Source organism: Canis aureus, chromosome X (assembly GCF_053574225.1).
Source record: "Canis aureus isolate CA01 chromosome X, VMU_Caureus_v.1.0, whole genome shotgun sequence".
NCBI classification, from domain to species: Eukaryota; Metazoa; Chordata; class Mammalia; order Carnivora; family Canidae; genus Canis; species Canis aureus.
In genome coordinates this window covers 121,789,736-121,861,824 of record NC_135649.1, presented here as the reverse complement: position 1 = coordinate 121,861,824, position 72,089 = coordinate 121,789,736, and the positions used below count along the sequence as shown (strand labels likewise).

The 72,089-nt window shown below is 41.0% G+C and overlaps 1 long non-coding RNA gene across 3 annotated transcripts; it reads left to right on the top strand.

The window, feature by feature from the left end:
* The first annotated feature begins 29,804 nt into the window (after positions 1-29,804).
* LOC144308429 (uncharacterized) lies at positions 29,805-42,186 on the top strand. 3 transcript variants are annotated; one of them, XR_013374892.1, is made up of 3 exons: positions 29,805-29,929; positions 41,550-41,651; positions 41,883-42,186. It is a non-coding gene; the product is annotated as an uncharacterized LOC144308429 (long non-coding RNA). The 3 variants fall into 3 exon arrangements; XR_013374890.1 differs by having other exon boundaries at positions 29,814-29,929; positions 41,489-41,651; XR_013374891.1 differs by having other exon boundaries at positions 29,822-29,935; positions 41,489-41,651.
* Positions 42,187-72,089: the final 29,903 nt, after the last annotated feature.

Sequence of the window (72,089 nt, the reverse complement as noted above, 5' to 3'; positions counted from 1 at the left end):
CACAACAATAGCAGCTAGATCTCTGTAGGAATGCAAATAACAGTGTTTTCTCGACCTTATTGGGGCTCATTCCAATAATGCCAGAATGCTCTCACAACAGAATTGGATGTGTGTGTGTGTGTGTGTGTGTGTGTGTTCTGTGAGTAGGAATATAAATTATGATATTTCCCCCCACCCCAGAATGTAAAATTGAAGAGCAGTTGCATGAAAGGAGTCTTGAATGTAGACAAAATGGCGACATTCCATAATGAAATATGAGCTGCAGAGGACATGAGTCAATCCAAGTGGGATGTAGTTGTGTTCCCAGGAGCTGGCGGTGTGGTGTGATGAGGTCAGAAGCGGGAGTCAAAGTGGATGGAGGGCGTGGGACTGGAGGGTTTTGGGTGTGCATATGAAGGAAAAGTGGTCCCATGGGCATGGGCTGTGGATGTCACTTCACACATTGGGGTCAGTGAGCATCATGCACCTCATGGGAACCCACCTGTACACAGGCGTGTTTTGTCAATAACCGCACTCCAGGAGCCACACTATCCGTGTGTCCGTTACATCTCAGGAGCTTAACATGCTCACTGAATTTAGCTTGGGTATTTTGATAGAGGATTAAGCCCCCGTTCCTTGTTTCCTTTTCTCCTTACCTTTTTTTTTTTTTAATTTTTATTTATTTATGATAGTCACACACACAGAGAGAGAGAGAGAGAGAGAGGCAGAGACATAGGCAGAGGGAGAAGCAGGCTCCATGCACCGGGAGCCTGATGTGGGATTCGATCCCGGGTCTCCAGGATCGCGCCCTGGGCCAAAGGCAGGAGCTAAACCGCTGCGCCACCCAGGGATCCCCCTTTTCTCCTTTCCGTGAGAATCAAGTATCTGTGTCCCACAGCACTCATGCTTTCTCCCACTGGCAGTGCAGAGAGACAAAACACAGAAAAACCCTACAGCATTTCTTGGAAAATTTAAGTACAGTGAAACTCTGCAGCAGACTTCAAGGAAATACTATATTGAATAAACTCATCTATATAAATAACTTGGAATAATGTTTTCAGAAAAGGGCTCAAGTCCTATTAAGCGTCTTCGGTAGATGAAAACATAGAGTTCACAGACATATGGGGATGAGTGTCTTCTCCATGGATCATGCTGGCCTAAAGCTGAAATAATGGAGAATTGATTTTCCCAAATCAAAACAGAATGATGTTGTTATACCCTTGGCATTTTCAGAAAGTTATTGGTATGGAAATCCCAGGCTTTTCACACTTTGTACATGTAGGGAGCACGGGTCAAAATCGACTAAATAGGGAAAACAGAATATGTTTATGAATCTTTCTTTAAAACACATGTATCGGGGATCCCTGGGTGGCTCAGCGGTTTAGCGCCGCCTTCAGACCAGAGCGTGCTCCTGGAGACCCTGGATCGAGTCCCACATCGGGCTCCCTGCATGGAGCCTGCTTCTCCCTCTGCCTGTGTCTCTTCCTCTCTCTCTCTCTCTCTCTCTCTCTCTCTGTCCCTCATGAATAAATAAATAAAATCTTAAAAAAAAAAACAGGTATCTGAATTACAAAATTTAGCCATTTAGAATAAAAACCTCAGGAGCTCCTGGACAGCTAAGTTAGTGGAGGTGAAAGTCTTGATCTCAGGGTTGTGGGTTCTAGCCCCATGTCGAGTGTAGAGAATAGTTAAAAAGAAAATCTTTAAAAAATTTTAAAAATAAAAAAAAATTAAAACACACAGCTCAATGGTATGACATTCCTTCACAGAGTTGTGTGGCCATCAGCACAACCAATTTTAGGATATTTTCATTATTCCACAAAGAAATCTTGGGCTCAGCAGCAGTCACTGCCTCTCCCCACTGCTCCCAGTGCTGCACACCACACATCTACTCTCCGTGTCTGTAGATCTTCCTATTGTGTGCATTTTATGTAATGGAATCCTGCAACATGTGATAGTTTGCAACAGCCTTTCTTTGACGCAATGTTCCTAAGATGTATCCAGAGTGTAGCCTCTCACACACTTCATGCACTTTTTTTTCAAGATTTTTATTTATTTATTCATGAGAGACACACAGAGAGAGGCAGAGACACAGAAAGAGGGAAGCAGGCTCCGTGCCGGGAGCCCGATGTGGGACTCGATCCCGGGACTCTGGGATCATGATCTGAGCTGAAGGCAGACGCTCAACCACTGAGCCACCCACGTGCCCCACTTCATGCACTTTTATTTTAATATAATACTCTCTGATTGAACAGCACACCACGTTTCGCCTGTCCATTCACCTACCGATGGGCATTTACACGGCTTGCCTTTTTTAGCTATTACAGACAGCGCTGCGAAGCACACTGCTGTGCTGGTTTTTACGGGCAGCTGTACTTCCATGTATGACTTGGAATGACAGTACTGTATCACAGTCAACACATATCCTAAAAGATCGCCATGCAACTTTATTTCAAAGAAAGCACAAGACCAACTGAGGGTCTGAGTATGAGAACCTCTGCAGCATAGGCAAGGTACATAAAGTCTGCACCACAGAGGTGGCCCTGAGTCATCTGATTGACGTTACTCTAACGTGTGTTGAGTCTCCAAGCCATCTGGACTATTGCTCTTCCATTTCTAAATACGATTTGTGCTTGTAGGCCTCTACTATTTCTAGTATTCCTGTTGATGGAACATCTTTGGTGAAAAGCATGCGTTAAGACTTTTCCTCAGCTCTTGCCCACGGGGCTTTCTTTATTCTCAATAATCCCATCTGTCACTGTGATCTACTCTTAAAAACCCACAAGTATCTAAATAAATAAAATCTTTTTTTTTTTTTTTTTGAATCAAACCCACTGACGAGTATCCTACATTGAGCATGGGAGGAAGACTCAGAGCCCTCGAGCGGCTAGACTCAATCTCCCCTTTTAATGACCTAACATCATCCACTCTCTCTCTTGCTCCTAAACTGATTTTGAAATGACCTTTTTTTTTTTTCTAATTAATTTTAGAATTCACCTATAGAGAAGCATGGGTGACTGAATGCTATCTGCTTACCCTTCCAGTTCTTGCAATCCATGAAAGTCTTACAATGGAAATAATTTAAAAGGGAATTCATTTTTATGGTCGCATGATGCTAACTGGAGTTTAATAGTCAGTGATAATAAAAATACAAGCTTGGAATGTGGCCAGAGTGGGAAAAAGACCTGCTTTGTCTAAATCTTCCCAGGATTTATGCCCCACTCCCTGGAGCATGCATTCGCCCATGACTTCCAGCTCTTGCTTGTTGGTATGATGCCCACCAGCGTGTCGGGTCCACGTGATGTTTTGGGGGATATCCTATGGGATATCCAGGCTGCCTGTAGCTCTTAACACTGCGTTATTATAGAAGGTGACTAGTATGTGTCCTTTGGCTAAGCCACCCAGTCTGTGATATTTTGTTATGGCAGCTCTAGCAAATGAATACAATCACTTACAGCCCCCCAAATCCAGGAGCATTAATTAAGAGTCTCGATTATGAGACGTAACCCCAGGTTATTTCCAAGAGCCACATATCCACACAGTACATCCTGGCATTTGCCAAAGTTACAATGCTAGTGACTCTGGGTGGATAAGAGCCATGGTCCACAAGGAAAATACCCTGTAGGCAATGATTATGGGTTCCCTGGGAAAGAGCCAGAGTAGATAATATAGAAGAACCACCCTGGATTTGTCAAACACCAACTGAGAACTCTGTTTATGCCCACCATGAGATCCGTGGCACCTGAGAGTCATAATCAATTAACTTTATTTATATTTATATTTATATTTATATTTATTTATTTACTATTTTTTAAACAATTAACTTTAATAAGAAGTGAAAGGTTACATGACCCTTCGTATTTTCACTGAGTTAGAATTGAAGCTACTCCTACTGCCTCATTTAGCGCACACACTAGTTTCTGAAGGCAGGTGCCTTGTAAGAAACCGTACAATCAACAAATGCTCGTTTAGGGTACAGGTTGTGATAGCCAATACTACAAGGATTCAGGGATGAGTGTGTTGTGCTCACAAAGCCTGCCGACAAGGGAAGGAGAAAGAGCAGCCATAAGCATTCAGAACGTAGCAGAGAACACTGAAGAATACCAATAGATGCGTGTTCTCATCCGAGTTAATCCCATCAAAATTGTAGGGCGCAAATTGTGTTTCTTTGTGTTTGACACCATGACTCTGAGGGCACATTTCAAAAAGCCGGTGAGAGAACTAGACTTATTCTACTCCACCTGGCCATGGATGTGCCACGTGTCTGGGGTTGGTTTCTTTGTGGCTCATTTCCTCATTCCTATGTCTCTTGGGTGTTGAGCAGCGAATGTGCTCCCATGTTGCGCATCGAACAGATACATTTGTCAAGGGAGAATCATGCAGCTCTTTCAGCTTGAGGAATGAGAGTGCAGTAGCCTCCTTGCTCGCAAAACCAACACACCATACCTGTGATTTCTCTTCCACTCTGCAATAAATTCTTGTAGGTTTATTAAGTCCCTTCCTGCCCTCCCAGTTTATGCATCCCTCGGAATTATCACTCTCTCCAAGATTCCCAACATAATTCCACGGAATTGTTTGCTTGTTTTAAAAACACATAAATCAGAGAATTGACTTACTGACAATTTCTTTTTTCTTCCTGGCCTCCTGTAAAAAGGATGGTCATGATCAAGCCATGGACTGAAAAGAATAATTGATTCCAGTGAAAGCTAAGAGTTGCAAAGTGAAAGAATATCTTATTTGTAGCCTATCCATTTATCTGTATCTGTTCATCCATCGTCTATCATCTGTCTAAATGTCTCTACTTATCTGTTTCTCTATGATTTATCTATCTGTTTAGAGCAGATCAATAGCTGGATGGATGGATGGATGAATGTATGGATGGATGGATAGATGGATGAATGGATGCATGGATGAGTGGATGGATGGATGGATGGATGGATGGATGGATGGATAGATGGATGAATGGATGCATGCATGAGTGGATGGATGGATGGATGGATGGATGGATGGATGGATGAATAGATGGATGGATAGATGGACGAATGGATGCATGGATGAGTGGATGGATGGATGGATGGAAAGATAAGTAGATCACACACAGAGATAAGTACACATATATGATATTAATTATGTACACAAATAGAGGAGATAAGCAGAGTTTCCATGTGATCAACCCTAAGATAAGCAGAGTTTCCATGTGATCAACCCTAAGGTATTGCTCAAATTGTCCACTGTACCCAAACCTCTCATCTTCAAGAAGTGGGGAGTGACACATGGGAGAAAATGGTCCCCTGGTGCTGGTGGTGAGAGTGGAAGTGATGATCTTATCAACCCCTGCTTCTAATCTGTTGGATGTTTCCTTCCCTATTGCCAAGCCCAGAAAATAAAAGGTTCTGTCTGCATTTTCCTTGAAGATGAAGATTACGTATACAATTTAGGCCTTTTTTCCCCTTTCTTTGTAAACTTTAGCAATGACACGAGACTTGCATTCATAGAAAGGGATGAACAGTAAGTGAACGGCTTTCTCTCACCCAGAAAGAGCGCCCTTTCAAGAAAGAGAGCATTGCCGGGACCAGAGCATGCTCCACTTCCCCTAGAGGTGACCTCTATCTGGAATCCCGTAAGAATTGCTTGCTTGTTCTTTTCTGAACCTTGATGCCTATGAGTGCAAACTTTGGATTTCATATAAAAGGGCAGGTGGCACGTGTAGTAGGGTTGCACCTCTGGCCTCTTTCACGTGACGTCACATCATGGGATCCATGCAGATGTTGCAAGTGTCTTGTGCTTCATTGTGTTTCTCTGCTGTCTAGTGTATTATCCTACAAACACACCACAATGGATTGATCCATGCTATGGTTGGCAGATGGCGTGACTGGTTCCCCTCAAAGCTCTTTGAAACAATGCAGCTGCAGACGTTTCTTTGTTCTATTACCTGGTTCTAGAGAATATAATAATTGTGAGTAGAGTTTCTGGAACTTTTCATGATTTATGCTCTGTGTGTTGAATGCACTTCTCAGAAGTCTGACTTCTCCTGTTTCTCACTGGAAAACCCAAATACAGGGTGTTTGTTTCCTGTGGGGGAATTCCCAAGGAGCTCTGTGTACATCGTGAGCATGGCGTCAGGCATTTGACCTCTATGGTTCCCATTGACCTGGGCATAGAGGCCCAGTCACAACAGTGTCCATGGGACTCAAAGAACTGGATTAGGGGATTTAATTGGACTCTGGTGATTCGACGTTCCCTCAGCTCCCAAACCCAGCTGAACTGCAACTGACCCCCGGAACTGCCTGCACTTTCCATGTGATGAGATAATCCTGCTTACATGCAGCCCCTGCTTGGCCACACTTGAGGCAGAGGCTTTGCAAATAAATCTGATTATCAGCATGTCCTCCCCCTCCATCCCCGCCCTTATAGGGCCCTCCTTGCCTCAGGACACATGATTAAAATCAGACCACAGCACGCATCAGGAAGACAAATGCAAAGACTCATCCAAGAAAAAAAAGAACATACAACCAAGGAAATTGGATGAATTTACAGCCATGCAGAAGAGGGCCTTGAATGTATGTATGGATTTCAAGGGAAATGAGAGACCTTGATAAATAATGTTGGGTCTGTAAATGCACCGGAGATGGTACAATGTAAAAACTGCAGTATTCTTCGTAACAATGGGATGGGCTCTGTGAATGCTTTCAATGATTTAGGAACTTCTAGGCAAGTTTAAAATTTGTTTAAACTTTAGTGAAGTCAACATTAAGAAACACATGCACGCATCTGCAGGCATGCATCCTACTCCACAAATATGTAACTTCAGTAAAACTCCTGGCAAGCGACGTAATTATGTAATGTTCTGTGAACATAGGGTTCTAAGACAGCCTGAGAGGTGGGTTTTGAAACTTTGGAGGCAGGATGCCTGGGTGGCTCCGTGGGTTACATGGCTGCTTTGGACCCAGGTCATGATCCTGGGGTCCTGGGATTGAGTTCTACATTCTGCTTGGTAGGGAGTCTGCTTCTCTTGCTCCCCCTGCTTGTGCTCTCTCTCTCTCTTTGTCAAATAAATAAATAAGATCTTTTTAAAAAATTAAAAAAAAAAAAAACTTTGGAGGTGATGAGAAATGCTAACCTAAGAGGCTGTTTGTCCAGCCTGAAGGACCATTTTTATTTGCCAATTGCTGAGCTTGCAAACACAGGGATAGTGACTGAGAGCCTAAGGAGACACGCACTCCTTTCCCCCATAAAAGCTGACAAGGAGCAGGACGCTGCTAGTTCTACAGGGAAATGTCACTACCTTGTGCTTCAACTGGCCGAGAAAACGAGAAAACCCCCTCCCTGGTCCCTCCACTGACCATGCCCATCAGTGTTTGAGGGAGATTTTCACTCTAGCATTTGTCACACAAACATCTCAAATGATGTCTGCACCCCGAGACCACAGGGGTTCTGAGTTTTAATTATACAACCTGCTTGATTACGTTTAGGTAAAAGCCATCTGCCACCACTTCCTTTACCTACTTTTTAATCATGGTTTGTTTTTGTTTTGTTTTGTTTTTTTGCAGTTAAGTTGCATGGGTTCCTTATATATTTTATTTTTAAGATTTTATTTATTTGACAGAGAGGGAGAACATGAGCTGAGGGAGGGGCAGAGAGGGAGAGGGCAAAAGAGTTTCAAGCACAGAGCCTGAAATGGGGCTTGAACTCATGACCCTGAGATCATGACTTGACTTGAAACCAAGATTCGAGATTTTTAAAAAAAATTTTACTTTTATTTTTAAGAATTTGTTTATTCATGAGAGACATGGAGAGAGAGAGAGAGAGAGAGGCAGAGACACAGCCAGAGGGAGAAGCAGGCTCCATGCAGGGAGCCTGATATGGGACTCGATCCTGAGACTCTGGGATCATGCCCTGAGCTGAAGGCAGACGCTCAACCGCTGAGCCACCCAGGGGTCCCGAGATTCGAGATTTGGATGCTTAACTGAGCCACTAAGATGCCCTGACTTATATATTTTAGCTATTACCCCCTTACAAGATAGATGTCTTGCAATTACATTCCCCCATTCTATAGGTTGCCTTTCAATTTTGTGGATTATTTCCTTTACCTCCAGAAGCTTTTTAGTTTAATGTCATCTCATTTATTATTGCCTTTTTTTTTTTTTTAAAGCATTGCAGGGATACTTGAGGCATATGGTCCTCTCTCAGGAATTGGTGGTGATGTAAGCCAGTTTAGCCAGTTCCAAAAGTGACCCCCACCATGGTCCAGCATTTTGATGTCTCATTTTCCAGAGAAAGTTCTCAGGAAGATGCCATGTGCCATATTATGAAATTTCATTTTTTTTTAAATTATGGAAACACATGCTTGTGGAAGTGTACAATCTGTTGCTTCTCAAGCAAAAAGAAGTGGCCAGTGACCCTCCAGCAGAATTGACAAGGAGCTCTGTGGTGAACTTGTTTTCTGAGAGCTCAATGTTTGCAATGGCATCAGGAAGGCCACCTCTCTTCTTGAAGCAGACACACGGGGAAACAGAGTAGCGTTCAATGAGAGCTTCTATGCCACGATACTTTGTCTTTCCAATCTGCTATTTTTTTTAAATATATATATATATATATTTTTTTTTTTACTTATTCATGAGAGACACAGAGAGAGAGAGAGGGGCAGAGACACAGGCAAAGGGAGAAGCAGGCTCCACGCAGGGAGCCCGACGTGGGACTCGATCCTGAGACTCAAGGATCACGCCTGGACTGAAGACTCCCATCTGCTCTTAAACCTTCCTACCATCCCTTCTGGTGCACGCAATCCCAAAACCTGGCCTTTGGCAATGTGAAACTAAGCATGATGCGAGGTAAACAGCGGTAATTATAAAATCAAACACGCCCACGGCGCATCATCCACAGCTGTATCTGTAAGAGATTTTATAGGCGAGACGCAAGCCAACCCAAACAATGCACTGCTAAGACAACTGTTCGTTTATACTCCACTAACCCTTTTAAATTCAGGGCATTAAAAAAAATAAATTCAGGGCATTGCTTAATTCATATTCTTTCCCACCTTGACAAATTCAACGTGGACATCTAAGAGCATGGACGTTCTGAGACAGAAGGCTGATTTTATTTTCTCCGTGCAATATTGATTCAGATACTTCTTTGCCATACATGACTACATTGATTTGCTTTTTCTTTCTTTTTTTTTATTTTTAAGATTTTATTTATTTACTTGAGAGAGAGCAGAGCAAGAGAGAGAACACAAGCAAGGATGAGGGATAGACGGAGAGGGAGAAACAGACTTCTTGCTGAGCAGGGAGCCAGATGCGGGACTCATCCCAGGACCCCGGGATCATGACTTGAGCTGAAGGCAGAGACTTAACCCACTGAGCCACCCAAGTGCCCTCAAATGATTTTGAAATAACCTTTCTTCATAATCAAAATTCAAAATGTAACCAGAGGGATCAACTGTTCTAAGGTCACCAAGAACCAGTTCCCTTAAATAAGCTTTCTTCTTCTGTCGCTTAAAGCTGGTACGGATAGCTTTTTAGACAATATTTTTATCATTTTATAGTTTGGATAATTCATATAATTATAGGTTTACACGAACATCCCTGATATTTCAGTCTAGTAAATGTTTTTAAATTGCGGTATGCATGTTTCTAAGAATTGGGCTTAATTTTCCCAAAAGGCAGTAAACCATCTCTTTCCCCAAGGCTTTCCCGATTCTTTTTTAGGGGAAAGGCATAACAGAACCAAAATGCCGTATTATCCTGATTAAAATTTTATGATGCCAATCACAAGTTCTCAGCAACCGAGAGTGGCACTTTACCCAGACCAACAAACCTGAGGATAGATTTGAGTGTCAATTATCCAGCTGAACCACAAGGAAATTGTCATTTCTGACCTATACAAATGGCAGTTTCATGATTCAGCCTATTATAGCGTTGTGGATTCACTTCATCAATGTGAATAGTACAAGAGATCAAAGATGACGTATTTCTAGTGTTAGTTTGATTAAACCGAAGGTAATGCAACACATGGCTCCTAATGCAACAAAATATCATTTTTATGAGTTATTTTTTTTTTTCCAGAAGGGGATTTACAGATGCTCCTAGCTTATGTGATCCAGCAGCTAATGAATATGAAGGGTACCTGTAATCCATTTCTTTGTGCAACAAGTTTTGGAGGATGGGGCACAGAAAAACATGCTTTTATTTTATTCTTTGAAACATTTTATTGGGGCAGCCTGGGTGGCTCAGCGGTTTAGCGCCACCTTCAGCCCAGGGCGTGATCCTGGAGTCCTGGGATCGAGTTCCACGTTGGGCTTCCCGCAGGGAACTTGCTCCTCCCTCTGCCTGTGTCTCTGCCTCTCTGTGTCTCTCATGAATAAATAAATAAAATATTTTAAAAAATTCTCTTAAAAAATAAATGTTTAATTAATTTATTTGACAGAGAGAAAGAACAAGTAGAAGGAGCAGCAGAGTGAGAAGCAGGCGGGCCTGATGTAGGGCTCGATCCCAAGACCCCAGGATCGTGACCTGAGTCGAAGTCAGACTCTCATCCGACGGCACCACCCAGTCGCCTCTCAGAGAAATGCGTTGAATACCACCTTTATAAACTCTTGTATAAACACCTTTGCAAGCATTGGAACCCACCCAGAAACATAAAATTCACTTCCCAACGTGCAAGTCAAACATTTAAGCCCTGAGCAGGGATAGGGACGCGCAGGTACATTTGTGCTCTGTAACCTGATATCATGCACAAAAATAATGTTTTCCTTATTTGTGAGCTAATAGCCCCGAGCCACCTTGCAAAATGGCAAACCAATTATGTTGACAAAGCGTGGCGTGTTAATTTATGGCGTGCTCTCTGATTGTGGAAGTGTACCCGTGGATGCAAATTGTTATGCAAAATACATTTGGGCACATTTGTCTCGCCAGGGAAGGAGAGAAGGTTATATGTCTACCAGGTATCATAACAAATATTTTAATGCCTTATGTCTTGGACGCTTAATTAGACTCAGTTGCTAAGAGATTCACCAAAGAAAGCGTGATGGAACCCGTTTTGGACCTGAAAGCCACTTAATTATACTCTAAATGGAACGATGGAAACAAAGACTAGCCCTTTTTTCTAGGTGAAACTGACCAGGGATGGTGTGGACATTCGTGGGTGGCACGCTTGGCCACGCAGGATGCTCGTCATGCTTGTCCTTGGATCTAAACCCCAAGCTGAAACCAAGCACGACGGGATCTACGCCCTCTGCCAATGGAAGTTGGGGATGGGGCTCGTAACCATTCAGAATGCTAAGCTGTGGCTCACTATGGCTTTCTTTGTTGTTTTTGTTCTTTCCTTTTTTTTTTTTTTTCCCAACAGCAAATGTGTGATTCCTTGACAAGTGTGGTGAGCTTTCTCATCACAGGAGACCACAGAGTTAGAAGAAATATGGGGTTGCCCGCATTTGGTTTCAAGAGTTATAAATTAAGCAAGGGCACAGGAGATGGATGGGCATGCTCAAGTTGTTCGTTTTTGTCAGTTGACTCCAGAATGTTATTTCTTGTTTTACGAAATCAACTCCCTGAAGGTAGAGAGGCTCGTCCGTATTTATTTATGGCTTGTGATTGTTTTCTGCCCCTGCTTTGAGCATGTACAGTAACCATGGTACACTGGCCCTAGGGATTTTTGTATCCCCAGAGTAGGGAAAGGGAGTCATTTTTTTTTAAATTAAGATTTTTACTTATTATTTGATGAGAGACACAGGCAGAGGGACAAGTAGGCCTGTGGGGAGCCCTATGTGGGACTCGATTCCAGGACCTGGGGGTCACGACCTGAGCCAAAGGCAGACGCTCAACCACTGAGCCACCCAGGCGCCCTGAAGAGGGTCATTTCTCTCTCTTTTTTTTTTTTTTTAAGAGAGTCATTTCTTAAAGGTCCTTATTCTTATGTGTGGCTGTACTTTTCTTTATATCTGAGGAGCAATCCACCTTCCTAACAGAAAACCACATCCTTCTGTTTGTGGGTGTTCACATCAGGTACTTGCAACATTTTCTACAAAAGCTAGATGTCAGGTTGGTGTATGTTTTATTTCCTGGCCTTTAACTTTCCCAAATGTTATCAAATTTTCTCTGATGCTGGCTTCTTATTTCAGGATTATGCATATAGTTCCCAATCCTTACAGATCACGTTAATCTGCAAATAATTAATTTATAATCATGTGGCACAATAGGTATAATTGACATAACTGCTCTGTTACACTCATTTCCAGAAACTGTATGTTCTAATTTGGATTCAGATCCTGGGCCTTTAATACATAAACTCTACTATAATATAATAGTATGTGTCTATTATATATATGGGAACATATATATATACTATAATATATACACTAGGCTATATTGCTTATATATAATTTATGCACCTTACTATAATTATACAGAAATATGTGTGAATTATATGTACACCTATGAACATTTATGTAGGTTTCTTATATATTTAAATAAATATATATTTAATAATTTTATTTAAAATATATATTTATAATTTATTTTAATACACTTATAATATTTGTTGATTCTATATGAACATATATTTATATGTGTATGTTTATTATATATTAGATATGATGTGTGTGAAAATATACATATTAAATGTATAATATACAACATTTATTTATTACTATATATACTATTATATATTATTATATATACTATTTATCTATAAATAATGTACACTTTAATTATACTTATTATATTATATATATTATATATGTTATATAGATATATTATATTATGGAATTATATATTACACAATCTATACAACATATTGTATAATTTTAATTATATGTTATATATAAAATGAATTATAATAAACATAAAAACATATATTCATAATTATGCAAGCATATTTATATGGGTGTGTTTATTGTATATAATATATATTATCTATATATGAACATATATTCACAAGTTTTCAAAATTATAATTACAGGCTTACGTTATATATACACAAAATACAAAGTAGTCTTACAAACAAAATCCAAAGTAATTATATATATAAGCAAAATATATTATGTGAATAATATACTTTTGTGTATATATGTATAGAATATATGTACATGAATGTCTCTGTCAATAAATACGAACATGTCTACTAATGAGAGTGAGATTCTTTTAGATACCATTGGGACATAGATAATAATTTTTAATTCTTAGAAAAATTACTTTACAAATTCATAATTTATACTGAGCTCATTTATTAACATGAGTGCGGCTAATGTCTGTTTTTGTGGGTTTATTTTTTTCTCAGAATCTCTGATAGCCATAATGTGAAAGCATTGCCTCATCAGGGAAACAAGGATACCAGGTAATTTGGATTAATGCATGGACTCTGGGGGCAGTCTCCCAATCAATGTGCAATTAAAGGCAAACCTCACAACTTCTTTATTTGTCCCAAGTTTCTGAATCAATAGGTGCAGGTGTAAAGGGAATGGGTAAGAGAAAAGAATTTGCAGGTCGGCAACAGGGTGCCGTACTCTTCACATGGATTTGCCATATCTACAAGGAGAGCATCCTTTGTTTTTAGAGCTCCTGCAATGCCATCTAGCCAGGAAGACTTTGTATATTGCCGGGAGTTGTCTTTCTCACAAATATTTTTCTTCATGTGCATATTTCTTTCTTTGTTCTTCTTTCATTATTATTATTTTTAATGCTTATTTTTAATTTTTAAAAATTTTTATTTATTTGTTAAAGATTGGATTTATTCATGAGACACACGGAGAGAGAGGCAGAGACACAGGCAGAGGCAGAAGCAGGCTCCCTGCAGGGAGCCCGATGTAGGACTCGATCCCAGGATCCCGGGATCACAACCTGAGCCTAAGGCAGCCGCTCAACCACTGAGCCATCCAGGCACCCCTCTTCATGTGCATATTTCTAATGTGTGAGATTCTATCATGATTTTGGAAGCTCAAAATCATGTTTCCCAAATTTTCTCCTTAAAAATAGAATTTAAATGCATTTTTTTAAAAAGTAAGCTTTACAACCCAACATGGGGCTTGAACTCACAACCCTGAGATCGAGAGTTGCATGTTCAGTCCATTGAGCCAGCCAGGTGCCCCTAAAAAAGCATTTCTTCTATCTGACACAGTCAAGTGTTACAGATTGCCATTCGTTCACCTGAATATCATTCTATACTCTGATAGTTACACAGGTCGTGAGATATTTTTCCTAAATTGCTGCCCGGTAAATTCACTGATTCTAGCTCTTTATCATAAACAATCTTAGCCAAACAGGTACAACCTTCCCACCTTCCTCTACAGATAAGAAATATTTCACTAACAAACAGCATGAATGCATTTACCAGGAGGTCTGTGTGTAGCATGTTTGCATGAAAGGGAAGGAAGTCGATTGTGGGTTTGCTGTCAACACTTTCCTACTGACTCTTTTAGGATATTTATCATCTTGTCCACTTCCCAGCCAGTTGATACCAAAAAGTCTCTAAAGTAGGAATTTACTAGACAAATATATCCCAGATGGGATGTCCTAGAAATTATGATCCACAAAGGAAAAAAACATATTGCTAAGAAAGTAAAAAAAAAAAAAGCTACAGATTGAGATAACATATTTGTAAAACACAACATCCCATAAAGGACTTGAATGTCGAATGCATAATAACTCTCAATATTCAATAAAAAGACAACAAATCACCCAATTAATAATAATAAATGGATAAGGGATTGGAGCATATACATCATCAAAGAAGATAGATATGGGGCAAATAAGCAATAAATGGATGCTCAAGGTGCCCCTGGGAGAAAGTTTGAGTATGAACAAAACACAGAAACAAGATGTCAAGATGACAGAACTATTCTGCATCATGATTGTGGTAATGATTATCATAAAATATTTTAAAAGTCAGAGACTGTAAAGAATGATGGTATACATGTAAGTCTACATGCAAAACACATGTGTATAGAGCTACCTGAACGCATACTCAGAAGGACAGCAGGAAATACAGACTTCTATTCATCAATTAATCCTTATTTTTCTCCCAAAATGCCTTTTTACTGAAACAAGAATTATTCAAGCAATAGTGACGCTCCCATCTTCCAAATAATTGTTTATATTGTGTTTTGGCAACACAAAATCTTATAATAAATGAGGCATGTCATGAAAAATCTGGAGTAAGATTATGGACATAAGAAAAAAATTAATTAGTTAAAAAATCTGGATTAAAGAAATGAAAAATCAGGGTACCTGGCTGGCTCAGTCGGTGAAGCATCTGCCTTTGGCTCAGGTCATGATCCTGGAGTCCTTGGATTGAGTCCCGTGTCTTGCTCTCTGCTTAGCCAGGAGTATGCCTCTCTCTCTGTACCCCCTGCACATGGTCTGTCAAATAAAAAAATAAATAAAATTAAAAAAATTTTTTTTAAAAAAGAAAAATCATAAACACCTGTTTGAGGTTTGACTTTCACATAAAATTTCTTTTTTTTTGCACATAAAATTTCATATTCCTGTTCATTTTGTATTTAGATGTTATTTTATATGTTGATAAAATTAAATCCAAGACTGTTTTTCTTTATAACCAAACGTGAGTACTACCAACACCAACACCAGGAATCTAACCTTATATGAAATTGAGGAAACAATGCTTATGTTGGCGACAACCCAACCTGATATAGTGATGTCATCGGGAACCAAGGCATTCCATGTAACAGAAAACAGAATTAAAAAATATTAAAAATACTGGCAGGCCAAATTTCAAGGAAAAAATGTTTATACAGACTCTTCATTTGTAAAAACGAAAAAAAGAAAGAAAGAAAAAAACCCCACATGATCAAAGCTCACCACAATGGAAAGAGTTAGTAGCAATGACATGATAGCAGAAATCAAAGAATTAGTACCCAAATCTTGGTGTCTGATTATTGGTGTGATTAAAGGGAACTCCATGCTTCTGGCGACAGGTATGGATTTACCACGTGGAGGATGAACCAGGTGAGCCCATGATACCATGGCTGGTGCCTGGGTGATAGAAAAGTCTGGTGACCAATGAGGACATGTGGAAAGGGCTTTATTAGATTATTTCTGCCTCTTTGGTTCAAATGTCAACTGAATACAGTGACAGAATCTTTCCTTTTCTTTCTTCTTTTTAAAAAATCTTTATGCCCAGTGTGAAACTCGAACTCAGGACCTCAGGATCCAGAGTCTCTGGGTCTTTGGACCAACCCAGCCAGGCGTCCCCAACAGGTCCTATTCATAGGTATGAGTAGTTATGGGGAACACACGTTCCTTCCGGTGTCAACACGGGTCACTGTAGGTGCTTGACGGGTAGATCTTCAGGGGAGCTCTCCATGGTCTTGGATGTCTCTTTGGATCAGTGCTCACATGCGACGGGGATACACCCAGTAGAAATGGTCACAGTCGACCTCGTTCCAAAGGACGGAAGTCTCAGACGAGAAAACACTGTCTTGTCTACACAGTTCTCCCCTTGGGTGGATTTACGTGATTTCTCTGTAATTAACATGATTTAAACGATTTCTCTGTAAAACAATCTGACCCTTTTGCCCCATGAACTCGCTTCTCAAACCAAAGAACCCGGGCTCAGTGTTCAGTCTCCTTATATAACGGGAACAAGAGCGACGGATCAAAACGAAGACGATGCAAAGGAAACTTGATGGAGTCTTTGCATTTCGGGTTGAGCACACGATTCAAGTGCAAGAGACGTGACCTGCGGATGATGGGTTCTTTCGTTAATGCAATTTGTAAATTTAAAGCAGATTGGTTGGAAAATGTACGTAAATACGAAACAAAGCTTCAATGAAAAGCATAGTCATGTTTCGAAAGTGTTGCACAAAAGAAAAACGTTGCACTGGTTCAAGGCGCACTTGAATGGGTTGGGTTCATGATAATTGTAGAATTTAGATATAAACGATCATTCGTTTTCCAAGAGCTTCTGCTTCAAATTAAACAAGTTCGCTTATGTAAGTCGAGTTCAGTGAGGTGTGAATACTTCAGAAAACATGATAAAGAAAATGACATTGTGCATGGCCCCAAATTCAAATATCCTTTCCCGATGACTTTGTCGAACAGGAGAGTTGTATTATAATAGATTATAATGCTATTTGTGCTCTGTCTCATCCGCTCGAATATTTTGGTTACAGTTTCACAAAAACAAATCCGTTTTCTAATCATTTTTTTTTCCCGCGTAGGAAAGACAGTAAGTCTTATTCCTCGAATGCCACGTATCGTATAATTTTCTGAATTGTATAATTGTATAATATCTGTAGCCAACAACTTTGCCTCTGGTTAAGAGCAGATGATGTCTCACTCATTTGAGCAGCCGTGTGATGTGTTTGGAGGTCAGCAAATCTGTCTTCTCCGAGTGCCATTCCACAAATTTGGGGAATCTTGCTAGAAGACTTCCTCAAAAATGCAAAAGGAAAGGATGCTCAGCAGCATTTAAGGAATATTTACTTTTTCTTCCTTCCAAAAATCAGACTGCCAAACTTTTAATTATTTTAGATTTTTAAATCTTTTCTTTTTTTTTTTCCTGGAGGTCTATCACAGTTGTAAATGGTTCCACTGTGGCATGATTAACATCTATGGGAGAAAATGCATTTTTCCTTTGTGTTATTTTCCAGTGTAAAATACTGGACTATGAAATTTGCAAACAAAAAAAATAAAATTTGCAAACATAGAAAAGGGGAAACAGCAACAAAAAAAGGAAATCAGATATATTTGTTTCTGTGCTTTTTTATTTTTTTATTTTTTAAATTTTTTTTTAAATTTTTATTTATTTATGATAGTCACACACAGAGACAGAGAGAGAGGCAGAGACACAGGCAGAGGGAGAAGCAGGCTCCGTGCACCGGGAACCCGATGTGGGATTCGATCCCGGGTCTCCGGGATCGCGCCCTGGGCCAAAGGCAGGTGCCAAACCGCTGCGCCACCCAGGGATCCCTGTTTCTGTGCTTTTATAAAGCATTGGTACTTGTGTATTTTTTTTAACTTTAGGCAGCAAGATACACATGTATACAAATTTGCATAAATTTTGTTTCATTCAAGATGATGTTGGGGTTCTTTTGTCTCATCATTATTCTTCTTTTAAGTATTATTTTGCATGTGCATAGATTCCATAATAAAATTATCTTTAGTGATTTGCCTCAGATTAGAAAGCTGTAATATTTCCTGTCTTCCCTTATTTTAACTGTCCCTCGGAGAATCTTTGCAGACACGCCTTCCTCTATAATTTTGATATATCGTTATAAAAGAGTCCATTAACAGTCATTATCATGACAATATGGCTTTAAGATCCCTGGTTCACAAAGGCCAAAGGTTTTTTTCTTAAAAATATTATCATCCCAATAATCCTGCCTACCTCATTATGTACAGATGTTTTGTTGACCTGCATTTCAATCATCTGGAGTTGCCTTAAAAAAAAAAAAAAAAAAAGACTGTAATTTTACCATGAAAATGTCCACCCCATTGATTGAAGTGCACTTGTTACTAAGTGTGAGGAATGCACACCATTTTGTGGATCTGCTTCTCACGGGCCCTGCAGAGAACTGCCCGGAGTTGTCCGTTGGTGAGGTCTTATATTTTTATTTATATTTTATGTATTTCTATTTTTATAATCTATGTTATCGGTTTTATTTTTATTTTTATTTTAGCTTTAATGTTTGTATGGATTATTCAGCGTGCTGTGTTGAGAGCACCCACCCTTCCCTTTCTCTCCGTGAAGCTAATCATTTGTGACCCGCAGGCACTTTCTTAGCATTGGAAATAGTACATCGGTGCAAACAGCAGAGAAAAGAAATGCCCAGTGTTTTCCATCCCGTGGACACCGCTTGCCTGTCTGCTGAAGGACCAACCCAAGTGTGTTGAAATCCCTCGGCATGAAGCTCACTGGTGAATCAAGGGTTTCTGTCCCACTTGTGTAAATGTGACAGAGCTTTGGTTTTTCCATTAGGTGGACAGTGTAGACATGCCTGAAGGCTGGAACAACTCCAGATCATCAATCACTTGACCTTTATTTTGAGTCATATGCATATGTATTTATATGTCACATCATTTTTATACAAATATATATAAAACATAAAAGTATAAAATATAAAAATATTTATGCATAAACATAAATAAATTCATATAAATATGTACACACGAACATATATGTGCATATAAACATACACACATATGCATAAGAACACATATACACATAAACACATATACACATATAAATACAGACATAAAAACATAAATACAAAAAAATAAAAAATAAAAAACCATAAATACATATATAAATACACACATGAATATATACACACTATAATCCTAAATACATATATAAATATGTTTGCACATGTGTAAATACATGCACATGCATAAGACTTTATATATACACAGCTTATATTTTTGATATGTTTCTTTTCCATATCTTCTTGATATGTTCTACTTCTTTTATTTTTTTATGATTTTTAGGTAAACTACACGCCCAGCGTGGGGCTTGAACTCACGACCCCAAGATCAAGCGTCCTATGGTTTACAGAGTGAGCCAGGCAGGCAACACCCACTTTTTGCCTCTTTAATGTGGTGGTTGGGGTTTCTATTTTGCAAGCATATGGCCCTTTTTTTTTAATTTTTATTTATTTATGATAGTCACACAGAGAGAGAGAGAGAGAGGCAGAGACACAGGCAGAGGGAGAAGCAGGCTCCATGCAGGGACCCCGAAGTGGGATTCGATCCCGGGTCTCCAGGATCGTGCCCTGGGCCAAAGGCAGGCGCTAAACCGCTGCGCCACCCAGGGATCCCAAGCATATGGCCCTTGATGAAAGTTTCCAAAGTGGACACAATGGGCCTTCTGTGGAAGGAACCCCTTCAGCCACCCCTTCTCCTGAGGATGCACCTTCTTATGGGCACACAGCTGGGTTCCTGGCACTCCAAAAGTTTTACCAAGACCACATGCAAAATAATCACTGTGCACAGGATGCCTGCTGGGTATTGTGTGCCCAACAGAGACATAGCATTTTTTTAATGCATAAATCACAGAAACGGTCTTGCAAGCCTGTCAAGGTGACGTGTGTATCTGAGCGTGCATCTAATAACAAAAAAGAGATTCAGGCCTTGTGTTAATACTGCTGCTGCTGCCTTCAGCACACGCATTTCTGAGCTGGGTGTGTTTGCTGTGCTTGGACAGGCTTCTGCACTGAGGGCAGCACAATGCAATAAGGGCCCCATCTTCTCTGTGTGTGAGTTGATCTCATAATCCAGGCCCACCTGGCCGAAACTCAACCACCAGGTATCTTACCCTCACAGGGTCCTTTTACGAAATAAAAAAATGCGTATCGCCATGGGCCCCTCTATTCCACAGTCTTAACGGGTAACACATAAAAAGCGCAGCCCTCTTTGGCATGATTTGTATTGGGGAAGTATGAGCCCCTGAGGACCAACCCAGGGATTCATGGTTTCAGGGACGCCTGTTGCACTGATTTGAGAAGTGAGCATGAACAGGGTACACAGGTGTATTCGTGAGACGCTCCAGAGGAACATCTAATATAACATCCCTCGTTTTCACGTTGCTATCTACCATTTGGTTACATCACAGATCTTGTGACATCCTAGGTTCATTTGTCTCACAGGAAAGTGAACACCAACGTTAATGTTTTTTTGTACCTAGCTTACCCATTTTATTCTAATATTCTTGTTTTTCTAAATGCTTTTCCTGATGAACACCTTCCAGCCTCCATAATTAGCTGACTGCCCTAAATGCTCTTGGAACTGGCTCTACCATTTAAAATGTTCTTCCATTAAATTATGAATCCATCAACTCATTTACATGTGTTCCTTCCTTATTTGCCGGAGTTGGGTTTTCAGCTTTTTTTTTTTTATGATTTTATTTATTTATTCATGAGAGAGGCATACACAGAGAGAGAGAGAGAGAGAGAGAGAGAGAGAGAGGCAGAGACACAGGCAGAGGGAGCCCAACGTGGGACTTGACCCCGGGTCTCCAGGATCACGCCCTGGACTGAAGGCAGCATTAAACTGCTGAGCCACCGGGGCTGCCCAAAACTAGACTTTAAAACAAAGACTGTGGGACGCCTGGGTGGCTCAGTGGTTGAGCGTCTGCCTTTGATGCATGGTGTAGTCCTGGAGACCCGGGATCGAGTCCCACGTCGGGCTCCCTGCATGGGGCCTGTTTCTCCCTCTGCCTGTGTCTCTGCCTCTCTCTGTGTGTCTTTCATGAATAAATAAATAAAATCTTAAAAAAAAAAAACAAAAATAAAACAGACTGTTAAGTCATGTCAGACTGCACATCGCTGTTACTCAAAAAAAAAAAAAAGATAAAAGAAAAAAAAATGGGACACCTCAATATAGGAATGCAGTGTGTTCACATAATAATTACAGTGACCACGGTTCACACGATGCATGTAACATAGCCATAAATATTTACACATAAGCAGGTAACATTTTGCTAATGATGAGGTTAAAATGATAGGCAGGATCTAGAATATAAGTGTACTCAGTCCTTGAAATGATCAGTGGGCGTATTCAGTGACATTAGTAAGGAAAACGGATTATTCGGTAAAGTGGAACACGGGACAGTATTACTGGTGGATTATTTCAATTTCTCTAAGGTTTAGTGGGTTAATCTACAGGAGTACTGAAATCAAGAGTGAAAGGAAAAACATGTAGCTCACAGTAAGAATAGTACAACAGTAATTACCTGGATTAACTTTTTTAAAGATTATTTATTTGAGTGAGAGAGAACACGAGTGGGGGAGGGGCAGAGGGAAAAGCAGGCTCCCTGTTGAGCAGCGAGTCCGACATGGGGGCTCCATCCTAAAACTCTGAGATCATAACCTGACCTGAAGGCAGACCCTCAACCAACAGAGCCGCCCAGGCACCCAACCTGGATTAACTTTTATTGTAAATATATCAATGTAAAACTCAGAAGATTACTTAAATTATCAAACTCACACTTCATAATTCCAAGTGACTTATGGTAAAACGGGTTTTGTCTTTTCTCTTTCCAAATTCTTAATTGCCTCCGAAACGCAAAAAAAAAAAAAAAAAAAAAAAAAAGGGAAGCAGGAACCTCAAAGAATGTGTTACAAGAAAGCAGAACATGAAGGAAAACTGCGTACAGAAAGGTATTTTTCATCGTCAGAGAAAACTGTAAGGTGACACCAGCGTATGTATGGACTGTGTTTTAAATTCCCTTTTGTGGAACAAGAGAGATCATTCTCCTGCTCAAACCCAACGCACAATTGAGCTGTGCTCCTTTATTGTCCGATGTTGTTTTTTTTTAAATTTAATTTATTTATTCATGAGAAACACAGAGGGAGAGAGAGAGAGGCAGAGACACAGGCAGAGGGAGAAGCAGGCTCCGTGTAGGGAGCCCGACGTGGGACTTGATCCCGAGACCCCAGGATCACACCCTGGGCTGAAGGCGGGTGCTAAATCACTGAGCCACCCAGGGATCCCCCATCCGATGTCGTTTTTGCTGTGGGTTTGGACTCTTGCAGCCTTGTGATGATTTACAACTGCTGTGCTCACTCTGCAGGGATAGGGGTTTTCCTCACGTAGGCCTCGCCTGAGCCCCAAGACTACCTTCATCTCATTCTCCACTCGTGGACGCTGCGTCTCCTTCATGTCTACGGGTTTGGGTCTTGCTGTCTCTGTCAATAGCTCATCCCCTGTGAGACTTGGGTTCTGCTTTCACCTTGAACCCTACAATCTTTGGTTGGCCACGGCTGGCCTGCATGTAGCCATGGACGTGACATGATTAGGAATAGGGTCTTTGCTGAGGGTTGGTGACGGCATGGAGCAACACAGACATGGATATGGTACGGCAAGGACTCTTCATGAGGACATGGGTTGGGCCCTTGGAGGCCACCATGTTCCCATGGCCGGCCTCACCGTGGTAAGCCAGCAGCCACATCTCCCTCAGCTTCCGTGGCCTCTGCGTCCATTGATACTTGAGGGATGCATGAGCACTGGAATTGAGGTGGACATGTGTGAGGAACCAGGAGGTCCTCCAGAGGTGTGACCATGCTCTTGGACCCCCTCATGGGCGTAACCATATGGCCTCTGTGCTCCATAGGTGTTCAAGCCAAGTCAGAGACGTCCTAAACCCAGCCTCAGTGGTCCCACGTGCCAGTCGTGGAATCCAGTCCGTCTTTCTTTGCTAGAACTGTCACAACAAAGTACCAGAAAGCGGGTGACTCAAATTCACCGTCTCACAGTTCTGGAGGATGGGGGTCTTGGCTCATCCAGTGTCCTAACCTGCTTTACAGGCTGAGACTTAATTCTTCTATCCTCTGCTTGGTTTACTATAAAACACCCAACCAACGCGTGCTTTTCTTCTTTTTCTTAGAGTTTTCTTTTCCAGAATAAACTTCTAAGTACCAGGGTGCAGTTTCAAAGCTAACTCACTCATACGTTGCCTCGCTTGCCTGTTCTTTTCATCCTATAAGGAGACTGAATACATAGTTTCAACGTTATCCCACAGAAGCATAAGGTTTCAAGGTTTCTACAAAATCATGTTTCTTTGTGGACGAAAGCATTTTGTTTCAAATTGCAGGCAGCTGAGTTACATCTTTCAGGTTATATAATAATAATAAATATATTATTATAGAGATATATATAGAGATATAATAAATAGATATTATATTCTTTTGTGTGTTAATATCATATATTTTATATATAAGGTGTTTGAATTATAGTACTAATATGCAGTTACATATTACCTATAATATGTAAGTTACATTATAATATGTAACATAATCATAATATCATATAGTTATATTGTTGTAATTATAAATTATAAATACATATCATAATTATATTATATTTTAATATAATATATCATTATATTATAATATAAATATAATATATAATTGCAACCTACGATTACATAATTGTATCATATTTTATATTGGTGACTTAGTTTTTTTATTTTTTTATTTTTTTTATTTATTTGTGATAGTCACACAGAGAGAGAGAGAGGCAGAGACACAGGCAGAGGGAGAAGCAGGCTCCATGCAGGGACCCTGACGTGGGATTTGATCCCGGGTCTCCAGGATCGCGCCCTGGGCCAAAGGCAGGTACTAAACCGCTGTACCACCCAGGGATCCCTATATTGGTGACTTTGAATCACAACTTTCACAGTATATTATATCCTAACTTTATACATGTATATATGTATATATTTATACATAACATATATATGTAGTATAACTTTATATATGTACATATTATGCATACATATGTATATATTATATATGTAACATATACATATGTATATATGGGTGTGTATATATATTACTTTTTTAATAGAAAATAATTGAAAAGTAGAAAAGCTTTATATGGGGTGAGTGCCTATACACTAATCACCCAGCTTCATTAATTTTCAACTCCTGGCTAAACTTTATTCATCATAATCCACTTGTACCCCCCTATTTCTTCCCTCTCCATCCAGATTAATTAATTTATTTATTTTCACCCAGATTATTTTAAAGCCAATACCAGGTGTAATAAACAATAGCATTCATCACTCGTATGTAAATATTTGAAATTCTTTTTTTTTAAATTTTTTTTTTATTATTATTTATGATAGTCACACACAGAGAGAGAGGCAGGGGGAGAAGCAGGCTCCATGCACCGGGAGCCCGACGTGGGATTCGATCCCGGGTCTCCAGGATCGCGCCCTGGGCCAAAGGCAGGCGCCAAACCGCTGCGCCACCCAGGGACCCCCTAAATTCTTTTTTTTTTAAAAGATTATTTATTCAGGAGAGAGAGACAGAGAGAGACAGAGAGAGGCAGAGACACAGGCAGAGGGAGAAGCAGGCTCCATGCAGGGAGCCCGACGTGGGACTCGATCCCAGGTCTCCAGAGGATCAGGCCCTGGGCTGAAGGTGGCGCTAAACTGCTGAGCCCCCCAGGCTCCCCCAATATTTGCAATTCTTGTTGGTACATGGGACTTACGTAAAAACAAATCTGCAATTCCTTCACAGACTTAAAATGTGACGCATCATACTTAAGACCCAGAATATCTAGTGTTTAATTTCCTAAATTGTGTAATAAGTTATTATTATCACTATTACTAACAGTTTAATATAATCATAATATAAATTATGGTTTCTAATAAGATCCAACTATGTTCCATGCATTGAAATCATTTGGCACTTCTCTTTTTCTCTTATAAATATAGACTCTCACTGTGTCTTTTTGTTTCCCCCTTACAATTCATTTGTTGAAGAAACAGGGTCTTTCCCACAATCTGACTGTATATTCAAGTGCCCTGTAATATCCCACGGTCTCCTGTTTCCTTGTGAATTAGTAGTTGGTCCAGAGGTTTGATTTGATTAGATTTCGATTGCTTCGGCAAGAATATATTTCCATTGCGAGCTACCATTACTTGCTTTTCTTTCTTTTTTGATACTGTCATCAGTTGTCACCAATTAAAGGTTGTGAAATAATGAGTGTCTATCTGTGTCATTCTGTTGCATCGATTAGCTGGACGATATTTGTAAAGACAAAATTCCTTTCATCCACGCTTTGGTTAAACTGAGGTAGATTTTTATTTCAGAAAGTTACATTTTTATTTAAGAAGGTTGATTCTTTCGCTTTGTTTGTGAGGTCGCAAATTGGGTATGTGTGTTTGAATGGAGCCGTGCCGTGGACAGGTGTGTAGGAGGCCTCTGGGCTGAATACCTGCACCCTCCCCTCCACACACACATCGTTTGTGCCCCTTAATGGATGAATGTGTGATTCTCACTTTTTTTTTTTTTTTTTTTTTGCATGACGCACATCTGGGAATATCTATTACTCGGAAGCAGACAGGATACTTTTTACATGTCTCAAAAGCTCCCTTGACAGTAGAGGGTAATTAACTGAGAAATTACATATAGCAGCCCTGAGGCAGGCACTGCCAACTGAAGCAGACAGGCGCTTTCTCCTGGTTTTCACTTCTGCGTCTTTTTGCTCTTCTCCACCCTCACTCGGGATCGATACAGAAGTGTTGGAGGGTGGGTTAACCCCTCTGTGTCCCCCTCGGAGACTTTACGTCAGCAGAACATCTCGTGCAATTCTGTATGTGTCCATCTCTGAGCCGCATCCGCCAAATGCTTAGCTGTGCATTGATCTGCATCTGTGTCTCTGCATATTTGGGGAAAAGCAGAACACTCACAAGTGTAGTAAACAATAGCATAGAAATTTTGGATTTTATCCTGAGGGTCATGGGATACTACTCATGAGTTTTACTAAGAAAGTGACAGGAAGACACTTTGGATTTGGAAACTTCATGATGGTTGCAGGATAGAGAGAAAAAGTAGAAGATGAGCAGAGAGGCAGCGGAGTCAGGAGCCTATTAATTAAAAATCTAAAGGAAAAAAGGCTGTGGCATTGGTGTGGGAAACATAAGTGGACCGAAGACTGATTTACAGAGACATCACTGAGAAGGGATGAGCATAGGTGGAAGACAGATTCTGTGGTCAAGGGTAACTGTTGGCTTGAGAGTTGGTTAGTGTGCTTGCTGTTTGGTTAAAATGGGGACCACTGGCTGCAAACAGAGGGCTCATGAAATGGAGACAGAGAACTGAATCTGTGACCTAGAAGGCTTAGGGTCTTTTGTGGGGTAGCTCACTGATGGTTCTGATGGGTTGTTGAATTTATAATCACGGGCAAAGGTGAGAGATGTGTTGGAGGTATCAAGTTTGAAGGCATCATGGTACCTGATGGATGGTCACTGACGTCATGGCATGCATAGCTCATTTGAGAGACTAGTAGATGACACACATTCCCAGTTTCCAGATGTAAGTATAAAAGTGAGTTCTCCCATTCGAGCCTGGTCTCCCGTGTTATGTCAATGTTTCCACCGGTATTTATGGATATGTGTATGCGTGCCATACTTCGGCCCTCTACTTGTCTTAACAAAGGGAACTCGATGAAGCTTAATACAAAGAACCTTTGGTGCTCAATAAACTTGAATGCAAATCACTGATGGAAACCCAAGACTATACAGATGGTCAAACAACCAGTAATGGTCCTAACTGGCATCTCCTTTTGTTTAAACGTTGAGCAAGTTCAGTGGAAAGAGGGAGAGGATTGGGTCTGGGACATGTGGATTCATATCTACAATTGCTTGGGTGACCCTGGACAGGGTCGTCCCATTATTTAACAGATTTCTGTTGTCCATCTGTCAAACTGAACAAACAAGGTGTCTCAAGTGGAGTTGGTGAGGAATAAAAGACACACAAGCTGACAGAAAAGGAGAAATGTCCTCCGATCCCTGAACTGAGCCCAGAGTGCATGCTTCTCCAGGACAGGAGAGCTTTTTGTAAGGAACAGGGTGATTCCCTGTCGAAATGTTTAGGTTTCTCCCTCTGCCTGTGTCTCTGTCTCTCTCTGTGTGTCTCTCATGAATAAATAATTAAATAAATACTTTTTAAGAACCTACATCTAACTCTGGAGTTCTCTGAAATCAGTCTCATCTATAGAAAAAGTCTTTGAATCCTTAGCAGGATGTACAAATCCGATTTCCTGACTCAAGCACTAGAGGGACGATAAAGGAAGGAAGATAAACATCCATAACACTACAAAGTAAAATTTGTTATTTGTTGCATGTAATTGTTAATTCTGTGACTTTAGATTTATGGAACTGTCAAGGGACTCAGGAGGAAAGAAATATGACATATGTTCAGCCCTATCAGGGAAGAATTCATGACATTTCCCAGGTTGGGGCTATTAAAGAAATTTTAGTGAGGGAAGGTTTCTGGAGTAGAGTCCAGATGGCTCTGTGGTTGGTGGAGTTATTAATGTGACAGAGATATTTTTCTAACGTCGTTATGTTCCATAGAGTTGTCAATGTTCATTAAGACAAAAAAGTGCCCTGAGGTTCGTTTAACACTATTAATGATTAGGTTTTTAGCAGCTATAATTAAATCCCCACATCAATCTTATTGGGAATCTAAAACACCAAAAAAAAAAAAAAAAAAAAAGAAAGAAACCCAAAAATCAAACCAGAAACAGAAGATTTGAGGTAAAAAAAAAAAAAAAAAATTCAACTAGAAATAATTTAGGATGACAAAGTGAATTATCATGTAATATTTAGAGGTTTAGAGCATGCAGATAAAACAAATCAAATTTAGGGGTGTCTGGGTAGCTCAGTGGTTGATCATCTGCCTTTGGCTCATGGTGTGATCCCGGGGTCCTGGGATTGAGTCCCACGTTGGGCCCCCTGCAAGGAGCCTGCTTCTCCCTCTGCCTGTGTCTCTGCCTGCCTCTCTGTGAGCCTTATGAATAAATAAAGTCTTAAGAAAATCAAATTTCCATTAAATTAGCAGGTATTGAGTGTCCACCTTTTGTGAAAAACCTCCACATTCATATCATTTAACATTGACCAAAGCCTACTGAGTTTTATTATCTTGAGTTCATGAAGCAAATGCAGGATTAAATATTAATTTTTTGATCCAGGCTATAACATTTGTCACATCCAACTGAATACATGTGGTTGAAATGAAAGTTGTAGAAATCACCCTTGAATATCCTTTCGCATCAACCAAGAAATGTAGATGACGTATGGTTTGGGGACTCTATACAGAGAAATCTGCACACAGAAATTTGACCACCATGCAGACAAAGGGGAAAAAATCAATCAAAAGTATTTACAAATGCTTGGTCATTAAAAATATTCCACTGGAACACCTGGGTGGCTCAGTGGTTGAGTGTCTGCGTTTGGCTTAGGTCGTGATCCTGGGGTCCTGGGATTGGGTCCCACGTGATAAATAAAATATTAAAAAAACAAGCACGTCTAATTTCATTACCACCGAATCTAGTGCAATAAAATGTGTCCAGAATGAACTAGTGTATTTTTATTCCAACATCCTACCTCATCCAACGAGACCACCCTATCTTAAAAACAAAAACAAAAACAAAAAAAGACTACGACCACTGATTGGGAGAAAGTCCAGAATCTGCTAGTTTTTGTTGCTTGTTTTTAATCAACACAGGAATCCATTCCAAATCAAACACTTTTTTTTTTTTTAAGGACAAAGTCCAAAATTTTGGGGGCGGTTCTGTTGAGCCCTAATTAGTTTATTTCTTCCTTGTGTTGCATGGCACTTGAAAACCTCACCGACATTGAAGGAGCTGTGAAGTCCACACGTTTAGCCACCCAAGCGATGGAAACGTTTACGTTCTTGGAGATTCTGAGAAAAGGCAGCAGGACTGTGGAAGATGATGCCCTTATTCTAGGCACCACAAAGTGAAGTTGGGTGAAGACAAATATTTGGGTTGTATCGTTGATGGTGCCCAGTTGGCCCTGGATCCCGGGTCCCCGCCGGCCATGTGGCCAAGTGCACAGAGTGTGTGCTCACACCACCCGGCTCTCTGAGGAAGGATAAATGGGGTTTTAAGAGAGCAGGAGCAGCTGAGCCTCTGGCGTCGTGGCCGAGCTCTGGGGCCATCGGGGGGCCTTGGGTACCACGCGCACAGCTTGGGGGGGACGATCCCCACTGTTTCTCATTACCTCTCACGACCCAAAGACAGCTGAACAGATTCTGGGCAAGCAGACAAGGCCCTTGGCACACTCGGCCGAGGAGAACCGCAGAATCCGTTAGGCACTTGGCTTCGGGGGCTCCTTTGGCAGGGCGGGCGCGGAGCAGGTTTGTGCAGGAAAACACTGAAATGCGTTAAGAGGCTCTTAAGTATTAACAAGGCCTAAAAATAACTCCAGGTGAGACAGAAGAGCAGAGCAACCTGTGGGACCTATTTTCTACCCCAGGGGAGGGCCTGGCTAGCCCAACGGAATGCTGGTTTCGTCACAGAAGCCACCTTATGAGGTCACAGCAGGGCTCGTGCACACGTGGGTGTCTGCAGGTGTGCGCCTGGCAGGGCTTCCGAGGCCTGCTGTCCTCGCACATGTTGTCAGAAAAAGTCAGCCAGCATTTTAGGACGAGTGGCACAGACGTCTCCCCTCCTGGTGGCAGGTGAAGGTTTGTCTTCTTCAGGGCTTTGGAATAAGAACTACAAAGAACTTCTTTGCAAAACTCTTTTTTTTTTTTTTTTTCTTTTTTTTTTTTATTTCATTCTTTCTCTCTCTCTCTCTTTTTTTGCCTCCCCCAAGTCAGGGGCCTGTTTAAATATAAATGGGTGTTGGGTGTGCTCAAAGGCAGACTTGTGGGACACTGCACTGCAGGTTCTTATGTCCAAGGTGTGTGCATGCGTTGGAGGAAAGCCTTCTTCACCTTTCCTCCATCAAAGCCATTAGGGTTGTCACCCATTGGGGGGACCTCGCCTCTCTGCATGGGGCCCAACCCGCCTGCAGGCTGAGCTGGCCCCCTCCCGTCGCACATCTGATCATCACACCCAGGCTTCCCTCTTGCTGCCCATGATGGGAACATTTAATGCACGTTCACTCCGAGGATTCCTAGGTATGATGTGAGGATATCACAAAGCAAGAGACGCCTTTGCGCAAGGTTTGAATGATGTCATCTCTGTCATGGAGCGCACTCCAGATCACTTCAGATGTGATGGCATCTTCAGGCAAGAGTGGAGGAGCGGAGGCAGAAAACACAACCCCAGGAATGGAGTTTCCATCACCTTGAAAAAGAAAAAAGGAGAAACTGGCCTTCCATGGTGGGCAGAGGGGGTCTATTCGTGAGTGAGGATGGTGCTCCCAGCACTCAGTATAGAACAAGAAGACGATGGGATGGTGCTGACTTTGCTTTGGAGGATTTACATGTTCGGTTCAGCTTTACGTCATCGTCAGTCCTGAGGTTCCCCAGCAAGATTCAATTCGCGGTGAACACCCAAGGGCTCTCAAATCCATTCCAATTTCAGGGCATCAGCATTTGATGGCCACACCCTTTCCAAGCCCCTTGGAGTCCACAACGGAAAAAGGGAATAGAATGCAGGATCACCAGGCGGGAAATCAGGACCGATGAACACGACCTAAACACACTGCCCTGAAACACTGGCTCTGATTACAACGAAATCTTGCATAGAATATATAAGGAAACACCATGAAGACTCGTGTAAGTGAGGAATGATGTAGTAGAATATGGTGTAAGTTTGGTAGATCTTTGAATTCTTAGGATTAGGTTCAAAACCTAATCTGGTTTTGACTGGACAAGCAAGTGGAAAGCCAAAGAGGAGCCATACGCTAGTGGGCTGGTGCTGGCTCTGGGAGCATTGCTCCTGGCTTTCATCCGACTGGACTCGCGTAACAAGGCAGCATTTATGGACAGTAAGGGCACCAAGCAAACGTCTCTATTGCATCAAAGGACCAGGAAGAGGGGCCCCCACAGAGCACAGAGCTCACAGCTCTCTCCCGGCCTCCCTCCAGCGAGCTCTAGGAACAGAGCTTAGGCAGCCACACTGAGGGCTAGAGTTGCAGCCACGTCTCCGAGCTCTTTCCCCTTGGCAGTCATGCGTTACCTAGTCATGCAAAGGATGCAACAGAGGTCAGGGCCAGGCACAGGGCCAGGACAAGGGGCTCCAGGAGCTGCAGGTTGTAGGCAAAGTCAAGTGGAAGGAGCTGGTGTGAGAGAATGGGGAACCCTATGATGCCATGACTGGACCCGAGCTCTGTACACATTGCAAAAATGAAAATTAACATAACAAAGGATGATGAAAAAGAGTGGGTGCAAGCTACCGTCCAGAAAGCAGACAGGCTGTTGGTAGGAACCCATGTGAGACAGAGCAAAATAGCCAGTTGAAACCAGAATCGTAGCCCAGGAAGGCAGGTTAGAATTTGTGCTGTGAAATGAACCACGTGCAGCACCTGCCAAAGCTAAAAAAATTTTTTATAAAAATAAATAATAAAACATTCCAGGTGGATTTAATGGGATCTCGAGTTTCACAGGGAAATATTCAAAATGTGCAAGGTCTAAATACAAAAGTACTCGACATATGAGAGAATGTGGATAATCTCAAGGATTCTCCAGACAACGAGACAGTCAACGTGTGCCAACTCCAACAGGACCCAGAAGTGGAAAGTTTACAAGACAAAGCTTTCGAGGCAACTCGTATAACCCCATTCCAAGAAAGAAAGGTGAATATTCTGGAAATAACAGGAAAGATGGAAGTCGTGGCTAAGACGTCAACTCAACAAAACAGAACCAAAAAGTACATTTCATGAGGCAGCAATACAGGAAGGACTCAAGTCATGTAGGTGGAGAAGCTCGATGGCAGGATGGAAGGAAGAGCAGGGAGAGACCATGAACCCAGAGATCAATCCATACAAATCAGCTTATCTGAGCAACAGAGAGAAGAAAATGTAAGAGGCAGAAACAAATGAATGTGCAAGATCTTATCAACCGGTCTATGGCTCTTTTCCTTAAAATTCTTGAAGGAGAGAAGATAGAAATTGGTGCAGAAAGAAGAAGACGGGAGAGGAGGAGAGGAACGGGAAGACAAAGAGGAAGAGGCAGAGGAAGAAGTAAAAGAAGAGGAAGAAGAAGCAGGAGGAGAAGAAGAAAAAATAATAATACTGGTTCATTTCCCAGATTTAACAAAAGGCATGTCTAGAAAGTCAGTAAACTCTAAAGAGGATAAAATAATAATAATTAAAAAATGGCACACATATTTTCATAAATTCTGAAGAGGATAAAATAATAATAATTTAAAGATGGCACACACCTTTTCATCAAGCTGGTAAACAGGTTTCACAAACTTTGCTAAAAGTTGTTGAAAGCAGAGAGAAATAATACATGACATTCAGAGATTAATGACTGACGCAAAAGCAGAGTGTTCGTCAAAAATCGTAAAGACTATCTGTGATTGCTTATTGCATGTGGCATCATGTCTTGAAGGTTTGTGTTCTCACAGGTGGCAGGATTTCCTTCTTATTTTATTTTATTTTATTTTATTTTATTTTATTTTATTTTATTTTATTTTTTTAGGATTTCCTTCTTTGTTAAGGTTGAATAATATTAGTCCATCGGATGGAGGTACCACACTATCTTTTTTTTTTTTTTAAGATTTTATTTTATTTATTCATGAGAAACAGAGAGAGAGAGAGAGAGAGAGAGAGAGAGAGAGAGAGAGAGAGACAGGCAGAGGGAGAAGCAGCTCCATGCAGGGATCCCAATGTGGGACTCGATCCCAGGACTCCAGGACCATGTCCTTGGCGGAAGGCAGGCACTAAACCGCTGAGCCACCCGGGGATCCCGGTACCACACTTTCTTCATCCGTAAATCTATCCATGGACTCTTGGGTTGTTCCCACCATCTTGGCTATCCTGAATAGTTCTCCAGTGAACCTGGGAAGTACGGACAGCCCTTTGAGGTCTTGACTTCTATTCTCTTGGGTAAATACCCAGAGGAGGCATTGCTGGATTATAACAGGAGTCCTGTTTTTTTATTTTAATTTTTTAGGATTTTATTTATTTGAGAGAGCATGAGCAGCAGGAGGGGCAGGGGGAGAGGGAGAAGCAGAGTCACTGCTGAGCAGGGAGCCCCATATGGGGCTCGATCCCAGGACCCCAGGATCATGACCAAAGCCAAAGGCAGATGCTTAACCACCTGAGCCTCTCTGGGTGTTCTCCAAGAATCCTGTTTTTAATATCTGAGGAGACACCATACAGGTTTTCATAGCACCTACACCAATTTACATTCCTATCTACAGTGTACAGGGTTCCAATTTCTGCACATCGTCACCAACACATTATCTTAAAAAAAAAAAACAGTAGGCACGTGAAAAAAAGCGAGGTTATATTCATCATGATTTTTTAATTTTTTAAATTCAAGTAAAGGATATATAATGTATTATTGGTTTCAGAGGTAGAGGTCAGTGATTTGTCATCTTATATAACACCCAGTGCATATCACATCCTGTGCCCTCCTTCATGCCCATCACCCAGTTACCCCATCGCTATACTCATCTTCCCTCCAGCGACCCTCAGTTTGTTTCCTATGATTAAGAGTCTCTTATGGTCGGTCTCCCTCTTTGTTATATTTTTTTCCTTCTCTCCCTTATGATCCTCTGTTTTCTTTCTTAAGTTCCACATGTGAGTGAGATCATATCTCACTTTCTCTGATTGACTGATGTGTTTCACTTAGCGTAATACCCTCTAGTTCCACTCACGTCATTGCAAATGGAAAGAGTTCATCCTTTCTGATGGCTCAGTAATATTCCATTGTATATAAACACCACATCTTCTTTATCTATTCATCTGTCGGGACATCTGGGCTCTTTCCATAGTTTGGTGATTGTGGACATTGCTGCCATAAACATTGGGGTGCAGGTGTCCCTTCAGATCACTATGTTGGTATCTTTGGGGTAAATACCCAATAGTGCAATTGCTAGTTCCTCACCTACCTAGCTCTATTTTCAACTTTTTGAGGATTTTCCATGCTATTTTCCAGAGTGGCTACACTACCTTGCATTCCCACCCAACAGTGTAAGGGTTTCCCCTTTCTCCACATCCTCTCCCACATCTGCAACATCTCCAAGTCATTTCCTGACCTCCTAATGGTGATTTTGATTTGCATTTTCCTGATGATAAGTGATGTCGATACACCTGTTGGCCATGTGTGTACGTTCTTTGGAGAGTACGACGTGATTCCACTTTTCAGAGGCTACTGAAACAGACTCATAGACGCAGAGCATAGAATGGTGGTTGCAATGGGGAGAAGGATCAAGTGGGGATTGGATATTCTATGGGACTAAAGTTTCACTTATGCCGGAAGAACACTCTCTAGAGATGTGCTATGAAACGCTGTGCCCATACTTCACTCAAAACTTGGTGAAGAGGATAGATCTCCAACTGAAGTGTTCTTACCACAATAGAAAACAATCATAAAGACCAGAAAACACTGGAAGAACTTTTTTAACTTTCCAAAGGAAAATCACACAAAGTAGAGTCTATAGGTAGGGAAAAAAAAAAATGCCCTACAGGAATGAAGCCATTTCGGTTCAAGAAAAACTGAGATAAGTTGTCTCCAAGATCTACTTTTTTGAAAGAAATGCTAAAAGAAATTCTACAGAGGAGAGAGGCATAATAACAGAGGAAAATCTGGAATGTCAGAAATGAAGAAAAACAGAAATAGTCAATATTTGGGTTCATATAAACAGATCACTTTCCTCTCTTAAATCCTAGCAGTAAAGAAGAATGTCAAAAGTTAACACAATGCCATTTTATACACATTTCAAAAAAATTTACTTTATCTTTCAGAGCCGTTTTCACTTCACAGCAAAACTGAGCAGAAGGTACAGAGATTTCCCATACGCTCCCGACCCCACATACACAGAGCTTCCCCTGTTACCAACGTCCCCACCAGATGGTGCATTTGCTAAGATGAGTGAACCTACCTTGACACCTCATTATGCCCAAGATCCACAGTTTATATATTAGGGTTCAGGGTTGGTGGTGTCCATTCTATGAGTTTGCACAAATGTACAATGACAAGCATGTGTCGTTGTAGGATCACACAGAGCCATTTCTCTGCCTTAAAAATGCTCTGAGCTGGGGCTCTTCATGCTCCCCTCCCATTCCCTGGCAGCCACTGATCTTTGCCAGTCTACAAAGTCTTGCCTTTTCCAGAATGTCATGGAGTTGGAATCCGACAAGATGGAACATTTTCATATTGGCTTTTTTCCACTTAGTAATATGCATTTAAGTTTTCTCCATGACTTTTTATAGCCTGGCAGCTCATGTCTTTCTATTGTTGAATAATATTCTATTCTCTGGATGGACCACAGTTGATTTATCTGTTTACCTACTAATGGACGTCTTGGTTGCATCCAAGTTTGGACAATTATGAATGAAGCTGCTATAAAGATCCATGAGCAGGTTTTAGAAATTTTTAATATAAAGCACTTCCTTGAAAAAAACAAAACAAAACAAAACAAAAAGTACTTCATTGCATTGGAAAAAAAAAAACGAACTATGAAATTCCAGCAAGACAGATACTACTACTATTTTGGATGAATTGAGTTAGAGAAACAGAAGCCCATTGCTACTGTATTTTTATTTTTAAAGATTTTATTTATTTATTTGACAGAGAGCACACAAGCAGGGGGAGTGGCAGGTAGAGGGAGATGGAGAGACTCTGAGATGAGCCCAATGCGGGACTCAACTCCAGGACCCTGGGGCCACGACCTGAGCCAAAGGCAGATGTTTAACCGACTGAGCCACCCGGGCACGCCAGCTACTCTATTTTCTCTTATTTACCGTTAAAAACATTTACTATTTTGCACAAGTGAAAATGTGAATAAATATGTCTTTAGACTAACTACAACTGGAAATCACTAGATTCAAGATCTCTTTGCTTCTCTAATGAAAACAACTTATTTGCATTCTGTTTGTAGAGTTGTTCCTGGGTGATCACAATTCCTTACTCCTGCTTGGTACTCTACGTTTCCCCGTCAACTTTCACCAAAATAGATTTGGGTGTGTGGGTGTGGGTGTGGGTATGTGTGTTTCTGCTTATGCGTGAGTGTTAAAGGCAGTGAGAAGTAAATAATGACCGTGTATAACCTCTATCATCTAGATCAATGGGTCCTCTTGGACCATCTGTGATGACAGAAATGTCTTCTAACCAATATGGCAGTCACTCTATCAAATACTTGACGTGTAGCTTTTTAAAATGAGGAACTGAATATTCAATTAATTTAATTTAAATTAGTTTATATTTAAATGTAGATAGCCATATTCAGATAATGGATGTTCTATTACCACAGCTTGAGAGAATATTCCTGCTGACTCACCACCACATTTCCCCTGGTTGCTTCCCTGCCAGTCACAGAATTAAACACTGCACAGAATGTTCTAGCATACGACTTTAGGTACATTTGTTTAAAATGAAAACAGGCCCTGCATGATCCTGGAGACCCGGGATCGAGTCCTACGTCAGGCTCCCTGCATTGAGCCTGCTTCTCCCTCTTCCTGTGTCATTGCCTCTCTCTCTCTCTCTCTGTCTCTCATGAATAAATAAATAAAATCTTTAAAAATTCTTATATTAAAAAAAAAAAAGAAAAGAAAACAGGCCCTGGAACACGTTTTAGATATTACAGCTGACCTTGGCCACAGGAGTGCAATAATTATGACCTATATTCATTGGCTTGGTATTAAGTTGTGTCACTAACATTTTTATACTTCCCACATGTTATTTCTCTTTATTTTTACTAAAGTGTAGTTGCTGCATATCGTATTAACTGAAATTTGGATGAAAAAACATTTTTTAAAGATTTCCTTTCAAAATAATTTTATTTATTTATTTTTTTAAGATTATTTATTTATTTACTATTAGAGACACAGAGAGAGAGAGAGAGAGAGAAGCAGAGACACAGGCAGAGGGAGAAGCAGAGGGAGAAGCAGGCACCACACAGAGAGCCTGACATGGGACTCGATCCAGGGTCTCCAGGATCACGCCCTGGGCTGCAGGCGGTGCTAAACTGCTGCGCCACCGGGGCTGCCCTCAAAATAATATTAAAGAATTTTTCCATTTGGTGTGTGTGTTGAAATAAACTTCTCATTGACATAGCTTCCCTGTAATATTAATATTATGACAAAAATATCAGTATTATCAATTTTATTTTATTTATTATTTATTTATTTATTTATTACTTTTATTTATTTATTCATGAGAGACAGAGAGTGAGAGAGGCAGAGACACAGGCAGAGGGACAATCAGGCTTTATGCAGGGAGCCTGATGTGGGACTCGATCCTGGGAGTCCAGGATCATGCCCTGGGCCTAAGGCAGGCGCCAAACCACTGAGCCACCCAGAGATCCCCAGTATTATCAATTTTAACTAATTATACTTAAATTAAATTTTTAAGGGATCCCTGGGTGGCTCAGCGGTTTGGTGCCTGCCTTTGGCCCGGGGAGCGATCCTGGAGTCCCGGGATGGAGTCCCACATCGGGCTCCCTGCATGGAGCCTGCTTCTCCCTCCTCCTGTGTCTCTGCCTCTCTCTCTCTCTATGTCTATCATAAATGAATAAATAAATCTTTAAAAAATAAATTAATTAAATTTTAAAAAGTATGAGTATTATCAATTTTAAATAAGTAAAATCAGTGTTAATATTATTTAAATAGTATTAAAGTTAAGATATTACTATCATAATATGATTTATATGCTATATATTATAGATATATTGCAAATTGTATATTAGTATATAATGTGTACATTAATATTACACAATTGTAATTAATAGTATGCTTATCAATTGAGGAGTCAGGTAGTGCTGTGCACCTGAGCCAAGGTCCCACATTTCTCTAATGTTTTTTGCTCATGCATGATCAGAATTCACTAGCAGCTCACCCTCTTAGAAAAACCGCAGTTTGGGGTCTGTGAAATGACATTCTTGCAAGATTCTATGCAGCCTCTTCTGTATCTCAGAGACCTGCATATGGATTTGACTCGGGGTCATCTAGTATATAACATATACTTATGTAGAATCAAGAGATCTGGATTTCACTGCTGCACATCTTTGAGTGTCTGCAGCAGCCCTGCTGCTCAAAGTGTGGTCCGCGGACCAGCGAGCAGCCTCCGCATCATATGGGAGCTTGTTAGAGATGCAAAATTATCGCGTCCTTCTTCAGATCTACCGAGTCAGAATTAACGCTCATTAAGCAGTAGCTGCGTAACCATAATCATAACAGTTGGTATCGTTATTGTAAGACTGAACAGTCTTAGATGCTCTGCAAATTCACATATCAGGGAGGTGCCACTGTGCGTCTGGGCATCGAGATTTCAATGGGGGCACGATAACAGTGCTAGGAAACACCCAGGATTCATGCAAGGATGGCGGTGGCGAGATTTGGGGCAGTTCTCCACATTCTACCCTTTATTCTCTGGAGTGAAGATTTGAGCAGCAACAATTCCAGTAGAACAATCTATTTCTCCTTACATATAAATCAGGCATGATTATTCTTAAATAGGAACAGTCAGGGTGTACGGATAATCATTTAAATTGAGAGCTGAATAATGCTTCTTGATTAGCAATACATTGGACCAAACGTGGGGGTAAAAATCAGGGTGCTTCTCTGTTCATTTTGTGCCCAGAATACTTGAAATTCTGTTAAATGGCACATTTGTTCACGTGAGCCCAGTAAATACCCCATTTGACTCAGAATTCTTTTCAACCAAAGTACTCTCTCCGATTGCAGAAATCGGTACCAGTCTATCAGCTGGGAGAAAGAAGATGGGATATTGAATTTTCAACTCATCATACCATTCTGCTGTCGAGCCATTTTCAAAGGCTTATTAAAATCTTAACTTACCTACCCAGCTTTTGTTTAAATCGATACTCAACGCAACACAATTACCTAGAAGCGGTAAATTACGCTATGCATCGTTACTACTTTGTGCTTGTTTGTTTCAAAAGAACAATCGGTGTCCGTGGTATATTAAAAACACTAATTGTTCAAATATTAACAGTGTCGAGGTCATTTCCATCACATACGTTTTAAAGGCGGTAGAATGCGATCTGCGCTTGGATCTACTTTTTAGGTGTATTTATTTTGATGTTTAATGGGTACTAGTAACCTCATCCATGATGCCCAAGAACTGCTAGTCCAACTGTGCCCCTCCAGCAGATACAGCGTCTATGTGCTCATCATTAGAAATTGTCTAAATGTTACCACAGTCTCTGCTCCTGAAGACTGTTGTTTCTACCCAGTGACAAAACACATTGCAAGAAAAGGTAACATGTTATGCAATTAGTATCACTTGCACGAGGAAACGCAGATGTTGGTTTGCAGACCAAGAGGATGTTCTCGGGTAGGAGAAGACTCAAAGATCTACTTGAGAGCAGAATAAAGGACAGTGTGGGCTGTGTGGAATCCACAGAGGTGGTGTTTGCAGGCTGGGCTGGTGATGATGCAGGATCGCATGGAAGTGGAGGTGGAGCTTGGTTCCATTCAGTAAGGAAAACTTGAAATAATTATTCACTGACTATATGAAATAATTATTCACTGAGTATGAATTAGGTATGGTGGTCCTAGGAGGTGTTGTAAAGAAGGTATTTTCAAGGAGAAAAAGAAAGAGTAATGACAAAGGGAAGCCTTCACTCTGTGAGAGTGGTATATACACACGCCTAGGAGAATGCATTAAAATTCACAGTTGTGGGGGTGGCTGGTGGCTCAGTGGGTTAAGTGTCTGCCTTCAGCTCAGGTCATCATCTCAGGGGCTTGGGATCGAGCGCCACGTTGGGCTCCCTGCTCATGGAGGCTTTTCCGTCTCTCTCTGCCTCTCCTCCCTGTTCATGGTTTCTTTCTCTCAAATAAATAAATAAATAAATAAATTAATTTAAAAAAAAATCTCACTAGTTGCCACTGAGTTACATGCTTAGAATAGTCAGAAGGAAAAAAAAACTCAATAGAAACTTGACAATGATGCACTACATATTGTGTCTCCTTATGGATTAAATGTTCCCATCAGTTTTACACACACAAAGAAAATCTACAAGTCTTTGCACTTGTCTGTGTGCATGTGAATTAATCCATTGTGTCCATGGCTCTTCCTCTGAGTTGTTCTTTTTAAATATGGCTCGTCTTAATTCCAGTTCCAAGGGACACGTTTTGGGAAAGGTGGTGACATCCTTTCAACACCCTTGCTCATGACAGCATTTCACGGTATGGAAGTATTCTGAAAGTTATATTTCCATCTGTCCACACTTCGACGTTGTGTACATTTCAGTATTTTTCAAAGGTAATGGGAACTAAAATGAACACATACACATTGAACAAGATCAGCAATATGTGCCCTCTGATCCCAGTTAATTCTTAATTTGCTTTAAGCACATCTCCATTATGTTTCTATCTATCTATCTATCTATCATCTATCTATCTATCTATCTATCTATCTATCTATCTATCTATCATCTATCTATCTATTTATTTTTGTTTTGTTTGAGTTTTCTTTTCTTCCAACACGGACGCAGAGGCAGTTCACAGTCTTGCTGGGGATGGCGCTGAGGCTGTGGCTATCTGGCAGACTCGATCAGAAGGCCAGTTATCAGAGCGCCATGTGATTTTTCATTTTTTTTTTTCCTGGCTGTTTGGGAGCAGAATACACGGAGCTCCAGGGGGAGGTCCATCCAGGTGAGGCTCTGCCCTTCAGGAGACCTTGCCTTTCTGGCCTATGTTTTGTCTTGCTGCTCAGAAAATGCTGGTAGGAGACAACCTGCTGGGATGAACGTGCTTGACAAACTGTGATTGTCACAGTCGTTGGGGGAAAAGTCCTAACAAACATGGTGGCTGACCCTTGGACATTTATTTGTCAGAGCTCCGGAGGCCACAAGTCTCAGGTCAAGGTGGGCTGGGTTGGTTCCTTCTGGAAGCTCTGATGGAGAATCCAGCTTTGCCTCCCTCCTACTTTTTTTGGTTGGCAGCAAAGCCTGGCCTCTGTCTCCAGTGTCGCAGGGCCATCCTCTCTGTGGCTCACTCACATGGCCTTTGCCCTGGGTCCCAATGTCCCTTTTCATGGGAGGACACCCCAATCGTCGCATGGGAGCCCGCCCACCTCATAACGTGATGACACCTAGAAACACCCTGTTTCCAAATAAGGTTACAATTCTGAGGTTTCCTGTTGACACAGATTTTGGGGAAGGAGACATATTCAACATAGCAGACAAGTTATGTCCTTAATTTGACTTCAGAAGGAAACATCTTGCCATTTCTGTCCCTGGGATGGAGGTTGGCACGCAGGAGGTTCATCACTGATGGCTTACAAGAAGCATGCGTACAAGCAATCATAAAAGGTAAGTTTGGGCAAAGAGAGAAATAAACCGGTGGTTATGTTGTAGCAGGGGGTGTAGACTGTGCCTCAGGGGGTTGGAAGGAGGGTTGATACCTCAAAATATTCTGAGCCAAGGCAAGGGGCCAGAGCTTTTCAGCCACGACACTGAGCACTCAGTCCCTGCAAACTATCATTGAAAGCATCAAAACAAATCCCGTTTCTCTCTGTCTCTCTCTCTCGGTCAAACAAATAGATAAAATCTTAAAACAAAAAGAAAAATGAACCCCGTTCCTTGAAGCGTCAGAGAACCCTGGAACCCAATGGCCAGAAACACCCAAACATGGAAAATGATGTTTGCTGTTAAAACGACTGCGTTAAAGTAAAGCAACAACTAATAAACTTCCAGGATATAATGATCATTGGGAATCATCAGGACAAAATGTAAATTCGACTAGAAACAGACTATGGAACGTGATTCCACTTTAGGGAGCGTTTAGATTTTGTTTCCTGCACCAAAATAGCAGATAGATCCAGGGAGCATTTTGAAAGCCAACAGAATGGAGTAGTTATGCTCATAAGGTAGGGTCCATATGACAATTTGATGTTCCTGTTGTCATCGCAGCCTTGGGATGTCGCTCTGCTCCCCGTGAAGGCCCAGAGATCCATCCTACACAGAAGCATCCTCTTTGACTAATTTTGCAGAGGCCAAATTTCAACCTCTGCAAAATCCAATGTTGTCCCCAACTCTGCTTTCTGTAGCCAAGCACAGAAGGGTCATTCGTCTCCCGCACACAGACACTTTCACTGGTCACCGCTCATCTCTGCCCTACAACGTGGTCTCATGTATTTGAACATTCAGATGGGACTCCTGTTCTCCTAAAAATGTGCTTATTCTCTCTCTCATTCGTCCTGAGCAAATAAGCCCATCTCCTACCTCTGAGGAAGAGACAGCTTTTTTCTTTTCTTCTTCTTCTTTTCTTTTAACATCTCATTTATTTGAGGCAGAATGAGAGCGTGAGCTGGGGAAGAGGCAAAAGGAGAGGGAGAAGCAGTCTCCCTGCTGAGGAAGGAGCCCAATGCAGGACTCGATCCCAGGACCCTGAGATCATGACCTGATGAAGGCAGACACTCAATGGATTGAGCCACCAGGTGACCCAAGACAGGTCTTTACTTAGGTGGGCTTAGGTCTTTACTTAGGATGAAATATCACCAAAACAAATCCCATCACCCAGGGGTCAATGGAGGAGATCGAATCCACCACCAGGTGTTCTCACCTGCACAAAATTCAGCACAGAGAATCTGGTGCCATTGGAGGAAGTGCAGGCAGGAGGGAGGCCACTGGTAAAACCTCCAAGCTCAGAGTTTGCTGCACAGGACCACCATAGGTGCCTGGTCTGCAGCCGCTGAGGTGGGGACTGGCCCGGGCATGTTCAGTGTGGCACAGAGGACCACCTTGAACTAGTACACCAGCACAGGCCGATGGAAGATGCTTGTGGAGGGGCTTTGCCAGGCTTCTCCCTACAGGGTTTGAAGGAAAGCCAATCCCTAGGAGCACACGGTTTCCCCCCAGAACCCTGGCTGGAAGGAAGGCAAGGAGATGGGATGCTGGGCTTCCTCTGTGGTGCAGAAGGAGGGGAGGGAGGGCACACAGTCCATGCAGCACAAGTGTGGACCACAGAAGGCTGTCACTTTACCTGAAATGGAAGGCCCTTCATCCACAAGTCTCCGCAGCCATTGTAGGATGAACGCTCCCTCTCTCTTCTTAGCCCCATTTTAATGGGTGATAAGTCATCAGGTGACAGCATATTATATATAAAATACACAGGGTGGCACGTGAGTGCACACACATGTAAAACCCCAGAGAAGAGCACGTGTGTGCATCAGCTCTACTCCTGAGAGTTGCCATGGCTTCCTGCCACCCTACATGGCATGATCCCCATGCCCAAAGCGGGACCTCAGGGTCTCCTGCTGAGGGAGTGCCCTGCTGCTGTGGCATCTGGAGAGATCAGAACCCCTGGCAGCTCTGCCTAAGTTGCATAATTTTCCTCACCCACTTGCTTGTCCACTGGGTCCAGCAACATCAGGACTTAACTGCACAAGACATGGTGCATCCCGTCCTAGCGGCAGCCTTGTCCCTTTGGAATACGCAGGATTGATTAGTCCCACTTTTACCAGTCAGGGTACTCTCCAGTGAAACAGAACCACCAGTAGGGTGTATCAATGTATTTGTCCTCTCTATCTCTCTATCATCTATCGATCTATTTATCTATCTATGTCTATCCATCCATTGATCATCCATTCTATCCATCCATCCATCCCTATATCATCTATCTATCTATCATCTATCTATCTATCTATCTATCTATCTATCTATCTATCCATCCGTCCATCATATCTGCCGTCTATTTACTTCTTCATCCATCCATCGTATCTATCATCTATTCATCTCTTCATCCATCCATAACTATCATCTATCATTTTATCTCCTTCTCCATCCATCCATCATATCTACCTATCCACCCACCCACCATATCTTTCATATCTAGCCCACCTGTCATCTATTGTATCTATCCATATCTATGTATCCCCAGATCTATCTCTCCATCATCTATTTATCATTTATCTCTACATGACTACGTATCTATAGATGTCTACCATCTACTTATAATATCTATGTGCCTAGCTATGTATCTATTGATCATCATCATTTATCTATCTATATATCAGCTATCTGTCTCTTGAATTCCAAAGAACTCGCTCATGCATTTTGTGGAAGCAGGCAAGCCTGAAATCTGTAGGACAGGTCTGTAGGCTGGAATAGTTGAGACTATACTCTTTAGGCAGAATTTATTCTTTCTCAGAGAAACATCAGTTTTTGGTTTATACCTTTTCAACTGATTGTATGAGTCCCACTCTCTTTAGAATAAGTGGCTTGCCTTACAGTTAACATATGGCAGATGCAAAACACGGGCAAAATGCCTTCATTCACAGTTAACACATGGACTAGTCTTTGATGGATTAGAGGGTAGTGTAGCTTAACCACATGAACACCAAAGATGGACCCTTGCACCACCCAATACAGAGACCACCTTGTCCACTGTATTATTCCATTTGCACATGGCCGTAAGAAACTTAAAATCACCAGGACTTCCAGTTCATTATGGCCTTTCTGGTGCCCATGGTGAAAAAACGGCCATTATTTTAATTTTGCTTCTACATCCTCATTTGCATTTTCAACTATGCTTCTCTTTATTCTGCTTTATGAAACCAATATTATAGATACATTTTTCAAATGGGAATTTAGCTTCTTAAAACAAGGTCAGGTTACATGTTATTTCCTTTGTTCTTATTAAAAATCACTCAGTATAAAGGAAAATTGCTTCTTAACAAATTCCTCTACCTTGTCCAAGTTTTCACTATTAAAAATTCAAAAGCTTCACTCAAACAAAAAAAAAGTTTAGTAGATTGTCCAACAAGTAGTCAATGTTACATGCTGACATGTAAGCAACAATACATGTGAAAATATGTTTATTTAATTCTTTCATTGTTTAGAGAGAAATAAACTGATGATATTGTACAAAATTCTTGCAGATAAACAAATTCCACAACATTAAAGCATATATTGTGCATTTTTCATTTGTTCCAGAAAATAGTCAGTAATTTTCAGTTTGCTTCTTTTTGGAATAAAAGCCATCATTCCTTTCAATCAAACCAACTCATTTTGTCATAAGACCCAGCTTGTGAAATTGTAAGAGAAAGGTACTTCTTACTGGATTTGGAGGAACATTCTATTGCACTCAAAAAATAATTTATACTGTGCTGAGAAATAGCAGCGGGACAAAAGTGTTGTCCATTATGTTTTTTGTGTGTGTTATTACAAGTCCACCTAAATCGAAAGAATAAATGCTCCAATTGTATTTCATAAAATATGTGCAAATACGTGTACCTAAGAACTAGAACAACACTTCAACACTGGAGGGTATAAACTAAAACATCACCAAAGTGACAAAGCTAAAATGAATTATGAGAAAATACTAAATGTCTATAAAATTATGAAACAGACAATGATCAATCAATGACAATTACCTCATAAACCTCACAACTTAAAGAAGATATTGATTCACGTTTTCCCATTATTTCAACCTCAGCAAATAAAATTGAAAGAATTGCTCGTATTTAACGAGCTATTCACTCAGATATCGTGAGGCATCTAGTGAAGAAAGCTATGAAGTATTTCTTGAGCAATTGGGTTTTTTAAAGGTACCTTTTGTAGTGTCCCAAATAATTAAATACATGACAGGTCATCACAACTCGATATTTTGATTTAAATGCTTTTTTTCATTTTTAATAAAGGTGTAAATGTATTGTTCAAAATAGATTATAAAAAGTGACTGATTCAGTGATTTCCAGTGTTTTTTTTTTTAAGACTTTATTTATTTATTCATGAGAGATACACACAGAGAGAGGCAGAGACACAGGCAGAGGGAGAAGTAGGCTCCGTGCAGTGAGCCCGACTAGGGACTTGATTCTGGGTCTCCAGGATCACGCTCTGGGGTGAAGGCTGCGCTAAACCACTGAGCCACCTGGGCTGCCCTCCAGTGTGTTTTATTTTCAGGCAGTAACAGATTTCTGTGGCTATTACATTTTTTTCAGGTTTGCGTAGATAGTATTTAGGACCAGTTTCTTCTATCTATCATAGGTAGTTTTACCAATTTTAATTTTTCCCATTAGCTAAAAATGTATTATATGTGACACAACAAGAGCACAGGGCAGCCCGGGTGGCTCAGTGGTTTAGCCTTCTTGTCACAGGCATAACCACTATGCATGATACTGTGATATAATAAGAAATACAGGGGCACCTGGGTGGCTCAGTTGGTTAAGCAGCTGACTCTTGGTTTCAACTGAGGTCATGATCTCAAGGTCATAGATTGAGCCCCGAGTTGGGCTCTGCGCTCAGTGTGAAGTCGGCTTGACACTCTCTTCCACTGTCCCTCCACCCTACTCTCTCAAGTAAATAAATGTTAACAAAAAATAAGAAATATATATTTAGCTTTGTCTCTGGTTCCTGAGACAGAGCTCTGAAAACCTTCATGATTTTCCAAGTGTTAGTGGTGAGAGGAACATCTTGTGTTGTTCACATCAAGTCTGTTTCAAATGACTTGACTTTTATGTCAGTGAGGTGACTCTTGGTGGGCCTGTACATCAGATCGCTTCTGGATGGGGGCTGGTCACCAGAGGAACCAACCATGTGATTAGAGGGTTGGAGCTTTCAGCCTGAACCTCTGACCGTGACCTCTAGGGAGTGTGGCTGGAGACCGACTGAATCACCAAGGACCAATGATTCAATCAACCATGCCAATGGCCAATGGTCAACGATTTAATCAATCGTGCATAAAAGAATCTCCATATATACCTCAACTGAAGGGGTTCATAGAGGTTCTGGGTTGGTGGACACATCCGACTGTTGGAACGATGGTCTGCCCCAAAATCCAACACTCACTATCTACTTTTCCATCTGTCAGTTCATTCGCACCCTTTGTAATATCCTTTCTAATAAATGGGTGATAACTAAAGTGTTTCCCTGGGTTCTCTGAGTCATTGCAATGAATCATTAAATCCCAGGAGGGAGTTGTGGAAATCCCAATTTGTAGCATGTTGGACAGAATTGTGGGCAATTCTGAAGTGGGAGCAGTCTTGTAGGACTGAGCCCTTGACGTGTGGGGTCTGCACAAACTCCAGGTAGATAGTGTCAGGAATGGGTTACATTGCAGGACAGCCAGTTGGTTGGCATCTGCAAAGAACTGCAGCCTTGCTTGGTGTGGAAAACCCGCATGCTGTGCCATCACACGTGGGTTTGCTTATACAGTATGCACGCATCTGGTACAGCACCCTGATCCTTTATTCACTGGTTTCATTATGTTTGTTTAAAAAATATTTATTTATTTGAGAGAGAGTGACAGAATGAGAGACAGCATGAGCGGGAGCACAGAGGGCAGAGGGAGAGGGAGAGGAAGAAGTAGACTTCCTGCTGAGAAGAAAGCCGGGTGCAGGGCTCAATCCCAGGACCCTGAGATCATGACCTGAGCCAAAGGCAGATGCTTAACATACCGAACTACCTAGGTGCCCCTTCACCAGTTTTGTTTCCAGGATCCTCTCCACCGTGATTCCTAACTTTAAATATAAAAGGCAACCAATCAAGCAACTAATTTCTCACACTAGGCTCCATGAAATAGGAACTATATTAGCCAATCTTTATTTTAAATATTTATTTATTTATTTATTTATTTATTTATTTATTTATTTATTTAAGAGAGAGAGAGAGTAGGGGCAGGAGAGGCAGAGGTCGTGGGGAATCTCAAGGAGACTCCATGCTGAGCACAGATCCAGTGCAGGCTCAACCTACGACACTGAGATTATGACCTGAGCTGAAGCCAAGAGATGGACATTTTTTTTTTAATTTTTTAATTTATTTTTTATTTATGATAGTCATACAGAGAGAGAGAGAGAGAGAGGCAGAGACACAGGCAGAGGGAGAAGCAGGCTCCATGCACCGGGAGCCCGACGTGGGATTCGATCCCGGGTCTCCAGGATCGCGCCCTGGGCCAAAGGCAGGCGCCAAACCGCTGCGCCACCCAGGGATCCCCAAGAGATGGACATTTAACCAACCTCACCACCTAGGCACGCCTAGCAAATCATTTATTTTTTTTTTAATTTTTAAAAATTAATTTTATTCACATTCAATTAACATATAGCATCATAGCAAATCACGTATTAAGCAACGTCTGTGTGGTGGGCAATGCCATAAAGGATGCGAGGTAAGCATGATGAACACATTCTGTTGCCTTCCTGAAGCTCCGAGTCGAGTAGCCTGGAAGACACTGGTCCGTAAGCAAAGAAGCATGGAATTACGGCCATGAGGAAAGGTACGAGGTGCTGAGTGAGAATGGACAGCACTTCCTATTCATCGCTGATCTGAAGAAGGAGCGTGAGTAGGAGGTCAACAGCCTCGTCACCACTTGCTGGAGGCACTGGCGCTTGTCAGTGAAGATGCAAGAAGCACTGAGCATACAGAAGTAGCAGCCCTGGGAGCCTGAATAATGGGTGAAAGAGAACACCCGGTGTGGACGGGTAGCACAGACGGGGATGCAGAGATCCAAAAACCAGAGAAAACCAGGAGACACTTGCCTTTAAAGACGAGGGAGGAAGATGCTCCCAGTTCCAGAGAGTGGACAGGAGCATGAATTATTGACCAACAAGTCAAAAAGGACCAGAAATTTTCTATGGGGTTTACCAATGTACAGCTCAAGGGGCCTTGCACAAATCTACTCAAGTGGAGTCATGAGTAGCAGAAAAAAATAGAATAAGGCAAATGAATACAGGAGATCCTTAAGAGAAGGGTCTATATTCTTATCTCCACGGTGCCAGGAAGAGAGTGGGTGTGCGGAAGTATTTGTTAACTGGACGTATAAGCCGAGAGATGCGTTGTTTTGTGTTTTTCTTGACGCCTGGTACTTAAGGTATTGGCTGGCCAGATCCCCTCCTCTGTTCTAGTCTTTCTTTCTCTGCAAGAATAAGGCTGGCCACACACTGGACCCCAATGCTCTGGGCCAGCCAGAGATGTCTGTCTGCCTGGAACTTACCCAGATCCTGCAGATCCTAAAGTTCATGCCTCATGGCATACGCATGAGGGAGATGAAACAATCCTCTCCCACCCAACAAAAGTGATTTTTGGGTGGGTCCAAAGAATTTCAGGTGAGGTCCCAATATGGTTGGAAAAGATACACCGTGCTCTCAGCCTCATTAAATCGTTAATCATGACCCCTCAGAAAGTTAAAAAAGTGCACCAGAAATGGTCCCATATTTAAAAGCAACGGCTCCGAGAGCATATTTTTAATACATGGCATATGGAGTCACCATCTGGCAGCTACGCCCGAGAGTAACGATTGGTGGTAGTGAAGAAACTGACATTAGAAAATGATTAAGTATTACAAGGTTAGTCCAAATTACACATACGTCCACAAGCGTCCCAAAAGAACTCCCAATTATGAAGAACCTACAGGCTTTCTATTTCCGCCTCCCGCCCCCCCCCCCCCGCCAAATCCATTCTTCATTGAGTAATCTAAGACAAGCCATAGACGGTTTAGTCCAACTATGTTTAATCCCATGAGAGATATGGTTAGGAGTTAGAGGAATAGGAAAAAAAACATTTTTAGACATGGACATATAAGATTTTATAATGGAAATGATTCGTAAAGTGAACAGATTCCACGATCCTGGAGCTCATTCACATCTCTGAACATGAACACATCGAATGTCACCACGGTTAAGTAGTGTCAGAAGGAACGTGTTTTTTGGAGGCTCGTTATCATACTCCCAGAAGAACAGGAGTTGTTGAAGGCTTTCGTGGTTCTGGTAGAAGCCACATCACAAAGATGGGGTTAGGGAAGAAAGAACATCACTCGTGACCCTGTCATTCCAAAGTGATGAGCTCATGGCACAGCTCCCTAAACACATCTCTGCCCTCATCCCCAGAAGATGTGACTATTGTACCTTCTTATTTTTTTTTTTTAACTTTTCAAGTGTGAGGGAGTTAAGGATCTGGGGATGGGTCAGTGATCCTGGGTTATCTGGGAGCACAGAGGTGCTTAGAGAAGGAAAGTGGGAATTCGGGGTTCTTAGGAAATCTGAGAAGACTCTGGAGTGAGGTGAGGAGGAGGAGGTGCTCAACCAAGGGATGGAGGCAATCTCAGGAGCTGAAATAGGCAAGGGATAGGTCTTGCCCTGAAGCCCCCAGAAGGGACACAGCCTTGTCAAAACCCAGATTTTTTAGACGTGGACCTCCAGGATAGTACGAGAACAAGTCTGCATTTGTTGTATGGCACTAATCTGTGTTAATCGGCTACATATCGGTATTGAGAATTTGATTTTCAAAGCAGTTAAAAGGAAATGAATATCAATTAATATTAATATATATTTTAAAATATTTTATTTATTTATTCATGAGCGAGAGGGAGAGACACAGGCAGAGGGAGAAACAGGCTCCATGCAGGGAGCCCAATGTGGGACTTGATCCCGGGACTCCAAGATCACACCCCGGGCCCAAGGCAGGCGCCAAACTGCTGAGCCACCCAGAGATCCCAATTAATATTAATATATTAATATCGATAGCATTTTAGAATGTTTCATAGATACATAAATTTATGTCTTATGCTAATTTCAAATATACCGTTATCATTTATAAGTTCACTAGGCATTTCTATTTGCATATGTTTATAGATGTTTGAATGTATATATATGTGTGTGCATATGTGTGTTATGTATATATACAGATACATATATATTCGTTCCTATTTATGAATATCTGAGATATAAAATTAAGCGATAATATTATCGGCATACTCTTTGAAACCTTTTTATAGGAATTAAAATCTATGCGGGAAAGCACGCAAATAAAAATCGTGTGGTTTAAGGAATGATCACAAAGTGAACGCCCCCGTGTGCTACCAATTAAGTTAAGAAATGGGGCATTTTAGGCATGCTCAAGACATGGCCATTCTCACCAATGACTGCCCTTCCCTCTGGATAATGTCTAACTTCTACCACTAAGGCTCCGGCCTAGTACAGTCGACATTTACATAAGTAAATCGGAAGTTTTGCATCATTTTTATGGCTTATTGCATCATTATTATGCTCGTGTGATGGAAGCAGACTGTGCCATGTGCACGTGACCCATTGACTTCTGTGCTGTAGAGAACTCAACGCATCTGCACATTCACACTCTGATTGACATGTGGGTTGGGTACAGTGTTCTGGGTATTATGGTGATGCTATAAAGACACATACACCACCGCTGACCCCGCAGGTCCCAGTGGTTCCTGGGGTATAGATGCAGGAGTGCAACGGATGGACCATTGGCTTGTGCAAATTTAGTTTAGGTGGTACTGCTCATAGAAATTTATACTCTCCATGAAATGTGTAAGAATTACAGTTATTTCATGTCCAAATCCATACAAAGAACTGGGTGTCTTCTTTCAACGTGCTTTGGTTGAGTGTATAATGATATTCCATCATGGCTTTAATCCATCACTTTACCGCTTCATTCACTAACTGTTTAACAACAGTAATTACATCTACTGTAATAAAATATGATATGAGCATGTAATTTAGTCATAAAATATGTATGGCATAGATACCTTTAAAATATAACGTGTGACTAGTTTGTATTGTTAATATATTTGTTTATAAAACAGGTTGCATCTTTACATTTTCCGCACGACAGTCTTGGGTTATGTGAGTTGCACAAAAATATGTTCTATTTTTATCTGTTAATTTTTTAAAAAAATATTTATTTTAGAGAGAGAATGGGGGTGAGGAGCAGAGGAAGAGGGAGAAGCTGACTCCATATTGAGTGGGGAGCCCAACATGCGGCTCAATCCCAGGACCTTGAGATCATGACTTCAGTCAAAGTCAAGAGTCTGATGCTTAGCGCATTGAGCCACCCAGGCGCCCCATTGTGTGTTAATTTTTTTAAATTATTTTTCTTTAATTGTGGTAAAATATGCATAACATAAAAATTAGCCATTGTAAGCATTTTTTAGGTGTACTGTGCACTGGAATTCAGCATATTCACGTTGCTCCCACCCATCCATCTCTAGGACTTTGTCATCTTCCCAAACTGAAACTCTGTCTCCATCCCCAACATCCCCGTCCCCAGCCCTTGGTGCCCACCATCTACTTCCTGTCTCTATGGCTGGGATTCCTCTAAGGAATTCATATACGTGAAATCATACGTATAGTATCTGTTCTTTTGTAACTGGATTATTTCACTTAGCCTAATGCTTTTGAGCCTCATCCACGTTTTAACACGCGTCAAAATTTCCTTCCTTTTGAAGGCTGAAGAGCGTCCCACCACATTTTGTGCATCCACCACATCTGTCAATGGACACTGCCTTGCTTCCGTAGAGACTTCTCTAAAGAAGAAATAGGAATACCCAACCAGTAGTCCACGAAAGGATGCTCCCCACCACCAGTCACTAGGAAAATGCAAGTCTAAGTCACACGGGGATGCCACTTCACACCCATTAGGATGGCTATTATCTAAAAGAAAAAGATATATAGTGAAAAGCCAGACGATAACAAAGTGTTAGTGAGGATGTGAAGGACCTGGAAACGTTGTGCACAGTTGTCGGGCCCGTGAAGTGACATAGCTGCGGTGGGAAAACAGCATGGAGGTTCCTCAAAACATCAAGTGTAGAGCTACCATCTACTCCAGCAATTCCACTTCTAGGTCTTTACCCAAGGGAACAGAAAGCACGTTCACAGCCGCCGCTAACTAATCCTGTTCCGTGTGGTTCGTTCGTAGCTATGTCCTGTGCGCGTGCTCATAGTTTGAGAACAGTTACCCTCTTTTCAGTTAACTCAGATATTTTATCATTACAAAACCCCCTTACTGCAATTTTTTTTCAACAAGTCTGCTTGATAGACACTGATATGGCTGCACCAGCGTTGGCAATATTTTTTATTCTTTTGCTTTAAGCAGTTTGTATTTTAAGAATGCCCCTAGGAAGAGGCATAGGTTATGCTGGAGACATCATGGCTGCGTAACACATGATCCCGGATGCTCTGTGGCAATGAGCTCAAATAGGGTGCAGCACGCTAGGGTATTGGGACTTCAGTTGGGAAGCCATGGGATGAGGGTATGTGTGTGTGTGTGTCCAGATACTTGGGAGGGTTAATCCTTCACATGTCTGGGTCCAGGGCTGCGATGACCTACATATGGGGAGCTCCTACATGTGACCTCTCCATGTGGCATGCTTGCCCCACACCATGGGCATTTATGCTTTTGTATGAGCTTCATGGTCTTTTAGGACTCAGCCATACAGGGCGTGTAGTGTCCCCTCTACCTTGAAAACTCTGCCTGGGGGCAGAAGCAGGGGGGGAAATCTGATTCGATCTCTTACTTATTTATATATTGTTTTCCAGGGGCGTGTGGGTGACTTAGTCGGTTAAGCATCCAACTCTTGATTTAGGCTCAGGTCATGATCTCAGAGTCATGAGATCAAGCTCGGTGTAGGACTCTGTGCCTGCTTGAGATTCTCTCTCTCTCTCCCTCTTCCTCTTCCCCTCACCCTGCTCCTGAACTCTCAATAAATAAATGAAATCTTAAAAAAAGCATTATCTCTACACCCAACACGGGGCTTAAACTCACATCTCCAAGATCAATAGTCACACACTCCACCTACAGAGCCATTCAGGTGTCCCCCAACTCTATCTCTTGATCAAGGGGTGAGACGGCCAGATTGCATAGGACAGTGTGACATGTGACACGTTGTTGAGAGCATCCGTGGAAAATGCAATTTTCCAGAGTCTGACGTCTGTCCTCTTTAACGTGAAGCACTGAATCCATTAGTATTCGATTTAATTATCGATATACTGATTTCAAATCTGTCATGGCATTCTGTGTGTCTTGTCAATCGGCCCCATTCCCTTGTGCCTTCACGTCTTTGGGACAATTAATTCGTTGTCCACTAGTGCATATTTCCATTTTCACCTGCATTTTTTTAAGAGTCAATATTTTTAGAGCAGTTTTAGGTTCATAGCAAAAGTGAATGGAAGGTACAGAGATTTCCCATATACGTTCTGTCCACCCCCGACCTCACGTGCACAGCCTTCTCATTATCAACGTCCCCACCAGAGTGGGACACTTGCTACAGCTGGTGAACCCACACTGACCCATCATCATCACGCAGAGTGCATACTCTACAGTAGGGTTTGCTCTCGGCTTTGTGCATCCCATGGGTTTGGACAAATGTACAGTGGGGTCCCCATCCTTATGGTATGTTGCAGAGGATTATAACTGCCCTGTAAATCCCTTGTGCCCTCTCTATGCATCCCCTCCCCAGCTAATCTCTAGCAACTGTCAATCTCTTTACTGTCTTCACGCCTTTTCCTTTCCAGAATGTCCTAGAGTTGGGATCCTATAGGATGCTGCCATTCAGTTACTAAGATGCATTCAAGTTTCTGTCACGCTTTCTTATGGATGGACTGGTCATTTCTCCTTAATGATCAGTACTATTCCCAACAATTAATACTTATTTAATGGCTTATTTTTCCCTGTTATCACTTGACAGTTATGCCTTCTTGATTTCTAAATGATTCTTGTACTGTCTGTCTTAGATAAGGGCAAGTTGTATTGGTGATATGTTACTTCTTCCTGAAACATACAAGGACTTGGGGGCAACACTAATGAAATTAGTTTATTTACACTCATTTTTGTATATTTTGTATTTTTGCCAATTGTGTCTGTAGTTTAAGGCCAAAAAGTCATTAATATTTTATTATTTAAATATTAATGAACACCTCTATCTATATCTATCCATCCACCATCCATCATATCTATCTATCCACCCATCCATCCACCACCCATTCTATCTATCTATCTATCTATCTATCTATCTATCTATCTATCCATCAATCCACCATCCATCATATCTATCCATCTACCCATCCACCATCCATCCTATCTCTGCATGCATCCACCATCCATTCTATCTATCCATCCTTCCACTATCACATCTATCCATCCATCATATCTATCATTTTTTAAAGGTTTTATTTATTTATTCATGAGAGACACACAGAGAGAGGGAGAGACAGACACACAGGCAGAGGGAGAAGCATGCTCCATGCAGGGAGCCTGATGCGGGACTCGATCCCGGGTCTCCAGGATCAGGCTCTGGGCTGAAGGTGGCGCTAAACCTCTGAGCCACCCGGGCTGCCTGCACCTGTCATATGTATGTATGTATGTATGTATGTATCTATCCATCTATCTATCTATCCATCATATCTGTGTATCCATCCATCCTATCTATCTAGTATCCATTATATTTATCTATCCATCCATTCAACAATCTATCCATCATATCTATCATCCACTATTCATCATATCTACCATCTATCTATCTATCATCTAATCTTCTATCTATCATCTCAATACTTCACCCACCTAGATGCTTTATTTTATCTGTCAACTTCACTGGGCTAGGAAATGCCCAGATATTTGGTAAAACAGGATTCTCATGTCTGTCCACAAGGGCTTTTCTGGATGGCATTAGCATCTGAATCAATACACCAAGAGGAGCAGATTGTCCTCCCCACTGTGGGTGGGCCTCATGAAATCTGTTGAAGGTCTCAACAGTATACAAGACTGGGTAACAATTTTCTCTATCTAACTGTGTTCCAGCTGGGACATCAGTGTTCTCTGGCCTTTGGACTCAGAATCACACTGAACTCATTTTCCATTGGCTGACATGATTCTCAGCCTTTGGATGATGGATGGGACTATTCTATTAGGTCTCTTGGGTCTCCAGCTGGCTGATTACAGATCTTGGGGCTTGTTAGCCTCCTAGCCACAGGAACCAATTCTTCATAATAACTAAATATTTGTATTACGTGTACATCTAACACATCCTTTTTGGTTCTGTTCCTCTACAGAACCAAGCCAGTACAACTGGATTGTTCATCTTTGAAATAGGGTGAAGGGGCAAGTCTACAGGGCAGCCTGTAGACACAGATATAGATACAGATGTGCATACACATAGAGATAGATCCACTGGTTCTGTTTATCTAAAAATCCTGGACTAATTCATGCACCATTTATTTATTTCTACCCACCTAGGGCACAACGATGGCAGGCATTTTGTTCATATCTAGTGTCTTCAAAACCAAATAGAATCACCCCTAGGGCAGGTGCCTGATAAGTACCTGAAAGACCATAAGGTCCCTAGCGCACTTTAGATTATCTGTATGCTATGCTTACCACTTTGGAATGTAAAGTCGTTCATTTTATAATTAAAAAAAATGCACTGTGCCAGTGGTAACAGTTGTAAGTAAGAAGAGGGTTTAAAGTTTCTCAAAAATCAACCTAGGTGTTCTTGAAATACGAGCTTTCTTACATCACTAAATGTTCACAGAAGGTGTACACAGTGTGTAAGGGACAGTGTGAAACCAAGTTTAAATTAGAGTATAGAAGTTGAATGATATCAATCACATATTAATATATGATAGCAGACAGGCAATGAATCACAACTACAAAGGACTCTGATTGAGTCACAGATTTTTGTATTGCTTAAAGAAAGGTGTAACTTTCTTTCAAGGCAAATACATATTTTCTCCCCAGTCTCTGCCACCCCCATTCCAGGTAAACAAAGAGAAATCCGGTGGGCTGCAAAGACATTTCACACATCAACAGAACTTTCCACTCAACGTGTTGACCATTTCTATTTCCAGGTCGATGAGACGACTAACGGTTTCTGTAGCATTTTCTCTTTGAACATGAAGTACCGTTTTCCAATTTAAGGAAGCTGAGATGGGGATTCTCAGACACTCCTGTGAAGAGCAATGTTGGAATTTGTATCATAAAACCTGTTGTCTTGCTGGTCTGTTTAACCAAGGAATTCCAATTCATTCATTCTGTCGTGTTCACATTGGGATATGTAGTAACAGAGACAAAAAGAATACTCGTATGTATAAATCAACGTGACTCATATACACATAACTATGTCCAAAGGATACGAGGTGCATTCACAAGTGTGTTAGTAAGAGTGTCTTTGATGGATGCCAGATGGACGACCGTTAGGATGTATGACAATTTCTCACTTCTCTGCTTGAAGCGTCTGCTCAACCTCCATCCTGACCTGTGTCTCTCCGGTTGGTTTTCCAATTCCTGTTTTCATCCCTCTTACGAAAGCCTATAACGTTTTATGAGTTTCAAGTGTACACAACACAACGATTCGGTATCTGTGTGTGTTGCAGAATGATCACCAAGTCTAGCTAACGTCTTTCACCGCGTGAAACCGAGTTGCCATGTTTTTCTTACACGATGTTTAAGATCTACTCTCTTGGCAGCTTCCAAATACGCGATGCAGTATTAAAATAGCTTTATCGATAAATGCATAAGAATAAAGTAGAATAGGTAACTTGTTAAATTCATCATACACTTTTTTGGTAAGCTACATTAATTAAAACAGGTGTATCAGAAAGACGTCTTACATTGTTGATGTGATATAATAGCCTGGGTGGGGAAAAGAAAAGGTGCCTACGCCTCTGTTAAGTTTCACTGCTTAGAACAAGGGTCAGAATTTTTTATTTTTGAGCTCCTGAAAAGGTCGTCTTCTCCTTCTCCTTCTTTCTCCTTCTCTGTCTCCTTTTGATCAGCACACTGTCTGGTACATACTGCCAGGTAGGCATTATTATTTTTTTAAATAGGTGATTTATAATCGAAATGTTTTTTTTTTCCTCTAAAGGATCAGATACCAACCAGATATTGACGGGGTTTGTGGGAATAGATGGGTCTCTCTTGAAATGACACTACTCGATTTGACTATCGTCATCACAAAACAGGGATAGACATTAATAAATGAACGGGGATGAGCATGTTGCCATGTGATTTTATTTAAAAGACAGTTGGGAGGATGGATTTGGCCAACAAGACAATGTAGCATGCCAACCTCTGGGTTAGAATTTTTCCCTTATCCTTAGTGGTTTTTTTTTTTTCTTGAGTGACTTTAATTTCTGAAAACAATGTCTACCTGTGACTATTATCTTCAAATAAAGTACAATAAAGAAAACACGACTGTCTCCACAAATTCAACAAAAATGAATATGATATCGACATATATTCCATATATATTAAATCTATATATAATGTATATCATTAAAAGTCCTGTATTTCATCATTGTTATCATCCAAATCACCTGCACACTTAGGCTCTTTAGAACACTTTCAAACCTTTCAAGTGTGTTCTGTATCTTTAGATTTTATATGTGACTTGGGTCGATCTCAGCCTCCTCACAGTCAAAATACATACACTTTCCTTTTGATAAGGCCATGGAAACATTCTTTAGAATCTAGCGTTCCAAAAAGCTGTCATTCAGGATGTAACTCAGAGGGGTACCATGGACAGTCCCGAAAAATAGATGAGCATTGTCGCCACTCAAGCCAGGATGAAGCCCGAAGCATAGCGAACGAAGGGAGGCAATGAAGTCATGTGAGAAGTTGAGAATCGTGTGCTTTTATTTCTAGATTGTTAGGCGATGAAAAAATATTCAAGGGAGGTCTGCATGTACATTCAGAGAAAGAGCTGAGAGTTTTCCAGGAGCATCAGCTGCTTCAGAGACTAAGGTACTGCATTCAAAGGGACATGGTTACTGAATATATAACACCCCCGTTTACGACATTTGGTGACCATCACACATGCTGGTAGGCTTTTGAGAGATGGACATTCCAATTCACTAGGTGTGTGGTGGGCTTTGGGATTTATGCAGCTCGATTACCTAGGATGGGAAACTCTGTTATAGACATCCAGCTAACACCAGGCTCCTTTGTGTTTATAATCAGACACACTCCCCCTACGTGAGTTCAAGGATTGAGCGCTTTGGTTTCATTTGCTAGATGGAACCATAGTCTCTGTTTCTGTGTCAACAGATATAAAGAAGGCAAGCATCATTCACGTGTTTTGCAACTGCCAGAGTTTGGGGGTTCCTCTATAAGTGACTGGGATACGCATGCAACGGGATGCACTTATTGAAAATATCCCTGCAAGGGGGCACCTGAGTGGCTCAGTCGGTGAAGCATCTGCCTTTGGCTCAATTCATGATCCCAGGGTGTTGGGATGAAGCCTCATATCGGGCTCCTTGCTCAGTGGGGAGTGTGCTTCTCCCCACCGCCCTCCTCCCTCTCCTGCTCCCTCATTCTCTCCCTCAAAGAAATACAAAATATCCCTGCAAGATTTGCATGGTGAGGTAACTAGACCACACACAGTCTGATGTTAAATAGGCCCCAGATATGCTAACACAACTAGGCCACACATGTTCATTTTGGGGTTTTGCTGACAAACGTGAGGTTGTGCCTACTAATCACACCCTGCCCTGTATCTTGTGACTTTCATTTCCAAAGCAATAGGTTCTCAGGAGTTATTTGCCTCAATGACTTTGTTGCCGATGTAATACACAAAGCCACGAAGAACACAGTCCTACCAAACACAAGCGCTTGAGGTAAGCTGATGTACACCGGGAGTGTCCAGAATTATGGGTAATAATGTCTCGGGGTGACACATGGTTAGATCATTAATATGGGATGATTCAATAGGGAACTTGGCACCTCTTCAGACGTCCCTCCATGCAAGGCTGCATTGTGCGTAGGATCCTCTTTGGTTTTAAAGCAACGTTTACGGTTTTCCGGTTTATCAGATGTTCTATTGAGGCATCAAAACACAGATATGGAGCTCTTCATAATCCATGATTCCTAAAAGCTATTAAGAGGCCATAAATATAACCCTGTTATTGGCAATAGGTTTCACCGTAGACACAAACCGTATCAGCCAATTGCCCCCATCCGTGCTCAACAGCCTGATACTGCAAAATGTTTTGCTCTCCACTCTGATCTGATGACCACAAAAAGGGACAAACCTTTCAGGTGCTACTGAAAGGACCCCTGGGCACTCCAAGGATCCAAATTGCAAAAGAAACACAATGGGGGTCAAGCTATGAACAGAATGTGGCAAATAGAAAGGAATGTTCAATTATGTGTCTATGACGGAAACGATGCCAGTATTAAAAGAAATGTGGAATTCATAAAAATATCACTGCATTTAAAAATGAGATAGGTTCACTATTTTTCTAAGTTTTACAGCCAGCCCCAAGTTAACACGTTTGTACCTCAAAAATATAGCTCAGTTTAAAAGGTTTACAGGTAGACAGATGATGCATGATAAGATGAATATTTATTGCAATTATGGGATTCTGATCACATGCTAATTATACACATAATATATCTTACTGTATTTTATATACCACTTATACTATAGTCATGTCATTGCTTTCTAAATAGACTTTGTGTATTTATTTTATATAGATGATTATGGAATCTTTTTGTGGAGAAGCCTTTAATTTTCTTTTTTTTTTTTGAAGATTTTATTTATTTATTCATGAGAGACACAGAGACTCAGAGACACAGGCAGAGGGAGGAGCAGGCTCCTTGTGGGAGCCCGATGCGGTACTCGATCTCAGGACCCCAGGATCATTCAACCACTGAGCCACTTAGGTATTCCTAATTTTCTTTTCAAAAAATATTTTAGGGGCACCTGTGTGGCTCAGTCAGTTAAGCACCTACGTTTGGCTCAGGTCATGATCTTGGGATCCTGGGATGAAGGCCCACATCCCTCTCCCTCTGACTGCTGCTCCCTCTACTTGTGCTCTCTCTCTGTCAAATAAATAGGCACATTTTTTTTTTCAAGAAAGAAGATTTTTTGTTTAAGTGTAACCTCTACACCCAATGTGGGGCTCAAACTCACAACCCCAAGATCAAGAGTTGCATGCTTCAGCGATTGAACCACCCAGGCATTCCGAAAAGCCTTTGATGAAAACTCAAACTCTGATAGCCATGGAAGTCTCAATAAATTTGATTAAAAGTGTTTTGTCATAGTCTTTTTTTTTTTAAAAAAGGATTTTATTTATTTATTCATGAGAGACACAGAAAGAGAGGCAGAGACACAGGCAGAGGGAGAAGCAGGCTCCATGCAGGGAGCTCGATGTGGGACTCGATTCCAGGACTCTAGGATAGCACCCTGGGCTGAAGGCAGCGCTAAACCATTGAGCTTCCTGGGCTGCCCTATCATAGTCTTTATAGCAAAAGGTACATAAAGCAGGAGAGGGATACTCTGGGGAAATTTCTGTAAAGCACATCACAAAAGGCTAATTTCCAAATCTACAAAAATCTGCTAAAAATATGAATGTACATATAAAAACCTGGAGATGTCATCTAAAAGAAGGACAATGAAAATTAATCCAGAGTTGATAAAGGAGTGACACATACATTATTATTATTCATATAAAATATGCACCATCCATTAATAAAAAAGAGACATGAGAATTAAAGCACACTATGGTCATTTTTTTTTTTTTTACCTATCAGTTTCGGTTGAACTGTGAAATCTGACTTATGCTTCTATTCACAAGTCTGAAATGTTCTCACCCTTTTCCAGAGGGATCTCCACCCACTACCATTGAATTTGTATTTAAAGTGGGATTTGTAAATATCTCCAAGTCTTACAAATGCATCTACAATTGACCCAGAAGTCCCACTGATAGGAATTTTTATTTATTTATTTTTTAATTTTTCACTGCTAGGAATTTATCCTGTATACACATCTACACGTCCGTGAAAATATGCATAAGGTGATTTACTGTTGCGTTTTTTTTTATGTGGAATCGGATGCTCACGACATCATTCATCATATGTAAGGAGGAAATCTAGACTGCCACACACAGACACACGCGCACACACACACACACACACACACAAACCCTCCATATTTATGAATTGGTCTATGTATCATTACAACAAGATGGTCAAGATACATTAAATACAACAAATTTTAAAACACTGGAAAAAATACATCAAAGAAAGGGAAGGATGCCAAGACATCTTTCGTGCAGAGAGAGGCGGAACGTGAACACTTGTGTGTGTAGTTGCTAATGCTTGCACAGTGGAATTTGGGGGTTGGTAAGGCAGCAATATAAATGTTGCTCCGTGGTGTGTGTTGAGTTGGGGGCCTCAGGGGAGCCTGAGTAAAGGGAACAGAGTCAGTAAAAAGCTGCAGGATCAGTAACGCAAGACGAGGTGGGAACCAGAAGGGGCAGACAGGAGTCATGCATGGTGCAGGGCCCCAAGAAGAGCTCTGGGGATAGATGACACAAGGCCATGTGCTCCCCAATCCTCCTCCAACATCCATTGGCCAAACCCCATTCTGACCGGGTTCTCAGGAAGCCCTCTGGGCTGGTGCAGGGGGTCAGGCTCTGGTGGCAAACAACAGGGTGCAGAAGGACCAAGTGTGCCTCTGGAGGAGGCCGGGAGGCAGTGGTGTGGTGAAGAGTCAGGGTTTACACCACCCGCCACTTCACTATCTCCTTCTCCTAGGGAAGTATGTCTGTTTTCTCCACTCAAAAATCATTCACGACGCCCCAAATCATGCTTTCTTGTTATACTGATGACACGATCACCATTCTTCCGTCCAGTGTGTGCAATGAGCATTCTCAAAGGCCAGTAATACGTTCGTGGGAGCAATTCTCCTCTGATGTTTTCGACATGTTAACAGGGTGGGCGGCCAAGGCTGCCTCCAAACAGATGGGCGATCTTGTCGACATGGAAGGCTGCCGTCGAGTCAGCACACTGGAAACCATGGATGCTTTCTGTAATTTGCCGTATTCTTTTCCATAGAGTCTTACCCAATAGGCAATATCAAAACGATTATTCCGTTTGCCAGCAGCAAATGTAGCATTTGTGTGTATGTAGAGATGTATTTCAGAGATTACTCTTCATTTGATATTTTGATTAGATACGCAAGGGGGCAATTATTAACCCCCTACTGCATACCCAACTGTCTTGAGGGCTGGAATCACAAAATTGAATCATTTTTTTAAATTTTTTTATTTATTTATGATAGTTACAGAGAGAGAAAGAGGCAGAGGCACAGGCAGAGGGAGAAGCAGGCTCCATGCACCAGAGCCCGATGTGGGATTCGATCCCGGGTCTCCAGGATCGCGCCCTGGGCCAAAGGCAGGCGCCAAACCGCTGCGCCACCCAGGGATCCCAAAATTGAATCATTTTTAAATTAGTTTCAGAGGTAGGATTCAGCGATTCGTCATTCTTCTATAACACCCAGTGCTCAATCCATCACGTGCCCTCCTTCATGCCCATCACCCAGTTATCCCATCCTTCCATCCCCTCCCCTCCAGCAACCCTTAGTTTGTGTCCTATGATTAAGAGTCTCCTATGGTTTGTCTCCCTCTCAATTTTCAGGTTATTTCATAAAATTACATTTATATATGATTATTTACAGCCAATACCATGGCTGCTGTGCCTCTCATGCTTTTCCATTAAGCTCCTAACAGGCAGCCCCCAGTATTAATGACTCCCTTGATCATGAATAAATCTTTTGAAGAATGCTTGGATTCGGGCAGGACTGTATTTTGCTGCATCGAACCTAACGCTGAAACTTCCCTAGTAAGTAAATACTAGAGAAAAGTTTCTTGAAGGTAAAAAATACTACTTTTTGTCACCTCGATCTTATTCACACAGTTAAAATGTGTATATAAACATACATTAGGCATTTAAAACACAGGCACTTAATAATTTAAAAAAAGGCTTAGAATAAATGATCAATTTCCAACATTTATCCTTGCTCAGTACATGTTTAAGTCCGTGCCACAGGAGATGATCTGCCCAATTCAGAGCCTGGAATACATATTGAGACGTTAGGCTCCATTCACTAGGCAAAAGCAGTGTAGAACACAATTCGGGGTGATATTACAGAGAATGGCAACTTGATGAGTAATAAAGGTGAGCAAGATAAATGCCTGTGCTCTGCCACAAATACTGGCATGCGCCAGTCATAAAAATGTGCAAAAGCCTGATCAAAAATAGCTTTCTCCCTCCGCACTTCGAGTGGATGCTACTATAAATACATAACTCTACAAAATGGGCCCATTTATGATGTAGAGCACCAAATCAATTTTTCCCAGTGTTTTATTTCCCTTTGTGAGAATCCCCCAAATTATTCAATTTTGAGAGTTGGCTAGGTCTAAATGTTCCCACATAATATACAATTGCATCTACAAAAATTGCCTTTCCCTCTTTTATGGGCATGCCTTGAAAATTAGAAATATTGAATTTCACCTGCGATGTTTATATGGAATTGTTCGAAGGGAAAAAATAAAACGATTCTTCACAAAGATGATGCTATGTTTCCTTAGCCACATTTATTTGAACACAATGGGCTAGAGTTCTACAGTTATGATTCACTCTTTGCCGTATTTTAAAAAATCAAATAAATGTAACTCAATCAGCTATAGGTTTTTAAACAGTTATAAAAAGACAAAGTAGAGAAGCCTACACGCTAATGCATTATAGACAGCCTTTGCAAAATGTATTTTATGATAAATCATGTCATGGATTCATCTATTTTTCCAGCATGAGTGAAAAGTTTTCTAAGCTGTTCAACCACCAAAAAGTAGGAAAAACCCAGTGGTTTAGTTCCAGAGTTTGTTGTTATTGTTGGTTTTTTCCTCCCCAAGTAATTATAGTCTTTTTGTCTTACAGAATATGTGTACTTCGAGTTCATTCCTTTGTTCCTTCTCTTCTCTTTTTGAAGATTTTATTTGAGGGGCACCTGGGTGGCTCAGTGGTTGAGTGTCTGCCTTCAGCTCAGGTCATGATCTTGGGGTCCTGGGATCGAGTCCTGCATCAGGCTGGGGAGCCTGCTTCTCCGTCTGCCTGTGTCTCTGCCTTTCTCTCTGTGTCTCTCATGAATAAATTAAATCTTTTTTAAAAAGCTCTTATTTGAGAGAATGAGAGAGAAACAGTCTCCATTGAGCGCAGCATCCAACCCGGCTGATCCCAGGGCCCCGAGATCACGACCTGAGCCAAAGTCAGATGCTTACCCCAGTGAGTCAACCACGTGCCCCCTGATGTTTTCGTCTGAAAATCTGAAGTCTCTGCTTTTTGCTTTGAAGTTATACTTTGATCTGGAATTTAATAAATTAACACAATACGGAGATTTTCCTTCTGTAGGTTTCATCCCTATCATCAGCTGCGGCAGCGCTGCTACTTGACATCACTGTGTCCGTGACATTGCTGTATCCATGCTTTTCTTCCCCACAAATCTTTGAGGTGTTCAGAATGATGGATGTCCACAGCTGCGTAGATTTTTCTCTCCCGATGCTTTTGTGGCTAGAGGTAGCTCTGGTTTGCAGTGTTAGAAAATTCTATGTGGGCTCAAGTCAGCTGGGTGGGTTTCCAGAATTAAACCACTCTCCTAACAGAGGGATCCTTTAGATATAGGAGTTTTACCCTTTTTCTTCTTGCCTGTGGTGACAACACTGCATATTTACACATGGCACCGTTCTTGGAACTCTAAGTCGGAAGTCCCATCCCTCCTGTTGGGATGATGAAGAAGAACACTGCAAGATCCTGGGTGCAGAATGACTTTTTCTGAGCACTGTGTCCTCCATACTCATGAACTTACTATTTTTTCAGAAAAATAAAGTGCTGTCTGATTAAATCACTGATAAAGATATCTTTCAAATATAGCTGAAAGCGAAAGTAAAGGTTACTAGAACAGCTATAGTATCATTATTTATTTTGTATGTGGCACACCTTTTAATGGCTTCTTGATTTACAAATTCTGGTCCGTATCTAAGTATGACAACTGATAGATCTCAATTTATTTAGATGTTGTTTCGTGTTGTTCCTTAACCTTTGTTTTACATGGAGTTCTTGTTTATTTTTTATTTATTTATTTTTTATTTTTTTGTTTATTTTTTATTACATGTGTTTTTACAGATTTATCTCCATCAGGATTAGAATTTTTGAGCAAATGACAGTCACATTTGGTGTCTGGTGTAAATCAATGCTATTCATATATGTGCACTGATCTTTTACTGGAATACTTTTAAAATTATTCTGTTGTTGTTGTTTTTTAATATATCTGTGTAGAAAACTACTTACTTGGTAACATCTGCTAATATTAGCTGTTCCTCTCACTTCCTTTGCAATTTCTGAGCTGGTAAGAATTCCAATTCCTTGATGAATAGAATTGTCACAAAGGGTATATTGTCTTATTGGTCTATAAGGAATAATCCTATTATTTCACCATTGAAATAAAACTTTCCCATAATCATATCTTAGTAGGAGTACATCTAATGTAACAGGGCACATGTCTACTAAAAATGTGTTTGTTGTTTAGGTGGGATTTCAATTTTATCTGAAAAAATTGTTCAGGAAAAAACACAGAGTCCATTCTGATAAATGTTTATAAGTGCATAAAAGTTGTAAGTAATTTCTTCATATTAATATTCAGGCTTTTCAGCTGTCCTGTAAGATCAGAGCAGTTCCTAGATTACAACAGTTGGTAGAATACATATCTTCTTGATTTTCCTGATTTTTGTCAGCTACATATGTCTCTGAAAAAGGCAAGTTAAAATCTCTCACAAAAATGGTTCAATTGCCAGTTTCTGATTCGATATATAGATATATGTATTTCCGGTATGGGTTTTGACATTGTAAGATAGGATGGGCAAATTCAGAACTGCTCTTTTCCCATCAAACTGTTTTGTTAAACTTTGTTTTATTTTATTTATTTATTTTTTTAAACCTTCTTTTAAATCATATTTTGCCCCCTGTGTTATCCCAATAACACAGCCCTTGTTACACATTTAGCGTTCTTTTTATTTTGATGTCTCAATAAATATTGTTTTTCTTGATCCAAGTATATACTAACTCCTTTTCTGTTATTTGAAGATTCCTGAAATCATCAGAAAGAAAAGCATCTATTAAATGCTGTATAAAGTCTTTAGTAAGCGGGATGAGCACTGGGTGTTATTCTATATGTTGGCAAATTGAACACCAATAAAAAATAAATTTATAAAAAAAATAAAGTCTTTAGTAAGAATTTAAAAAAATGTGTGTGTGTGTGTGGATGTTGCTTGCCAATGTGCCCCTTGGCATTTTTATTCCAAGTGTCATGCAAATGCACACAACAGTTTGGGGAAGCCACTTACATCCACCGTATGTCTCATTTTCTTTATGAATTGACGCTCCTTTAAACTCTGACCAGCTCAATTTCCATTTTAGGAACAGAAACCCCCCAGAGACGGGCTGACTTCATCCAGTCATAATTAGAAAAACAGCACACGCCAGGTATTTCAAATGGAGGACTTAATAATGGGGTTTGGTTGTACAAATAGAATCAGGAATGCTGCAGGAACCGCAGAGAAAACTAAAGGGCGTGGGGGAAATGCAGGAAGCGTGTAATGTGTGCATGCCAGGAAGCTGCCATCAACCCCAGGACAGCTCCAAGCTCTACACTTGCTCCATGAAGATCTGCTGACTTAGAAACTGCCAGCAAGGTCCTAGAGCATCAGCAGGAATATCACGATGGCTGTTGCCGAATCTAGAGTTCCCAGCATAGACTCACACATTAGCTACCCCACGAGACTGCCAGCATCGCGACCACGGTGGTCCTCCTTTGACAAATGTCTTCTTCCTAATATCTCTGCCATCGAGACAGAAGTTACCAGGATGACAGTTTGCAAGGGGTCTGGGAAGAGCCGTTTGCAGATTCCAGCCTGGGTGACTTTCGAAAGTCTTGCGTAGACATAGAGGGGCGACCAGATCTCCAAATAACACTCATTAAACCTCTGTGAGGCACAATATGAGCTGTTGTAGACACACTTTAGGAGAAAACACACAGGACGAGGAATCAGGCTCATTCTACCCTTGGATGACCCTTTGCCCTTACACGGAAAATAATCGCTCTCCCCTGATCTAAACTGGTTCAGGGAAATACCCAATTTTCTTTCTTTTTCCTATTGAATTAGAGTGGACACACAGCGTTCGGTTGGTTTCAGGTGTACAACACAGTGATTCGGTAAGTCTACACATTACGCTGTGTTCACCACACAACACGGTAACAGTACCGTTGACTAGATTCCCTGTGCTGTGTGTGCCTTTTCTTCCCATGAAATATTCATCGCATAACTGGAAGCCTGTATCTCCCACTGGCCTTTGCTCATTTTGCTTATCCTCCTCACCCCCTCCCTCCTTGCAACCATCAGTTTGTTCTTTGTATCTATGGGTCTGCTTCTGCTATTTGCTTATTCTTTCGTATAGTTTCTTAAATTCCATATACAAGTGGAATCATACGGTATTTGTCTTTGCCTGTCTGACTTACCTCACTTAGCATAACACCCTCTGGGTTCATCCATGTGGCCACAAAAGCAAGATCTCATCCATTTCTATGGCTGAGTATATTCCTTTATGATGTCCCATTCCATTCCATCACCTCATTCCATCGTGACGTACCACATATTCTTTATCCATCCATCCATCAATGGACACTTGGGCTGTTTCCACATCTTGGCTATTGTAAACAAAGCAATATAGAGGTGTGTGTATCTTTTTGAATTAGTGGTTTCATTTTCTTTGGGAAATATGCATTTTCTTATTCATGGTTGACAGACTCCTGGAATATTCCCCTAAAATTGCCTATGACCTTTATTATATCCTCCGGGTATAAGACAGTAGTAATGATTTTGCACCGAAGAGCTAGCAATTTCCAAGAAACGCATTGGTCCAAAGTTCAGCAACAGTCTTTGCAACCATAGCACACACTCTTTTGCTTTTATTTGTCATGCTCCATGTCTGACCTCTCGGTTTCCGGCTTTAAGCATAGAGAAGCGGACAAATTGTAAAGGCATAGCGAGGAGTGATGAGTTTCCATTATTCCTCCTGGGTACTCAAGTAATACAATTACTGTACGCTGGAGTGGAGGGACATTTTATCACATTAGGAGTCCTGCTTATAACTGTAGTTATGTTTGAGTTGTATTTACTCACGGGACTTTAACGAGCAACCATCTCTGAATTTTCAGACGTGATTCTGTACAATACGCTTGACCACACCGCAAAACTTTTTAGTAATACAACCTGAATTCAGTTATATCTTCATATTAATAAGTTTACAATTTATATTCTGATTAAAAAATAATAGAACAAAAAGAAGTAATAGAACAGAAGAACAAATTTATATTCCTAATTAGAAAGGCCATTGCATATTTCAGCACAGATGGAATTGTAATTATTTTTGAAATTATTACAACACTAATTTTCTCTTCAGAAATGTAATTATTATTTTTTTAATCCAAATAGCATACTGGAGTCATTGTCATATGGCTTATATTTTTCCTTGTTAACGATGGCTTTGACTTGATCCTAAGAATCTTGGAGGCTGGGATGTTTCTGATATGCATTTATGTTATGCCAATACAAACTTAATTTAGTTTCTGACTTATACAACTGTGTTATCATTTTATATTTTTACCAGGCACTACAGCACCGGTTAAAGTCTATTATATATTATTATAACCTTCATATATATATATATTTTTACAAATATATACTTTTATATATATTTTTTTCTTATCTAATCTCTTTTCCTTTTGGCTCTGACTAAAATCTGGTGTCTCTCATTCCAACTTGTTTGGAAGCAGAAGTCCTTCCCCTGTCATTTCAGCAATGCTAATTGTTTACAGATATTTATCATAATAAAAATTGGTACTAGGGGGAATGAAGAAAAGTGTAATCCTTTGGAACTGACCATGAGAAATATTCTTTATTCTTGACACTTCTTCCTTTTCTAGAGAGAAATCTTGCCCTCAACATCAGTGAGAGATTTCAGCTTCACCACAAATGTGTCTCTTCCCCAAACTTTCCAGGATCCATCGCTGTTAGAATTTTGTTCATGTTTCTGTTAGAGCAAATACAAGTGCTTTAAGTAGTCCCCGCCAGGCTCAATATATGACGGACTTATTTCAGGCAAAGGATGCTTGTTCTCCTGTGTATTACCCCTATACAGTGGCTAGCATAAATATGTATGGTAGGAATGAAGGAGCAAGAAGGGATTTTTTTTTTAAAGATTTTATTTATTTATTCATGAGAGACACAGAGAGAGGCAGAGACACAGGCAGAGGGAGAAGCAGGCTCCCCACAGGGAGCCCTATGTGGGACATGATCCTGGGATCGGGATCACACCTTGAGCCAAAGGCAGACGCTCAACTGCTGAGCCACCCAGGCGTCCCGGGAAGGGATTTTTAATTCTGATCCAGTGCCACTAGGAACTATCCAAAGAATGTTTATACATAGGAATTTTATTTGGAATTGGCTGCATTATCTTAATGCGTTTGGAGATAAGCCTGAGGATAGTGATGACAGTCTACTTGGTGAGGCCATGAACTAAAGCTGCCGCTGGGTTGTTCCCATGATCTTTCTCATTGGAAAGTGTTTCTTTTTTGGCTGCACGACTAGGGTACATTATGGTAGCTAAAGGCAAATGCTAACATCACTATGTCGGTCATTACATTTCAAAACAGTTTTTGTTGACACATTTTATACCGAGAATCAATCAATAGGAGTTGAATCAGTTAAACACCTAAGAAATATAGTATGAGCAATAGTTAATTTAAAACAAATAGTTTTGAGGGCGTCTGGTTGGCTCAGTCAGTTAAGCATTGGATTCTTGGTTTTGGCTCAGGTCATGATCTCAGAATGGTGAGATGCAGCCCCACGTCAGGCTCCATGCTCGGGGCGGGGAATCGGCTGGAGAGAGTCTCTATCTCTTCCCCTGTGCCTCCTACTCATTCTGTCTCTCTCTCAAATAAACAAATAAATCTTTAAAAAAAAAGCTTTTGGGGGTGCCTGGGTGGCTCAGTCGCAGAGCATGCAACTCCTGATGTCAAGATTGTGAGTTCAAGACCCATACTGGGTGTGGAGCCTACTTCTAAAAAATAACTTCTACTCTCAATTGGGTATTGGATTTTCCTGTCTTTCTTTCTTCTTTCTTTCTTCTTTCTTTTCTTTCTTTCTTTTCTTTCTTTCTTTCTTTCTTTCTTTCTTTCTTTCTTTCTTTCTTTCTTTCTTTTCTTTCTTCTTCTTTCTTTCTTTCTTTCTTTTTAAAAAAGATTTATTTATATTATTTTAAAGAAAGAGAGCACAAGTGAGGAAAGTGGAGGAGGGAGAAGGAGAGAGAATCCTTGAGCAGAAACCCTAATGAGCTCGGAGCCTGGCTCAGGGCTCAAACCCACAACACTGAGATCATGACCTGAGCCAAAATCAAGAGCTGGACACGTAACCACTGAGCCGCCGAGGTGCCCCTTTTCTGTCATTTCTGTAGATGGCTTGGGTGTTTACGAATCCCAGTGTTTTCTTATGCAGCTATGATATTGCATAAGCGTTGTTTGTAAGAGACAGGTGGAAAATAATTCTCTTCTTTGCCTGCACCGGGCACTCACTGTTTCAGCTCTCCTCTTCCCCTGGACACACTCTCTCTGATAATAAAATACCCTCCGGTTATTGAAATCCCAAGAGTAATCTCATTTCAGGAAAGAAATATCTAGGCTCAAGTCATAATCAATCAAGAATTCAATTTATCTTTATATGAAAGTGGTCATCCCACAAAATTTTTAATACTTTTCTTTTTTTTTTTTTTTCCCAGGGAGGAAGGGGTCCATGAATGCTGAAGTGTGTCAGCCTGCAGACACTGTGATGTGTCCTTGGACTCTCCCACCAACCCCTACATTTCTACCATCTGTATCTGTATTTCATTCTGGCAAATATTTTTGTCTTTGGCTCAGGTTACTTTGTTTATTCACTGTATTTCTCTTACTGGAGAAAGTCTTTTGGGAGGAAAGTGTGCTTTCATTCTCCCTTTTACACTTTCCACTCTACAGAGAAGAGCAGCGCATAGTAAATGTTCAAAATGCAGTTGAGGGAATGATGTTGACAAATTGCCAAGAGCACTCACTAATGAACTAGCATGTGCATTCACACACACACACACACACACACA